Source organism: Echiichthys vipera, assembly GCF_963691815.1.
Source record: "Echiichthys vipera genome assembly, chromosome: 17".
NCBI classification, from domain to species: domain Eukaryota; kingdom Metazoa; phylum Chordata; class Actinopteri; order Perciformes; family Trachinidae; genus Echiichthys; species Echiichthys vipera.
In genome coordinates this window covers 27,173,856-27,245,944 of record NC_139842.1, presented here as the reverse complement: position 1 = coordinate 27,245,944, position 72,089 = coordinate 27,173,856, and positions in this window count along the sequence as shown.

Below are 72,089 nucleotides of genomic sequence, written 5' to 3'. Positions count from 1 at the left end.
CTGGTGTTCATCCAAATGAATAATACATTAAACAGTTCTAGATTGAGTTTCCCCCACTAAGCGCTATCTCAAATCACACACTTACCGGAAATGGCGATCGTATTTCTTCCTCTCTTTATTATTCCAAAACCTTTTTCAACTATTCTGATTCAAAAAACCGCAAAAATCTTGTGATCATTTTTTTATATATTTCATATAATTGTATTTGTACTGTATTTTTTTGTAAAATCTGTATATATTATAATTACCTCAATTTATATGTGTACAGTATATATATATTTCTATTTTTGATTGTGATATACTATACAATGCTCCTGCTTCTGTCTGCTGCTGACAACGTACATAAAATAAAAGTATTACACGAGTTTCACGTACACTCAGTGGTCAAGTGGTATAATGTGGTACAGTGGTATATCTGCGCAATGTTGGGCTATGTAATCCAATAGGAATAGGCCTACGTCTCTCAACACAATAGGCTATAATGTAATGTAGCAGGGATTAAAGTTCTCAATCGCTACGACTGATTTCCGTCTATTGGAATCAGTTTCCTGTGGGCCGTTATTGTATTTGAAATACATATATTTCTATGAAAAATATTCTCGATATTTTTTCCCTGAGTGCAGTGTTTAGTTATATTGTAGAAATAAGAGCTTCTCTGTGCCTCAGTCTTACGCACTTTATTCACTCTTCTTCTCCTCTGCTCACAGCATCCACATCCCCAATGTAACATACATTCCTCCAGCGCCGTCTGTTCACATCTGCATAGCACAACACATTTCCCCTTTCCTTGAAGGAATTATTTTCACAATAATAAGGCATTTTTTAACAGCATTCTGTAACAATGAAAAATATCAACTGCATTAAGTATCATAAATGAATAGCAGAATATATGAAAGTTTATCACAGAATCTTCCACCAGGATATGTAGAATTACACAAATGTATATTCACTTTTTGTATTTCAGTTCTCAGCATCACATGAACTAACAGTAGCAAATCATTATAACAGTATGGAACCCTTGTTCGCATCAGTCATTACTGTGTCAACATTTCTATTTTTATTTCAAAGGAACAGTATCAGAATGATTTCCTTTTTATAAGGACCCATGTATCAGTGCTTCAATCGTGCACTCCTTTATCTAATAAAACCTGTTGGTCATTGGGGTGAATTTCTTGTTCTCTGGCTCCGCCTGGGCCTAGCTCTTGGGCATTAGGGTGTACATTCTCAGGCACCATAAGTCCATCAAAAGTAGTGTCATTGTCTTTACCAGTGGAGATCAGAGCCCCTTTTAGGGAAGGATGCTAGCTTGGATGCATTCCATTTCCGAACATCACTGAGCAGGTAAGTGTTGTTTGAGACAGGGAATAGTTTTGTGCAAATCTTTCTGTGTCTCAGCAAATCAAATGGTGGCGCTCCTGTTGTAGCATGCTGTGTGGCACGATAGTACTGTTAGAACTCTGTCACAGTTTGTTTCCATGGTCTGTGCATTTTGTCAGCCCTCTGTACGCCAATTTAAGCACCCTGTTGAACCTCTCAATGGCTCCCAGTGTTTCTCTCAGAGCAGGTAGCAATGTGTGGTGCAGGGCCGTAAGAGACCTTTTGAGGGGCAGGGCCTCTGACAACAGATATGTGAACCGTTTTTATCTGAATCATTATATGCAAATATACATAATTATATGTCTGTGGGTATAGCAGAGATATGTCTTTTATAAAACTTCAGTGTTTCTTGGAACTGAATAATCCGGATCCTATTTGAAGTTTATAGAGTGATGGGGCTGACATTTATGGGATTAAGACATCTATTAGGCTTTACTTGTATATATTTATGTGGGACACATTAGAGCCACCCAGTCCCTTTGATCTGCAGAAATACCTTTTTATTTGACTGAAATATCTTTTTGGCACCATGACAGAAATGACAGACATTTTCTTTTGCTTTATTATCGTGTTTGTTTGGACAATCTTTAACCAGGCCAGGCCAGAAGCCTGTTATTAAACACAGTTTAAGGAGACTGATCAGTAGGGATGTAAGGATACACTGACTCAACTCACCATTGGATTCCATTCACAATACTGAGTTCACAATACCATGTTTTTAACAAAAAGTGATCAAATCTACAAAATCTATAGGCTATTCTCTTTTCTTTTCTTTTTCACATTTAAGAATGATTAATTCTGAGGTATAAACTGCAAAACAGTGCACATCTCCTTTTCTTTGTGAAAGTTAAACTGAACATTTATATATATTTTTTTAAATAACAAAAGCAATAAGTGAATTAAAAACAAATGAACTAAGGCATGGCCTGTGTTCCTACAGTAGTATTTACATGTTTTTTAAAGAATATCAGCATATCTATATTTTCAGAAGCTGAGATCTCTGCACATTCACAAGTGCATTTACATGGACATGAATATCCAGTTTATGAGGCTTATGATCATATTCAGGATGTGGTGTTTACATGAGCACAGAGAACTCAGGTTATTCATATTCTCCATACACATGAGGAATACCATTCTGTTAGCAGAGGTGCTGTTTATAGAAACAACCCAGCATCAGGAAATATGAAATATTTACTAAAACTTAACAACTTAACTGCTAATTTCTTCTCTGCTCCGAGCAGAGCAGCTACAGCTGTCTGCTCTAAGTTGATCCTCTGTCTCTCTTCACTTGCACACACACAGACTAGCCTCCGTAGCGTACTAAGGCATTCCTGAAATGAGCTACGTAATAACTTGCTCCGCATTGCTGCCAGCCTGTGTCACTAACGTAGGACAGGAAATCTGTGAATGAAGATACACAACTTCTTTCACTCCAAAAGACAAAAACTGAGTTAGAACCTCTGATAAAACAGACCTGTGCGTCCTGCTACCACCAGCTTGAGAGACTGACGGAGAACGTCAACAAACAAAGTCAAAAGTAGATTGTGGCATCTGATTTATTTTTCATCTCAACAATTTGAATCGTCACACAGTTTAATCAATTTTTAACTGTCTCAAGATGCATCGTTACATCCCTTTTTCAGAACAAACCAGAAGTCAGAGTGAAACTGTTTGTACACACCACAGACTGTCAGCACACGCAGGCTGCAGTAAGGTGTGTGTCTCTCTCTCTCTATCTGTGTGTGTGTGTGTGTGTGTGTGTGAACGAGAATGACAGGGAGAAAGAGTGCTATGCAGAGATAAATTAATGGAACAATATCTATTTCAAAATGGCGTTGAAAAATAAACAACAAAAGAACAATCAATTTTTGGTGCTCAATGTTGATTCTGTGGTGCAGTGCCACACATTGGTTTATGTATGGGAAACACCTGCTCGTGTGCGCACTGTTGGACAGGTGTTGTGCCGTATTCAGAACCCCTGCCGTGAAATGCACCCCCTCGCATTATAGGTGATATTCTGGATCAGAAGGCTGTTGTTTCCACCTATAGGAGTAGCTTATATACAGGTAACCCAATTAAAAGCACACACTTTTGAACCTATTAAAGAAAGAAAGAAAGAAAAACTGGGATTATATTTAGGAAACGCAAATACGTCTCAAATAAGTCAAATACATTCAACTTGCTCAAAAGATCCATTTATTTCATTTTGTAATTATGGCTGCAGTATATTTCCACAGAACATACAAAAGGTGTTGTTTTGTGTTCGCTATTACCCAAGTTTGTGATTTTAAACTCTTTAAAATAGTTTAAAGACTGTAAGTAACCAATGTTCTGACAGTTGTGGGTTACCTGTATATAAACTACTCCTATAGGTCGAAACAACCGCCTTCTGATCCAGAATATCACCTATAATGCGAGGGGGTGCATTTCACGGCAGGGGTGCTGAATACGGCACAACATCGGCGGGGGGTTTGCCAGTGGGGTTATTAGATATTCCGTTAGAGGATATCTTTGTCATCTAGAAGAACCATACCAAGATGTTAGTCTGATACCTACATTTGATTTAATGCAATTTATCGAGGGTAGCCACTAACCTAGGAGATGACTTTGGCTCTGCAGTGCGTCTTGCTGCAGCCTCGCGCCAACACAATAATTAATTAATTCATCTTCAATCGCTTGAGATAAAAAAGAATCGTGTGTGTGGAGTACCCGGAGAGATCCCACATAGACATGGGGAGAACATGCAAACTCCACACAGAAGGGATTCAAACCAGGAAACCTCTTTCTGTGAGGCGACAGTGCTAACCACCACACCATTGCGTAGTGTATAGCATACAGGATAACGGGATATTAGATTATAAGATTATTCTAATAAAGTTGTAGCTGATAAAGGTATGGCTATTTTTTTATTACTCTCCATGTCATGAACGGTGCGGGGAACAACTCCGAGGAGCCGGACCCAAATGAAGACAAGGACACCGAGTAAGATTTAAACAGATATTTAATAAACAAAAACAAGAAGCAAACAAAAAACAGGGAGCAGGAGAACAGGTACAGAGTCCAGGTGAAGACGTGGGGTAAACCAAACGTGGGGATCAGGAGACGAAACACGAACGGGTGGTGGAGAACAGGAACTCGGTAAACTATAACAAAAGAAACAAAGAAACGATTAACATAAACCAACGCAACACGGAAAGGGAACAAGATCATAGAGTAGGTAGCCAACCAAGAGCGAGACACGAACCACGAAATAGCAATACGGTCTGGCAACGAATCTGGGTCACATCCGGCTCTTTATCCGTTGCACTGATTAGCAGACAAGCAACAGCTGGGCGAAACCACGCCTACCAGCTCCAACAGACAAACACACAGGGAAAGACACATGCAGGGAGAAGCAGACAGAGGGAGACAAACTCACACAAAAGGAAGAGGGAAGAGACTGACAGGACCGGAATCCTGACACTACAGACTGCAGTGTAGATTATTCTATGACAATATATCCTATTTTATTTGTTGATAATATTGTGCATTAATAATCTGAATGTGTAAAGTAACTATTTTCCAAATCAGTGTAGCAGAATAGAAAGTAAAATATTTCAGTTATTTGAATGTAGCCTACTTGTGACGACGACCCCCCAGGTGTCACGTTTTTCACCTGTGAGTTTGCAGGTCTGGGTATTACTAACCTTGAATATCCTCCCAGTGTTCTCTGGTGTTATGTCCACCTCCCTGATGTGGACTGTTGGCGCTCCGCGCCACAGGGTAGCCTTTCAATTCAATTCAATTCAATTTTATTTATAGTGTTGAATCATAACAAAAGTTATCTCAGGACACTTTACAGAGTAGGTAAAGACCACACTCAATGACTTATTTATGATTTACATAGACCCAACAATTCCTCTGTAGAGTACGGTGGCAACGAAAACCTTCCCTTTGACAGGCAGGAACATCAGACAGACCCAGCTCTGTGGAGGACGGCCATCTGTCTTGACCGGTTGGGGAGGAAGAAGGGGGGAGAGAAAGAGAGAAAAGACACACAGATGGACAGAGAGAGACAGACAGAAACACTTCCAGAGATGCAAGCAAGCAAAGCCTAACAGTAAATATAATAATATTTATAGTAATGGGAATATGACGTATATGTTAAGACAGTTAATACAACAGAATAGTAGAAACAAGCACAGCTAAGGTGACAGAATATGAAAATGATAATAATTATGGTGGCAAACATGATCAATGATGAGTAGTGGCAATAGCAGCCTTGTCTTGCTCATACATTTTGTAGTTAAGAAGAACAGATGTGTTGCAGTGGCGCTCTGGAGATCTGACCTTTGGTTTCAGGTAGGTGCCAATTATGCATCAGCATTTCCGTCTGCAAAGTTTTAGCGGAAGGTAGTGACCACAACCATCCAAACCTTTTGCTCAAAGCCCGCCAACCGCTGTTAATCTCACTGATATGGCTTCCAATCTTTTACCATACTTGTCAGATATTGAGAAGATAATACAAAGTCATTATAGCGATGAACAAATTCAGAACCACTTGATCTTCTAAAGTGGCCTGCAAAGAGGAGCATCTCTGACTAATATTAATCGTTTTTGAGACCAGGGGTGAAAAAGACACCGAGTTACAGACCTGCAACTGGAAACAGCTGTCCTCAATTCCATACAAGATGTAAGTCACAGTTTTATGTCAATATATTGTCAATACTTAAAGCAAAAAAAAGTTGTATAGGCCACACAAAATCAAAGTCAATAAATATGTTTGCAATTGGTGAATCTGGTTAAAATTGTTATACATTTTATTTAAGTGGTGTAAGATCCGATCATCCTAAAACCATATGGACAGTTGATTGGTGCATGGATGTTTGGATGACAGCCGCAAAATATTCTCAACATGATTAAACCAGTCATGAAGTCTGTCTAAAATTCTATCATGTAGGTGAATTATGTGCATATTCCACCCAGACCAGGTGTTTGCTCCATGTTGAGGGGTTCTGTCACACCAAGCACCGTAGGACGGCTTCTAGCTGCTGGTTAAGGCTTTCGGCCTGGCCGTTGGCTTCCGGGTGGTATCCCGAGGTCAGGCTGGTCTTGGCACTAATGAGTCGGCAGAACTCCTTCCAGAACCAGGATACGAACAGAGATCCCCGGTCTGAAACAATTTCCTTGGGAAACCCATGAACTCGGAAAACATTAGTGATCATGATGTCCGCCGTCTCCTTGGCGGATGGTAGTTTTGGCACAGCTATGAACCTAACCATCTTAGAAAATCTGTTGACAACCGTGAGTACAGTGGTGTTACCTTGCAAGACCAGGAGACACGTGACAAAGTCCACAGAGATGTCTGACCATGGTCTGGAAGGGATGGGGAGCGGATGGAGAAGACCCATGCGGGACCTGGACGACATCTTATTTCAGGCACAGACCAAACATGCCTTTACGTACTCCTGGACCTCCGACTCCGTGGACGGCCACCAGAACCGCCGGGAGATCACAAACATTGTTCTTTTACTCCCGGATGACATGAAAGCAGTGAGGTGTGAGCCCAATGAATCACCTGGGGATGCAGGTCAGTGGGTACAAACAACCGATTATTGGGGCATCCCCTAGGTGGTGGAGCCACACCGTTAGCTTGCTTTACCTCTGTTTCTATTGGCTAAGTTACAGCTCCTACCACATTACAGTGGGTGGATGGTCTCAGGTTGCTTGGCCTCAGACTCTGGGTGGAATAGTCGTGACAGGATGTCTGGCTTGATGTTGTGGGACCCTGGCCTGTAGGAGAGAGAAAAGGAGAAACGGTTAAAGCAGAGCGCCCACCTGGCCTGGCGTGAGTTGAGTCTCTTAGCCTTCTTAATATATTTTAAGTTCTTATGGTGAGTCCAAACAATGAATAGATGTTCGGCCCACTCCTCCACTCCTCCAAGGCGAGCTTCACCGCCAACAACTCTCGATTGCAGACATCATAGTTTCTTTCTGCTTTGGATAGTCGCCGCGACAGAAAGGCACAATGATGCATCTTGCCGTCCTGTTCTGAGCGTTGAGACAGGACTGCCCCTACTCCTACATTGGAGGCGTCCACCTTCACCACGAACTGGCGCTGTGGGTCCGGCATGGTGAGGATGGGAGCCGAGATGAAGCTGTGCTTAGGCGTCTGGAAGGCCTTCTCTGCCTCTGGAGACCAGCGGAATCGCACCTGGGAGGAGTTAAGAGTGTGAAGAGGAGAGGCTATTGCGCTGAAGCCTCAGACGAACCGCCTGCAAAAGTAAGCAAATCCCAAGAATTGCTGAACTTTCTTGCGGCTGTCGTGTAGGCCAATCTGCCACAGCTCTAACTTTAGCCGGATCCACCTGCACTCTTCCAGGGGCTACAATGAAGTCCAGAAGGAGACGATGTCAGCATGAAACACACTCTTTTCTGCTTTAACATACAGGTCATTGTCCAAGAGTCTCTTCAAAACCTGATTTACATGGTCCTGGTGAGTGTCATGGTCGGGAGAATAGATTAAGATATCGTCAAGGAAAACGTACACGAAATGGTCAAGGAAGTCTCTCAGAACACCATTTATCATGGCCTGGAACACGGCGGGGGCATTGATGAGTGCAAAAGGCATGACCCTGTATTCGTAGTGACCGCTGGGTGTATTGAATACGGTCTTCCTCTCTTATTCAGACCAGGTGGTATGCGTTGCGCAGGTCCAGCAATCTTTGCTTGTTGGAGCTGGTCAAAAACAGAAGACATGAGGGGGAGAGGGTATCAGGTCTTCATAGTTATATCATTCAGTGGGCTATAATCGATGCAGGGTCATAAGGACCCGTCTTTCTTCTTAACAATCCCCCCCCCCCTGCAGGAGATGAGGAAGGACAAAATAAACTCGCTTCTAGTGACGCCCGAGATGTAGGTGTTCATGTTGAACCCTTCCTGGACCAGCGATGGAGTACAGGCGTCCCTTGGGAATAGTAGCACCGGGTAGCAGATCTATGGCACAGTCATATGATTGGGTCCGTTGTACGAATGTCAGAGAGCGGCAAAGAGGAGGAGGGAGCAAGGCTGCAGATGCAGATAGCGCTGCTGTTAGGGCGAGCTCTTCTGGAGGGATAGAGGAAGTGTCAGAGCAGGTGGATAGAGAGAGACAGAGAGGTAAGAGTCAGTCTGCAGATGAGAGCGGAGCAGGAGAGGCAAGCTGTGCCGAAGAGAGGGAGGAGGGAGACAATGCGTCCGGTTCTGAGTCAGACCCAGAGTGACCAGAAGTAAAGTTATGTGCATCGGAGCCGAACTGTGCTCGCACAGCATAGGGCCTTATTAAAGCCATGTAAATAACTGTGCTGATCTATGAAGGATAAATGTTCACTCTAATTTAGGAATGATGATACCAGTCTCCAGTGTGTTGCTGTATTTCATTGGGTCATCATTCACTAATAAGGGACTAAGGGAGGAACTCCCCTCAACCACCACTAATGTGTAACACTCACCAAGTCTAAGTTGATTCCATGGTGCTGTTGAGCTTCAGGCGAAATTTGTCAGATTTAATTAAGAGGCACCAACACATCTCTATAACACTGTCTTGGTTATGCTCCTTTAGCGCGTGTGCGAGAGGGGGCACTATAAAGAAAATCTTGTCTGGAAAGACACTGGGCGGGCCTGAATATATACACATGAGGGAGGATGACACAGGTGGACACAATGAGGTAATCAGGGAAAACAGCAGACCGGTGACACAGGAGGAAGCGCAAGTGACCTGAAACGAGAGGAAGATAACTTTTCAAAATAAAACATGAATTTCACAAGAAAAAAACCCCAAGACAGGACATTTCTCACCGCAGTGTGACACATTAAATTTTTCCCTGTACAGTAACTGCTCCAATTTTGTGGCCCTTACTTTAAAGTGTTACCATGCACAGTTTATCATGTAATGTCCTGATGACTTTCTTTGTCTGTCTTTAAGGGAGCAAGGAACCTTAACCCCATTCCGTATAATGCCACATATTGACCAAAATGAGAGGCTGGTCATGTTTGGGGTCAAACACGTGCTGGCAATTGATGGCTTTACAAGTAAGATTGTAGGGCAAACGACAAAGCCTGTGTAGGTGCAACCGATGATTGTTCATTTTTTGATTAACTAAAACTTTCAGTTTGATAAAGACTAGGCCCAAAGCCTGGCTGCCTTTGTCTCTGAGGGCATGGCTGAAACAAAGGCCTGCCCTGAAACCTTCCCCCACAACAGGTCACACCCTGGGTGTGAATCCTTCAAGGGACCCCAAACTGTTCATTGGCTGACTTGACCTCTGGCGATGACATCACCAGGGCCTATATAAAGTGTAGCACACAACCTGCACTTGGGCTGTGTGCTGAGTCCCTTGCTGTACACCCTCTTCACCTACGATTGTACTACATTCATCGGACTGATTACTGGTGGGTCGGAGACGGCGTATAGGAGAGAGGTGGCAGAACTTGTGGCCTGGTGTCAAGACAATAATCTCTCCTTGAATGCAGAAAAGACCAAGGAGATGATCATTGACCCGAGAAGGAAGACAGTGCAGCACATACCACTGTGCATAGGTGAGACAGAAGTGGACAGGATGAAAACCTTCAAATTTCTCGGGACTTACATCAGCAAGGACCTCACTAGGTCTCACAACGCACAGCAGAGGATTAAAAAAGCCCAGCAGTGACTGTACTTCCTGGGAAAGCTGAGAAAATTTGGCATGTCATCCAAAATTCTCAGCAACTTCTACAAGTGTACGGTTGCATCCTCACTAGCTCCATCACAGTCTGGTATGGAAACTCCACTGCCCAAGACAGGAAGGCCCTCCAGCGGGTGGTCAAAACTGCACAGTCCATCTCTGGAACAGCCTTCCACTCACTTCCACTCACTTCAGGACATCTACACCACCAGGGCCCCCAGAAGAGCCAACAACATCATCAAAGACAGCACCCAGCCACAGCACAGACTCATCACGCTGCTGCCATCAGGCAGACGCTTCAGAAGTCTGAGATCCAGAACCACAAGGATGACAAACAGTTTTTATCCACAGGCCATCAGCTCCCTCATCAAGACAACCCCCTTCCTCACATCCCTGAACTGATTTACTTACAGAAACACACACACACACACACACACACACACACACACACACACACACACACACACACACACACACACACACACACACACACACACACACACACACACACACACACACACACACACACACACACACACACACACACAGAGAACTGATTAACATACAAAGCTACTCTCTGTACTCTCAATACTTGTTGTCATTTCTTCCTAGAATCAATCGTGCAATACTTTCCTTGGATCTGTTCTAAGATTCAATTTTTTTCATTTTAATCGTGCAATATTGTCCTTGGATCTGTTCTAAGATTCCATCTTTTCACTTTAATTTTAATTTTGCTTTATTTTTAGTCTGTGCATATATTTTTAGTCTGTACATTTTTTAACTTAAATTTTATTGTAGCCTTTTTAAAACTCTATTTCTGACACTGTTTAGTTAAATATATATTTTTATTTAATTTTTACTTTCTTTGTGACCAGGTAGATGTGCAAAGTAAGAATTTCATTGTGTAGTGTGACGTCTTTCTTAACTGAACATATGACAATAAACATCTTGAATCTTGAATTGTTTTACAGTTCTATCCATCTATCTATCTATCTATCTATCTATCTATCTATCTATCTATCTATCTATCTATCTATCTATCTATCTATCCATCTATCCATCCATCCTTCCATCCATCCATCCATCCATCCATCCTTTCATCCATCCATCTATCTATCTTTATATATATTAGGCTATTATAGTTTTTCTTTCCTACCCGCTTGGCTTTTATAATTATTATTGTTTGTTTTTTTAAATGTATTTTATTTTTGCTTTTACTTTTGGGCCACCTGACTTCCTTTCCTTCGTTTCGTTCCTCAAACCAAAAAAAGGTAAAGAAATTATCAAAAAAACAATATTAGGCTGTTTATTTGAATTTGTTTTTCTTATTTCTTGTTTTTTGATTTTGACAACAAAAACAAAAGAATAACTGTTTCTTTGTTTATAGTTCAAAACGAAATAACAAAAAAAAACATGGTATTTCCGCTTTCTGGTTTAAACGAAAAAACAAACGGTCAAAACGTACACAGATCGACGCTCCCTCTTCCCACGACACATGAGCAGCGAAAGCGAGACGGGTCAATGGAGTCGGAGGATGGAAAAAGTCACAAGCATAGACAGACCGGTTTTATTTGCACAGATGTCTGTAAGCCAGCATTGTTTATTAGCTGGTCCTCCACAAATGTGCTTACACTAACACTAACGCTTATCTTGTTTGCACAAATAACATAGTATTACAGGACTATAGTAACTGATAACTGATAGCATCTTGATGCTGCGTTATCACATGTAATGCTGTGCTTTTATTCAGACCGAATAAAATAATTGGTCAGACCTTTATCAGGAATATATGAGAATTGAATATTAATGAGTTCTAACACCTGGTGGATTTCTTTTAGGTTAAAAATCCCCACAGTAAGAATTGCTTTTTAATTTATTAGAGCTTTATTGCTCTATAATTATAGTCAGGATCACTCTGAACCACAAACCCATAATTTTCATCATGTTTAACCGTTGCACCAGGTATAAAACTGCTTTCACATCCATTTTGGTAACTTCGGGACCCCTTACTGTTAAGTGCAGGAAAAGATGCGCAACAGATTCCAAGCAGCGGTTGGCTTGACAGGGTTTTCAAACTCAAAATTATGCCCAGCGTATTATGTGTTCCAACATTTGAAAACCTACACCATCTTTCCAAGAAGTGGTCCTATGAGTCCTATGAAACTGCTCTTCTTAACTTGAACATAATGAAAGGCATGTGTAATGGATCTTTTGACATCTCACTTTGCTCTGATATTTTGTGGTTCTCCATTAAGATTGTGTTTCTACACTGCCCAGCCAGAGGTTTATCTTGACGTGATCATGATGCCTGCAGGCAGTGTAAAACTACCTAATGTGTATATGATGCATGTGGATGCAAGAAATGCAATATATAAAATAAATGTAACAACAGCTAGCAGGTTAAGAACACACCTGGACATTATTTGTCCATAACAGCTGATGCGTCTGGACATGGCTGTTACACAGGAGCTCTGTGTGTTTGTACTGTTGCAGACTGCTGTTGTTTTCAGGGGATTTAAGAAGATAAACACGAGATTTACAGTACCAGTCAAAAGTTTGGACACGCTTGTCTCATGACTGTATGCCTACTGGATGTCCGTGCATAAAATTGCGGCTGTTAGGACTCCCTTCACTACCGACATTCATCGATATTAATCGCATTTATGGGCTATATTGTAACATTGGTTGTCAAGTCAGATATGTGTGTGATTGTGTGTGTGTGTGTGTGTGTGTGTGTGTGTGTAGCCCTGACATCACTGATGATGTGAGATCAGTGAATTGCTTATTTTCCACACAGTCAACATCAGCTTCTGGCTCACAGCTTCATGCGCAATTATGCACGGACAAAGACAGTGTTTAGTTACACCCAGTCAGGAACAATCCCTGTGCAACAGTGCAGAATGCAAAGTGTGTGGGTATAAATATGGAACAATTAATATACCAGGCTGTTTTATATACATGAAGTAGATGGATGTGATGGTATTCTATAGTTGGTGTATGCAGCAATACTTGAGTAAGTATTTAAACTATGAAATATAGAGGCCCTAGTTAAGTTGTAGGTGGATGCTTGGTGTGACAGAGTTATTGCACACAGATTGTTCCTGACACTGGGTAAAAGATGGAGCATGGGTATGCAGACCCAGAGACCTGCAGATTCAGACCCACACTTTTGCCTTTAACATACAGGTCATTGTCCAAGAGTCTCTTCAAAACCTGATTTACATGGTCCTGGTGAGTGTCATGGTCGGGAGAATAGATTAAGATATCGTCAAGGAAAACGTACACGAAATGGTCAAGGAAGTCTCTCAGAACACCATTTATCATGGCCTGGAACACGGCGGGGGCATTGATGAGTGCAAAAGGCATGACCCTGTATTCGTAGTGACCGCTGGGTGTATTGAATACGGTCTTCCTCTCTTATTCAGACCAGGTGGTATGCGTTGCGCAGGTCCAGCAATCTTTGCTTGTTGGAGCTGGTCAAAAACAGAAGACATGAGGGGGAGAGGGTATCAGGTCTTCATAGTTATATCATTCAGTGGGCTTTGCCCCCTGGTTTGTGTTATGTTAATGTTACCTTCTTGTAATGGTGGACGCGTCTGCAGACCCGGACAAAAAAGTATCGAACCTTAATTACATCGTTCGTTTCATGTCATTAAGTTTTTTATGAAAATGTATCTGACAGCGTAACGAACGTTTGACTTATAATACGTTTACAATTAAACATCATATTTAGGCTAACCAAGCTAAGCATTTTTCTGCCAGAATATCTCTTGGCCGGCACATTTTGTTTTTAATGAAACTGACACTTTTAATACTGTGTGCATTAAACAGAAATAAAACTAACTAGCCTATCTGTAGGTCAACGATGGCACTGTCTATGACATTAAAACCAAACTGATCAATGCAGGACATGCTGCAAACAGGCCCATTGCCCATTCTGAAGTGGACGAGTTTTGCAGGAGGCTGGAAAGGCAGATGCGGAAGGAAGCAGCACTGCCATAATATATATCGGCTATTTGTTAAAGGCAGCGCAAAAAACATTTCAAACCATTTCATTTCATTCTAGGCTATTTTAAGACTGTTTTGTCATTATAACACAATGCAATAGAACATCTAAAAGCATGTCATTTTATTGGAGGTTAATTATTTGTTGAGTCCAAAGTTTTTTCAAAAAAGTTTAAAAGTGTTCCAAGCTCTTGGTTTCAACCTAATGCTCAGGTATCATGGCGTGCCCTAGAGGAGCAGATACTAGCCCCATATTCGTATGCTAGCTTTTTGCATTCTAACATCTCAGTCCACCAATGTCGTTTAAGATTTGGATCCATGATTTCATATTTATTACTCGTATGGAGGAGGGTGGAGAAGTTAGTTGGTTGCTCTTCTGGATGGGGCCCACATTCTCCAATATTTAACAATGATAGATTGTTGATCGGAGGTCAACACATTCATTTTCCTGACTGGGAAAGAAAAACATTTGTACACTTAACGATATCTTTGGTGAAAAGGGGTTACTTACTTTTCAGGACATTTGTATTAAATATGGTATAACGCGTACCTCCTTTTTCTTTTATTTGCAACTGAGATCCACCTTAAAAAGCAATGGTATTTCATTACAGAGCCCTCTTGTTACACACCCAATCCGCAAATTGTTTGAATCTGCTGGAAATACAAGTGGTTTTGTTTCAAGACTTTATTGGTTCGTGTTGCGACACTCTTACAGACCTCTGGCATTAGATAAAACATGGAGGAAAGATATCCCAAATTTGAAAACTACATTTAATTGGGATAGAGTATGGGTTGATGTAAGTTTAGCATCCAGAAATCCTGACCATCAACAAATACACTATAATTATATACATAGAGTATACTTTACTCCTAGGAAGCTTCATTTGATGAAAGTTATAAATGATCCTACATGTACGTTATGTTCTTCCAAAGTGATCGGCAGTTATTTTCACATGTTCTGGGAGTGCACACCAGTGGCGGAATTTTGGAAAATGGTTGCCTTGAATCTGTCTCAGTTGTTCAAGATCAGTTTGCCTTGTTTGCCTGCCACACTAATTTTAAATGACTTGTCAGGGCTGGGTCTGACACTGGACGAGAGGAGAGCTTTGCTGGCGGGAATCACAGCTGCAAAAAAACTAATTGCCACACGCTGGAAACCTCCTCACTCACTTTCCTTCCGAGCATGGATTTTAACGTACCTGGACATTGTCTATTTAGAGTTGTCAACAGCTCGAGTACGCGGAGCAAAAGAATCCGCAATAGAGGCTTGGAACTCGCTCCTAACTGTCGTCCGTGCGCTTCAACTGTAGTGTGTGATTAAGACTATTGGAATCTGGATCCAGGGGGTGGGTGGTTTGTGTTGGGGTAGTCATTTTATTTATGTATTTTTGTTATTTTTTGTTATTTTTGTTATTTATTTATTTTTCTTTGACCTTACTACATACACATGTAATTTATTATTATTTTATTATTTTATTTGTATTATTATTTTAGTTTTATTGTTCACTTTCATGTATCTATACAGTACGTTTGTAGGTATGGGTATATATGAGTACATGGCTTATGATTTATTGTTGTATTATTGACTTGTACCTTTCTAAGTTTTTCAGTATAAAAAAAGAAAATAAAAATTTGATCACAAAAAAAAAAGTGTTCCAAGCTTCACAAACAATTAGATCTTGTTTTTTTATTTGGACTTTGCCCTGTCAAAAAACCACAAGGGGTCTGAAGGTGCAGGGGTCTGACTGTGCAGGTCTCCGGGTATGCAGCAACATACTATTGGGGTAATAACTAAACATCGTCTTTGTCCACGCATAATTGTGCATGGAGCTGGGAGCTGGCTCACTTCACAAAAAACATTAGTGGCGTTCAGGGTTAATTGCATTTATAGGCCAAAAACGTTAGCTGTCACATTCACTTCACCAGTGTGTGTGTCTGGGTGTCTGTGTGTGTGGCGCAGACATGCACACTGTATGCTTATATTGTCAACATAAGCTCATGTGACAAATCGAAGACATTCTGACATCTCTAACCATCAAAAGATCTGATGAAACGCTTTAGGTGTTTGGTCAAAAGGCATTTGATATGTGACTGACAGCTGATGTTGACTGGTTGGAAAATAAACACTTCACTGATCACACATCATGGGCGATGTCTGCGCTACAGACACACACACACACACACACACACACACACACACACACACACACACACACACACACACACACACACACACACACACACACACACACATCTGACTTTACAACTAACGTTACAATATAGCCTATAAGTGCGATTAATATTGATGAACGCCGGTAGTGAAGTGAGTCCTCACAGCCAGTTTCCAGCTCTGTGCGCAGTTTTACTCATGGACATCCAGTAGGCACACAGTCATGAGACAAGCCTGTCCAAAATTTTGACTGGTACTGTAGATCTCATGTTTATCTTCTTAAATCCCCTGAAAACAACAGCAGTGTGTTCTTAACCTGCTATTACATTTATTTTTAATATGGCATTTCTTGCATCCAGATGCATCATATCCCCAATAGGTAGGTTTACACTGCCTCCAGGCATCATGATCATGTTATAAGTAGCCATGTGGAACACAGTCTCTTCACAATATGATTCCATCAGACCTTATATCTACACTGTTTAACCAAGTCTGCACCTATGCACAGTCCCATTATGTTTAACAGACATTTGTAGTTCACTAATAAGGTAAAACATGTTTATGCTGCATTTTGCTAAACTTTAACTTTCCTTTGTATCATGCATCAGGCACGGCTTTCAAAACAGACTGATTAAGCCTCAGATAAACTTTCTTCAGGGCTTAGTTCATTGAGTATTTTTCACAAATGCTTCAAATAAAAACATTGGAACCAGAACCATTCTTTCTGCTTTATTTTTGAACCAGTTGTCGCCTATACCTAAATCACAATCGATTGTATGACCTATAACTTTTTCCAGCTTCAAGACAGCGTCTCACAATCAAGTCATGAATCAGGACCCACCTTATGTAAGTGGAAATTGTATTTAAGTGATGCATATTCCCTCATTTCCAAGAAACAAACCAGTTGATACACAGTTAGACTGTTGTATTCAGGGACTTTTGAGTGAGAACAGCATTGATGCTCACTCTTTTTGTAGCCCATTCAGCTGTGAGTTGGGTTATCCATCTGTCTCACCCTCTGAAAAAAGGCACAAACACGTGCTAGCTCTTCACAAGACATTAAAAGTCTTTATATAATAATAAAGTCAGTCAAACAGATGGATGGATGGAGGGAAGGATGCCAAGGATCCTAGTGGTATTAACAGAAAAAGAGAGGGAGGGGGGCAGAGACAGAGACATGATGAAAACATCAAACGAGCTGCCAGAGTTTAGTGGATGAGAGGAAACATTTGGTGATTGGACAGGATTAGAGGATTACTGACACAACTGAATGCACTGCATCAGCATCAGCATCATCACTCTGTCTTTGTCTGTCCATCATCTGCCTAACTGTCGTTACCTAGCTGTCATCCAGTGAAGTAAGAGGACTCAGAGTAGTTGATGATCCAGTGTGGAGATGTCTGGGCTCCCTTCCAGCAGAGGAGGTGAGTTAGGCTCTTTATTTTTATGTGATTCTATCTGTAGTCCCTTTTTGCTTTAAAATGTAAAAATACGTTAATGGTCGTCACAGACTGTTTTGACATATGTATGAGCTTTGATAGTGAATAAGTCATGAGGAAAAACAAACAGGTCAATAATAAATTAATACTGAGTACTTTGTTGGTGTGATAGGCTCACTGAATTTAATCCTGGCTCTGCTCTTAATGACTGTGATTATGTAATTACATTTGGATGGGAGATGGAGGATAAATCGAGTGAAAAACCTGGACTGAGGACTGAGAAAGGAAGGAAAGATTTAGTCAGTTATATTTTATATCAAATTTTGCAAACTAGTACACAAGAAACAGTGTGTCTGTTTTCAAGTGAAAAAGAACATAGACAAAAAACAAAAAAAAAACCAACACGAATCCTGTCACCCCTCCCAACAACCCACGTCAGACACGATCACAATAACCAACCAAGTAACCAAACAACTCATTACTTAAGTAGATAGGTAAAGTAATAAATAACTATATAAATAAAACTAATAACAAAAATAAACAAGGGAATTCAAGAAGGAGGGAAAAAAAGTAGGGGTTGGTGTGTGTGGATGTTACGACTTCTGGTTTGACTGCGATGGAGTAGACACATTGATAATTTCATGTTTCAGGACCCCGAAAGTCACTACAAATAGTAATATTTATCTCGTTTGACAGATACATCACCGAAATAAGGCCTTGTATGCATCCAGACAGACTGTAAAAGACCAGGGGGTGAAGGCTAGCGCTGCAGACGAGGCAGGCGGCGAGATTAGCATGGCGGCTATTGCTCACCTTTGTGCAGAGCACCGTATGGCCCTCTCCGCTGAGTTCAAAGCCCTCTCCTTTGTTTATCACCTGCTGCCACAGGGTTATCTGAAGTATTCTTGTTCTCTGTTTGGTCAAAGGGCTTTACTGAAGCCTGACAATTATCATGGACTGATGTACAGAGGTGACCTGTATCAATACAGCATGTGCATTCTAACCCAGGGTGGACGGTGGGGTTCCATACAAGCAGGCATTCTATTTATTTTAAATAATTCCCCTCTGGGATTATTAAAGTATTTCTGATTCTTATTCTGATGATTTTATCTGATGTAGAAAAATACCCTCATGGCCTGCCTGCCCTAAGGAATCTTGGCGCCCTCTGCTGGCTGATCAATTTAATTTAATTTGATGTACATGCTTTTTTATCTGTCTGCTCTGGAATATATATCTTCTCAGTTTATTAATTTTTCTCCTTTCTTGTGGTGACTTAAGGGATCAAGCACTGTTAGTTAAGGAAAGAGACCCCGGAAGCTCAGTTTAGCTGCTAGTTGCGAGGTGGAGAGCTCAGAAGGTGTTTTTTTCTATGGGAGTAGCCTTCAGATTGGTCACAATGTAATTGTCTTCCTTTATGTTGTTTTGTTTTGTTCTATGTGTGTTTGGGCTTTTTCTTTTTCTTTGTTTTTGTTTTGTTTGCTCTGTTTTGCCTTCCTCCCCACTCTCTCCCTCCACTACTACAGAATACTTTAAGGTCATGCAGTGTCATTCTAGTAATCCTGGATACTGACGGCCATTATGTCATAGTTTCGGACACACTACAGAACACACCAGTGGTCTTAGTTTTGGTTTATGCGCCCACCTCGGACGATGAACAGTTTTTTACAAGGCTATTTGCAAAAATCCCTACTCTCAACAGATCTTCTCATACACAGATTACGCTATCCAAATCAGCATCACAGTTGGGAATTTTGGATCTCTGGAGGTTTAGAAATCCCCAAGGTAACGCTTTCCCCTTTTTTCCCATGTACACCACACATTCTCCCGAATTGATTTCTTTTTTCTCGATAGCAATCTCCTCAACTGTGTGAATGCATGTGAATAACACCCAATAGTCACTTCCGACCATGCTCCTACCACAGTTGACATTAGTTTTCCATGGGATACAATTCCATGTTCACCATGGAGGTTCAGTTCACACTTACTGTCGGAAAGTAAGTTTAAAGATTTTGTTGCGACCTAAATCCGCTCTTACATAGGGTTTAATGACAGCTACAACTGCTACAACCTCTTAATGACACGCGTAGTGGAGAGACAGCTGCGACAATCCAAACAAAGCTTTTTTAGCAGGCCAACACAGCTAGTGCTTCTAGTCTGATCTCTCAGATCCATCTACCGGACTGCAGCCACACTTTTGATCCAGTGATGATCAACAAGCCTTTTTCTCATTTTTACACCGCAGTGTTTCCAGCCGCTATAAGTTCGGAGTTGTCTAGATGGGCGGGCCTCCCCCCTGTTCCTTGCAGGCCCTCCCAATTTGTCTTAACAAATAGCTTTTTACTAATCTAGATCAACAACTTAACGCTTTTATTTGGTAGAATAAACCAGCCTGTATCAACAAAACATATTCTTCAACTTACTAACCCTGAAGGGGGACTCGCACCTCCTAATTTCCGCCGCTACTTCTGGGCCTGCAACATTAATAAAATTATATATTGTCTCTTTGGTGGAGTTACAGACGTCTGCCCGCCCTGGGCTCATACTGAGATAACATCTTCCTCCTGCTCTTTGCACTCGATTTGCTCACTACTCCCCATAACTGCCCACAAGGTCTCAACTAATCTGGTTGTCGTCAATACCATTGAAATTTGGATCCAGTTCAGGAAGCAGTACGGCTTGCAAAGGGCTACGATCCTTGCCCCAGTTTTGAATAACTACAGGTTTCTCCCTTCCTTCACTGATCCTGCATTCAGCATATGGTCAGATAAGGGCCTAAGAATGCTTAATGACCTGTATGACGAAGGTGTTTTTGTGTCCTTTTTGTGTCCATCTACTGTATGTCGGACAAATACACCCTGCCTTATAGTCACTTCTTCCGGTACCTTCAAATGAGACATTTTATCCAAAAGCAATTCCCACATTTTCTGGACCGCCCCCCTAAAGCTGAGATGGACCAATTCCTGGCTCTCAATGTACAACACAAATGACTGATATCTGTCATTTATATGGAGATTGCTTTTCTGAGCCCAGTCCCCACTGTATCACCTAAAATGCATGAGAAAAGGACTTGGGGGTAGACATTACTGAGGTCCAGTGGAGGGACATTTTAAGCCTGGTTCACTCATCTTCGATTTGTGCCAGGCACGGCCTATTTCAGTGGAAGGTGCTTCATAGAGCCCATTTCAACAACGCTAAATTGGCTAAGATATACCCTAGTTACAGAGATGCTGCAGCTGACCATGCACACATATTCTGGACTGCCCGAAGCTTGCTGAATTTTGGTCTGATATATTATATATACAGATATAACACAGATTTGGAACCAAATCCCTTGACTGCTCTTTTTGGGCTCCCCCCGTCTAAAAATCTGCCCATTACTACGCAACTTGTCGTGGCCTTTACCACCATGCTCGCAAGACGTAACATTCACCTTAAATGGAAACATGATTCTCCACCGACTCATGGTAGTTGGATACGTGAAATTTTTACAATGTCTAAGGTTAGAGAAGTTTTCACAGAGGAGATCTTTGACCCACTGCTGGCTCTTATTAGTAATAGTCTTACTGTTACTCCTCATGATGCAATAGGACACTTCCTATTGCTTGCTTTTTTGTTTTCCTCCTACTTAAATTACATTATTTATTTTTGTTATTAATTGTATTTATTTATTTATTTACTTTACCTATCTACTTATGTTATATGTTGTTTGGTTGGTTATTGTGACCGTGTCTGACATGGGTTGTTGGGAGGGATGAAAGGAGGGAGCCCAAAAAGGGCAGTCAGGGGATTGAGTTCCAAATTGGTGTTAAGAACCTGTTCGAGTGTTCGAAATACATCAGACCAAAATTCAGAAAGCTTCGGGCCTGTCCAGAACATGTGTGTGTGTGTGTGTGGTCGGCTGGGGAATGCTTACAGCGGTTACAAGCATCATTGTGACTGGGCTGACGTTTTTTTTTAATGCTTACATTTGATTGTACATGGCTGCTCTTCTCAGGCCATTTGGTAAACAGTAAATAATAATACTGTTTCACTACATCACTACTGTGAACGTATAAGGAGTTTGTTAATCAGCTGGCAGTTACATTATTATCAGTTTCTTATGCCCAGTTCAGACCAAAGATTTTTGATGAGCCAAGTTGAAACTTCAAACTACTTGCAACGAGCAGGTCTGCAAAGTTCTGAAACCTGCCAGTTCACAACAGTAAGATGAGGGGAGACGATGCATCATCTCCATAGTAAATGGACTTGTACTTATATAGTGCCTTTCTACGCCTATTCAAGGCGCTTTACACTATTCGTCATATTCACCCATTCACACAGACCATCTAATCTAATCTAACTATTCACACTACATCCCGACAACCATGCACAGCCCGGGGACAAATTTGGGGTTCAGTGTGTTGTCCACCTTGACATGTGGAATGGAGGAGCCGGGGATCGATCCGCGAATATCTCAAATGGAAGACGACCCTCCCTACCTCTGAACCACAGCAGTTTTTTCGTAGTCTCATCTCATCTCATCTCATCTCATCTTCAACCGCTTATCCGGGGATGGGTCGCGGGGGCAGCAGCTTTAGCAGGGGACCCCAAACTTCCCTTTCCCGGGCCACATTAACCAGCTCTAACTGGGGCATCCAGAGGCGTTCCCAGGCCAGTGTGGAGATATAATCTCTCCACCTAGTCCTGGGTCTTCCCCGAGGCCTCTTCCCAGCTGGACTTGCCTGGAACACCTCCCTAGGGAGGCGCCCAGTGGGCATCCTTACTAGATGCCCGAACCACCTCAACTGGCTCCTTTCAACGCAAAGGAGCAGCGGCTCTACTCTGAGTTCCTCACGGATGGCTGAACTTCTCACCCTATCTCTAAGGGAGACTCCGACCACCCTCCTGAGAAAACCCATTTCGGCCGCTTGTACCCGGACCTCGTTCTTTCGGTCATGACCCAGCTCCCAGGCCCCCTCCAGGATCCTTGCGAGAGTGAAGAGCTGGTCCGTTGTTCCATGTCCAGGACGGAATCTGCATTGTTCCTTTTCAATCTGAGGTTCGACTATAGGACGAACCCTCCTTCCAGCACCTAGGAGTAAACTGTTCCAGGGAGGCTGAGTAGTGTGATACCCCTGTAATTGGCACACACCCTCTGGTCCCCCTTTTTAAACAGAGGAACCACCACCCCAGTCTGCCACTTCCTTGGCACTGTCCCAGACTTCCAAGCAATGTTGAAGAGACGTGTCAACCAAGACAGCCCCTCCAAACCCAAAGCTTTCAGCATTTCTGGACGAATCTCATCAATCCCTGGGGCTTTGCCACTGTGGAGTTGTTTGACTACCTCAGTGACTTCCGCCCGAGATATTGACAATGATTCCCCATCAGCCTCCAGCTCTGCCTCTACAAAAGAGGGCGTGTTAGTCGGATCAAGGAGTTCCTCAAAGTGCTCCTTCCACCGCCCGAATACCTCATCGGCTGAGGTCACCAGCATCCCGTACTTACTGTAAACAGCTTGGACGGTTCCCCGTTTCCCCCTCCTGAGATGTCGAATGGTTTTCCAGAAGCACCTTGGTGCCGCCCGAAAGTCCTTCTCCATGACTTCTCCGAACGCCTCCCACACCCGCTGCTTTGCCTCTGACACAGCAGAGGCTGCAGCCCTTCTGGCCTGTTGGTACCTTGCAACTCTGGAGTGTTCTGGGATAACATATCCCGGAAGGCCTCCTTCTTCAGTCGGACAGCTTCCCTGACCACAAGTGTCCACCATGGTGTTCGAGGGTTACTGCCCCTTAAGGCACCTAAGACCTTTAGGCCACAGCTTACCGCTGCAGCTTCAGCAATGGAAGCTTTGAACATTGCCCACTCCGGTTCAATGCCCCAACCTCCACAGGGATGCCAGAAAAGCTTCGCCGGAGGTGTGAGTTGAAAATTTCTCGGACAGGGGCCTCCTCCAGACGTTCCCAGTTCACCCGCACTACTTCTTTGGGCTTACCTGGTCTGTCCAGAATCTTCCCCCATCCTCTGACCCAACTCATCACCAGATGGTGATTAGTTGACAGCTCTGCCCCTCTCTTCACTCAAGTGTCCAAAACATAAGGCCTCAGATCAGATGATACGATCACAAAATCAATCATCGACCTTTGGCCTAGGGTGCTATGAGCATCCTTATGTTCGAACATGGTGTTAGTTATAGACAATCCATGACTAGCACAGAAGTCTAATAACTAAGGACACACACACACACACACACACACACACACACACACAAACACACACACACACACACACACACACACACACACACACACACACACACACACACACACACACACACACAGACACACACACATGTTCCTATTACACTTCTGTCCTTACTACAAGCCTGACTCAGAAGTTGGAAGTCCCCAATTTCCGATTACAAGTGAACGCAGCATAGCTGTTATTGACATGTTTGGCCAGCAGATCAACCGCTATCAGCAGCATCTCTAATATGGAGGCTTATTTACATCTAGAGAGAGGCTCAATAAGGAGTGTGTGTAAGAGAAAGAGACGGAGAGAGAGAGGGTCGAGCTAGAAATACAATGAATAAGGAGAGCAAGTGGTGTATGTGTGACGGAATGCGCAGGATATATGTGTGACGGAAACGGGTGCGCCCCAGAGCTGTAAATTAATTTTCAGTCTTTTTATGATTCAAACCTGCACTCAGGAAAACGGTAAATGTTGTATTTATGTTGCCTGTTTATTTCAATGTTAAATTCCGAATAAATTGTAGAAATTTTGATGGTAGTAACGTGTGGTTTTTTGAACAACGGTTGTGTGTCCTGATTGCCAGCTATAATAGCCCACGGTTAATTTATTGGAACTAGTCAGTTCCTGAGTAACGATTGTTCGTAGCAGTTGTTTGTAACGGTTGTTCATAACTGCAGTTAGCTCTCTGGCTACTGTTAACACCTCTTCTGCTTCTTCTTCTCCTCCGGTAAAACACGGCCGCATTGCATTGTGGTATATGGGAGTACAATGTAGTGTACATCATATGGACACTCAAATTAGCTGTGCATTGTGAATATTTTTATAGTGTAGGAGATTAAGCCTACTTTTGTTATGGCTAGAATATAGTAGTCGCTGAATTAATTATGAATTAACACGACTCGTTAAAATTTAGGATTTAATTTACCTCGAAGTAAGGGGCACCACACCAAATTAAGACAGGATGTTTATTAAACTTTGGTGAAGGTTTAATACCTGTTAGTTATTTAAAGTAATTGATTGTTAAATTTGATCAGTCTCGTCTTGAACGCGTTCGTTCGTACCACAGCCTTATCAGGGACCAACACTTTCTGCACAGAACGGAAGGCTCTCACAACGACGTAAGGTAAACATTTATTTGACTACCTAACAAAGAGAATACAGTACAGTGCAGTGCAACAGTGAATAGATATGAATGGATGATTTTCCAGGACTGCCCGCCTCCTGCTCTGGTACGTGCTGACGTGTTACGGTGACGTATTAAGTTATTTCCGGTGCTTGTGTGTTGGTCACTCATTGTTGTTTCACTGTTAGCTGCTCTCACTAAATTCAACTGTTTTTGCTATAATATTCACCACAGCGGCTAACTACCGCTTAACATTTAAACATCCACTAGTTCTACTCAAGCACTCACAGCTCTCCTTCTTTCAGCCGCTTTCTTGCTAATTAATCGTTACAGGCTGTTAGCCACTTTAGCTTAGCAGTTAGCTTCACGGCTGGTGATGGCTTCCCCTGCTCTCTCTCCTGCTCTCTCTTGCTCGGAGTGTCGTATGTTTAGCTACTCCTCTGCCTCCTTTAGTGATAATGGTAAGTGTAATAGGTGTAGTGTATTTGTAGCGCTTGAGGCGAGGCTCAGTGAGTTAGAGGCACAGCTCCGCACCATGGAAGCTCAGTCTTACGCTACAGTAGCTAGCCAGCCACCTACAACTTTAGCCGGTGCGAAGCCACATAGTGTAGCGTTAGCTCCTGCTAGCCCTCCCCCGGCAATCCCTGAGCAGCCAGGGTCCTCCTGGGTGACTGTGAGAGGAAAGCATAGTTCTAAATCGAAGCCCATGGTTAACCATCCGCCCGTTCACGTTTCAAACAAGTTTTCTCCACTCAGTGACACGCCTGCTGAGGAAACAACACTGGTTATTGGCAGCTCCATTTTGAGAAACGTGAACTTAGTGACACCAGGGACCATAGTAAAATGCATCCCAGGGGCCAGAGCGGGCGACATTGAATCCCATTTGAAACTTCTGGCTAAGTATAAACGTAAATATGGTAGGATTGTTATTCACGTCGGCGGTAATGACACCCGATTACGTCAATCGGAGGTAACTAATGTGGAGTCGGTGTGTGCTTATGCAAAAACTATGTCGGACTCCGTAATTTTCTCTGGTCCCCTGCCCAACTTGACTTGCGATGACATGTATAGCCGCATGTCATCATTCCGTCGCTGGCTGTCTGGATGGTGCCCGGTAAATAATGTGGGCTTCGTAGATAATTGGCAGTCTTTCTGGGGAAAACCTGGTCTTATTAGGAGAGATGGTATTCATCCTACTTTGGAGGGTGCCGCTCTCATATCTAGGAACCTGGACGCAGTTGTTAGCGGTCTAAAACCATGACAACCCAGTGTTGGGATCAGGAAGCAGAGTCGCAGTTTAATACACCTCTCTGCCCTGCCCTTGTCGCAGGTGCCCAGGAAGCAGAGTGGCAGTCTTACACACCTCTCTGCGCTCCCTGTGGAGCATTTTCCAGCTCAGTTTAGTATACAAGCACTGTCTGCCCCACGATCATTTAAATTAAACAGATCAAAAATGAACAGAAGAGGAGCTATAAAGAAAAACTTGATGCAATTCAACGCAAAATCTGCGACTATGCAACAATATCAGAAAATAAAATGTGGACTTTTCAACATCAGATCTCTGTCATCTAAAGCTGTATTAGTAAACCATCTGATATCAGATAACCATATTGATTTACTCTGTCTGACTGAAACATGGCTGCGTCCCGAAGAATATGTTAGCCTAAATAAATCCACTCCTCCCAGTCATATTAATACTCATATTCCTCGAGGCAGTGGTCGAGGAGGAGGCGTTGCAGCTATTTATGACTCAGGCCTACTAATAAACCCTAAACCTAAACTAAATTATAATTCATTTGAAAGTCTTGTTCTTAGTCTTTTACATTCAACCTGGAAAACCGTGCAGCCAATTATATTTGTTATAGTGTACCGTGCTCCTGGTCCGTACTCTGAATTTCTGTCTGAATTCACAGAGTTTCTGTCAAATTTAGTCCTTAAATCTGACAAAGAAATCATTGTAGGTGATTTTAATATTCATGTGGACAGCGGTAATAATAGTCTCAGTATCGCGTTTATCTCTCTATTAGATTCGATTGGTTTTAGTGTACATAAACCTACTCACTGTTTTAATCACACCCTCGACCTTGTTTTGGTTTATGGTGTGGAAATTAATGACTTAATAGTCTTTCCACGGAATCCTATTTTATCAGACCATTATTTAATAACTTTTGAATTCATATTACAGGACTACTCACCTCTGGGTAAAAGTGTCTACACTAGATGTTTATCTGATAGTGCTTTTACTTTAATGCCTTATCCTAATATTCAAGACTCCTGCACTAACGTTAGTTTCTCTGAAATTGATCACATTGTTGACAGTGTTGCAGGCTCTCTAAGAACAACACTCGACTCTGTTGCTCCTTTAAAAAAGAAGATTATAAAACAGAGGAAGTTAGCACTGTGGTATAACTCACAAACCCGTGAATTAAAACAAATATCGCGAAAGTTTGAAAGTAAATGGCGCTCCACTTAACTGGAGGAATCTCACTTAGTTTGGCAAGAAAGTCTTAAAACCTATAGGAAGGACCTCCGTAATGCCAGAGCAGCATATTACTCATCTATAATAGAGGAGAATAAGAACAATCCTAGATTTCTTTTCAGCACTGTAGCCAGGCTGACAGAGAGCCACAGCTCTATTGAGCCATGTATTCCTATAACCCTCAGTAGTAACGACTTCATGACCTTCTTTAATGACAAAATTATAACTATTAGAGACAAAATCAACTCGCTTGGCACCAATTTTTCATCAAACCCAGGAACCTTACAAACTGTACAACCTGATATATTCTTGGACTGCTTTTCTACAGTCGACCTTAACAAATTAACCTTTACTATTTCAGCATCAAAACCTTCTACTTGTCTCCTAGACTCTATTCCAACTAGGTTACTTAAAGAAGTGTTACCTTTAATTAGCACTCCTGTATTAGATGTAATTAACATGTCTTTATCAGCAGGTCATGTACCACAGTCTTTTAAAGTAGCTGTAATTAAACCTCTTCTTAAAAAGCCCAGTCTTGATCCTGAGGTACTAGCCAACTATAGACCTATATCTAACCTTCCTTTTCTCTCTAAGATCCTCGAGAAATTAGTTGCCAATCAGTTGTGTGACTTTTTACATAATAATGAAATATTTGAGGATTTCCAGTCAGGATTTAGAGCAAATCATAGCACTGAAACAGCACTGGTGAAAATTACTAATGACCTTCTAATAGCTTCAGACAAAGGACTCGTCTCTGTACTTGTTTTACTAGATCTTAGTGCTGCCTTTGACACTATTGATCATCGCATCCTGCTACAGAGACTGGAGCATCTAATTGACATTAAAGGAATCGAACTGAGCTGGTTTAAGTCATATTTATCAGATATATCTCAGTTTGTACATGTTAATGACAAATCCTCCATGCACACTAAAGTTAGTCACGGAGTCCCACAGGATTCTGTCCTTGGACCGATTCTTTACACCTTATATATGCTTCCCTTAGGAAATATTATAAGGAAGCACTCCATAAATTTTCATTGTTATGCTGATGATACACAATTATATTTGTCGATCAAACCAGAAGAAACCCATCAGTTAGATAAACTTCAAATGTGCATTAAGGAAATAAAAAGCTGGATGACCTGCAATTTTCTGATGTTAAACTCAGACAAAACTGAAGTTATTGTACTTGGCCCCAAAGGCCTCCGAAACTCAATAGCTAAAGACATTGTTACTCTGGATGATGTTGTGTTGTCCTCCAGCACCACAGTAAGGAATCTGGGTGTTATTTTTTATCAGGATATGTCCTTCGATTCTCACATAAAACTAACAACAAGGACTGCATATTTTCACCTGTGTAATATTGCAAAAATTAGGAACATTGTGTATCAGAAAGATGCAGAGAAACTTGTCCATGCATTTGTTACTTCTAGGCTGGACTATTGCAACTCCTTATTATCAGGCTGCTCCAATAAGTCTGTTAAGAGTCTCCAGTTGGTCCAAAATGCTGCAGCTCGTGTACTAATTAAAACAAACAGAAGAGAACATATTTCTCCTGTATTAGCTTCTCTGCACTGGCTACCTGTAAAATCTAGAATCGAATTTAAAATCCTTCTCCTTACGTACAAAGCTCTTATTGGTCAGGCTCCGTCGTATCTTAAAGAGCTCATAGTACCGCATCACCCAACTAGATCTCTGCGCTCTGAGAATGCAGGGCTACTCGTCGTTCCTAGAGTCTCCGAAAGTAGAAGTGGAGGCAGAGCCTTCAGCTACCAAGCTCCTCTCCTGTGGAACAAACTCCCAAATGTTATCCGGGAGGCAGACACTGTCCCCTTATTTAAAAGTAAACTTAAAACTTTCCTTTTTGATAAAGCTTACAGCTAGGGCTTACGATAAGACTTTATTCTGCTTAATTATGCTGCTATAGGCCTAGTCTGCCGGGGGATAATACTTTTCCTGATACTCTGAGCTTCTCTCCTCTCTGTCTGTACCATTCATGTCTCATCAATGCATGTTACTAATTCAGCTTCTTCCCTGGAGCTGTTTGTGCTTTGTGGTCTCGCAGGTCTCTGCTGATCGTGGTGGTGCCTGCTGCCGTGGTCCTACATGACGCTTCCTGCTGCAATTATCACTGTTACTCATATATACTATCACTAGTTTAATAAACTATAACATTTGTAGCTGTATCGTAGCTGCTATTGCCACTACTCATCATTGATCATGTTTGCCACCATAATTATTATCATTTTCATATTCTGTCACCTTAGCTGTGCTTGTTTCTACTATTCTGTTGTATTAACTGTCTTAACATATACGTTATATTCACATTACTCTTAATATTATTATAGTTACTGTTAGGCTTTGCTTGCATCTCTGGAAGTGTGTCTGTCTCTCTCTGTCCATCTGTGTGTCTTTTCTCTCTTTCTCTCTCCTTTTCTTCCTCCCCAACCGGTCAAGACAGATGGCCGTCCTCTACAGAGCTGGGTCTGTCTGACGTTCCTGCCTGTTATAGGGAAGGATTTCGTTGCCACCGTACTCTACAGAGGAATTGTTGGGTCTATGTAAATCATAAATAAGTCATTGAGTGTGGTCTTTACCTACTCTGTAAAGTGTCCTGAGATAACTTTTGTTATGATTCGACACTATAAATAAAATTGAATTGAATTGAATAAGTGAAAAAGGGTTAAATGTGGATATGAAAAAGTTTAAGACCAGAATGATTCTGACCTACGGGCTGACATATAATATTACTGGCGGACCAAAACTGGTTCTAATTAAACTGTCAACAGAACTCGGATCAGAATTTAACTGTCACCAAATTTTAACCAAGAGTTGCATTAAAAGGCCAACCTTACTTTGCCGTTGACATCACAGTCGCCCTGGCGTCTTACAGTACCAATGCATGTTCGTAGGTCCGCTACCCGGTGTTTGATGGACCTTAGTTCTGGTTCTGTAGACTGGGTCAGCTGCGTGATTGGTTCTGCGGGCTCGTCTGCTCCCGTCCTGACTTGAATTCAGCTCTTCAGGTGGCTTGCCTCTGGATGTTGTTTGTGGGTTGACAAAAATTCTGACCGGTTCTGAACTAGAGTTTGATACAATTTGTCGGCCAGACAGAAAGGAAAAGACGGCACAGGGGTTTTTACTATACTTAGGAAAATTAAAAACGTGTCGTAGTGTCGCGTGTTAAAAATAGATTAATAAACGAAAATACTTAAGTAAGAAAACAACGTCTCTTGCTAACTTTGGGTTAACAAAGTTAGACAAAAGAACAAAGGGAACGAAGAGGGGAGAAAAGATAAGTGCAGGAGGTGAAGTAACAGAGGGGGGTCAGAGGTGCAGAGGTGCAGGAGCAAGTTTCAGAGTGAGGAGACAAGAGAGCTGTCCCTCTCTTATCTACGTGGCTCTTGAGAAGGCGGCTCTTTCTGACCCAGCCCTCTGGTTCTGAGTGACTTAACTGCTTTTTATGCTGGAATTCTAACAGGGAAGATTAAACTATCTCTGGTTGATTTTCCGTTATTAATCTTCTTGATATCCAATTTAACCAAAATCTTTAGGCAGACAGTTTTAACAGATACAGATACTACACATCATCACATCATCCTGGATATAGTGACAGGCCTATTATTAAAACACAAATTATTTCAGGAATTAGACAGAGACTTTGCACTTCTGAAACCACATAAACATAATCACAACAAGATACAAATAATGCATATACTGTTACACACTTGCGAGAATGTCTTTGAACAGCCAGTTGCGATAAAACATCGAACTTTAACTGTTTTTCCAAACATCTACACAAAGTTCTGCTGCTTAGATTTTATTAATGAAAGTCCATATGTCTCACAGAGACAGCTCCTCCAGTTCGAAGTGTGGTCAGATCTGACGTTGATTTAAGGTTAAAAGGGGGTCCTGAGACCTGGAGTTCTAGGTTTTATTACCCCAGGAGTGTCCGAGGTTGTAAACCCCACCTAATCTCTTATCGAAACAAGCATACAAATGTCTTATCTACGATTGTCTTCCTGCGACGCTGAGCAGACAGCCAGACACAAAAACTCCTTGAACAGCATTTTCCTCATGAGGTCCTACAATAGTGTACTATATAGTGAATGAAATTAACCACGGAGAAATCGAACCACACTACAAAATGATGTACACACTATATAGTCACTACTTCTATGATCAGGAACGATTTCAAACACAGCGATAGTGACCGTGAACGTGACAAGATGGAGGCTCTGAAAGAACAGGCTCTCCTGCAGTAACCTTTTACAGCCACAGAGGCCGCTAGAAACAAGGTATCTCAAATCTTATGGAGTACAACTTTAAGCTGATGACTATAATTCAGTTACAAATGTATATTTCTCAAACGAGTAACAAAAGAATGTGATAATGAATGTTTCCCTCACAACTATGAGCTATGCCTTCTTTCTTATTTCCAGGCTGAATGTGAGGCTTGGGACAGCAGAATTAAACCCCTAAGAAGAAGAAGAAAAAGAAGAAGAAGAAGAATTCCTTTATTCATACCGCAAGGGGAAATTCAATTTTCATTAAGCTTTATTCAACTTCCCAAACTTTAACATCTCCTCTGAACAAAGTGCCCTCCCTCCTCTTGCTTTGTCAGGAAACATGTGTATCTCTTTCCTTGCCCTTCTGTTCTTCCTTTTTGCCTTTTATTCTCCCCCATTCCTTTTTCCGTACGTCGATTGCTCTCGGCTGTGTCCCCACTACTGCATCTGTTACGAGCATGCTGACCTGGTGGACTGCAGCGGCCGTGAGTTCAAGCATGTTCCCAGGGGCCTCCCCCACGGCACGTGGCTGCTGGAGCTGGGAGGAAACAATGTGAGCGAGATTGGCACTCGAGCCTTCACTGGACTATGGTCCCTGCGGGTACTGGTACTGACCAACAGCCAGATACAAGAAATACAACCACAGGTAGGAATGAAGAGATGGAGGAATATTAATAGGCAAACATTTATGAGCAACATTTCTGAAAATATTACTGGAAACATTTGAAACCTTTAAATGTATTTATTTGCTTCAGTTGTTATATGAGAGCTACAGTTTATGTTGACGCATTTACAGAGTTAATATGTCGATTGAAGTACTGTAAGGAAGTGGCAGAAGAATTATCACTTCAAACAGCTGAACTATCATCTGAAGACTGGGGGATAAACACAGTGGAAATGTCACTTGACGTGTAAACAGTGAAAGCAGTTGAATTGTCAGTTTAAGTGAAATTAATGCAATCAAAATAAGGCAGTGTGCCCTGAGAACAGTTGAAGTGTCAGTTAAGCATTGACTACAGCTGCAGCCCATTTCCATTCCCAGGACGTCCAATAGGCTACCGTTTTGTCACAGCCCTGTACGTTTAATACTGATGCACAGGTCAACCTTGAGCGTCAGTATCAAACACTTTGGGTTTTCAGATGGAAACCCATCCACGACGATATTAGATGCTTAGAGTAAGTGCTCCAGGATTAAGGGCAACAAAGTCTGTGTAGGGAGGAGGTCGGGCTGGTGGATGGGTTACCAGACTTTCATCCAGGATATCCCTGTGTGTCACTGTAGGTTTATGAAAAACACTTATTAGAACCCAAGCAACAATCTTTGTCTAACCCTAACCAAGTGGTTACATTGCCTAAACCTAACCACATAGTTTTGTTTGAATTAAAAACATTAACCATGTCTTCCCGTGCTCAAAGTCCCACTCCAGACACTAAAAAATTTAATTATGTAAAAACTACTCTGCTATGATTAATATTTTGTGTGGGCCTAAGCTGCCTGTCCATGAAGCTAACATTAGAAATCTGCAACTGATTTCAATTCAATTCAATTCAATTTTATTTATAGTGCCAAATCATAACAAAAGTTATCAGAGTAGGTAAAAATAAGTCTGACTTATTTATGATTTACATACAGGTATACCCAACATTTCCTCCATAGAGTACGGTGGCAACAAAAACCTTCCCTATAACAAGCAGGAACGTCGGAAAGACCCAGCTCTATGGAGGACAGCCATCTGTCTCGACAAAATCATCTTAAAAATAACAATATAGCTAAGGGCTCTCAAGCCCAACTGTAAGCTTTATCAAAGAGGAAAGTTTGGAGCGTACTCTTAAATATGGGGACAGTGGGCCTCATTTATCAAACTTGCGTGGAAACGGGCGCAGATCTGAACGCATAATTGGTCGTAGGAAAGTCCCACGTGTGATTTATGAAACATTCGTATCTGACCAATCTCAGAGTACGAATGAGCGGGCCTTGATAAATGCGGCGGCTGAATTCAATCATCATTAACATGTTACGCCCTTAAATATTCCTGGTTCGGATGCCTCGCCCACTGAGGTCAAACATGTAGAGAAGAAACACTGGTAAGAAAAGAAACTTTTCCGACACAGAGATCGGCATCCTGACATCCGAGATGGAGCAAAATAAAGATGTGCTTTTGTCAGTCTTAAGAGTAGAATAAAAGGGGCCCATAAAAACGCTGTATGGAAAAGAATAAAGGAGGCAGTCAAGCGCTTCACTGTGACCCGTGTGCGTGTGCGCGCACTGCTGAACCTAGCGGGGTTTGCCAGCGGGGTTATTAGGTATTCTGTTAGTGTATAACCTTTGTCACCTACAAGAACCATACCAAGATGTGAATCATCTGATACCTTGTTTGATTTAATGCAATTTATCAAGGGTAACCAGTAACCGAGGAGATGACTTTTGCTCTGCAGTACGCTTTCCTTCCTTATTTTCAGCCAGATTTTGCTGTGCTGCACCGCAAATCCACAGGCTGAAATTTGCATACACAATCTCAGACCTGACGTGAGATTTGATCGTAGCTCCCGCTCACGTCCAAATTGATAAATGCCGAAATTTGCCTGGAAATGGTCGTACGCGCGTTTTTCTGCCGTATGTTGTTTGATAAATGAGGGCCAGTGTGTTGAAAAGTCTGTTGAAGTGTAAGCATACTATTTGGAAGCACCCGAAATGCCAACTGAACTGAAAGCACTAAAAGCAGTTTAACTGAAGGAATGGAAAGTAAACTGGAACAGATGGAGAAAAAATGTAGGGATGGAGGAGGAGGAAATGTAAATATTAAGGATTAGAGATGGGGGAAAGCAGTGAAGGAAGGAGGAAAGAGGGAGGGATGGAGTAATGTTAAAAGGAAGGCCTCTGGGGCCCGTTTCACAAAGCAGGTTTAGTGAAAACTCTGAGTCTGTTAACCCTGAAATGAGGGAAACTCAGAGTTTTCCGTTTCACAAAGGGAGGTAACTCAAACCAGAGAAAGAGGGGTAAGTCTAGCCTGTTTCACAAAGAGAGGTAACTTAACCTCTCGGTCAGTTACCATGGTAACATGCTCTCTGAAACTAACCTTTTCTCAGAAAACCTTGAGTTTCTCTCTGTCTCCCCCCTCTTTCAGCCACACACAGTGTTTGATTTCCTCATTCATTCAGTCAGCAGGCGAGTTTTGACGTAGTATAGTTCCGTCTGTTTTTTCAGATAATATTGCAAAAATCAGTCATTAGAAGTTATATTAGGTGGTGAATATTTTCACTACCATGGCATGTCCTTTTGATAATGATCCCGTGGATGAAGGTGCAGCATTACTACACAGAGAATTAAATATTCTTCGGGAGATGATTATCAGACCGCGCATAGACGTCCTTAATATACTGCAGCCATAATTACAAAATGAAGGAAATGGATCTTTTGAGCAAATTGAATGTATTTTGACTCAGCGTTTCCTAAATATAATCCCAGCTTTTCTTGCAATTCATAGGTTCAAAAGTGTGTGCTTTTAATTGGGTTACCTGTATATAAACTTCTCCTATAGGTCGAAACAACAGCCCTCTGATCCAGAATATCACCTATAATGCGAGGGGGTGCATTTCACGGCAGGGGTGCTGAATACGGCACAACACCGTTTCATGTCACAGTCCATCTCATCCGTCCTTACATTTCCAACATTAACAACCAAAGTCATGCTCTTATATCCCAGCAGATATTGTGTGTTGCGCTGCGTTTTTTTGCAAATGGGAGTTTTTTATACAACATATAAAACAGCCACTTACGGTAATATTTACTTTACAATGTAAAACATGCTCAAAATGAGGCGCACCATGAGATTGTGCCGATGTTTTACCTGTTTGAACAATGTTTTTATGTTTCATCTTAAGCTGCTGCCAAGTGCGCTTCTCCCCCGTGGGAATGCACCTAAATTAAATAAATTAATAGGCTCCCACCCAAGCAGTTTCCCCTGTTATATTATTGTGATTGCAACAGGACTACATTTAAATTTACGCACTGACCCGAGATGCAATGTCCTCCCGCACCGTCTCCCTCTCTTTTGCTGCTGCAGCGGTGTTACACTTTCGGCGAAAAACCTGCTCAAACTCCCGTATGAGTGCATTAATATTTACAGTCGCAGCTGTAGCATAACCCTCCTCTTCCCTGTTGCCATGGTGACTCGTCGAATCAGGGCTCCATTGATGCTGTCTTTTTATACTTGTGGTGCACGCGCTTAACTCCAGGTCAAACTACTCTGAGTTGATCAACCTAACGCAAATCAGCTGTTCTGAAACCGAAAACTCAGAGTTTCCTATCTCAGAGTAGATCAACTCAGAGTTCAGGGTTAGACTCAGAGTTTGTTGAACCTGCTTTGTGAAACGGACCCCAGGTCTATTGAGGTCATGGTGTGATGGAGGGGGAAAGGGAAGATGGGAGGAGTATGTTTGTGTCTGTAAAAGATAAGGAAGAGGCAACAGTTCTCTCTCTCTCTTTATTTCTTCATCTCCACAGGCTTTTTTCTCTCTGTCCTTCCTGGAGAAGCTGGATCTCAGTTGGAACCAGTTAACAACTCTCCCTGTCGACTTCTCAGCCAGTCTGTCTGCTCTCAGAGAGTTGCGACTGGAGCACAACTACTTCCAATATATATCTGGATACAGGTAGGCTACCTGTCTGTCTGTTGACCCTCCAGGTGTTTATTATTGCTCATTATATTCATCATATCATCATATTACTCATTATTCATTATTACTGTTCCTAACAGCCTTCTCCAGCTCCTCAGAGCAGGGGCTGTTGGATAACAGTGTTTATACTGTTGTTAACCTCCAGCACTATGGTGTCAGGAGTCTCCTGTGGATCTGTGCTCAGGATCGAATCAATTCAATTCAATTTTATTCATAGTGCCAAATAATACCACAGGTTATCTCAGGACACTTACAGAGTAAGTAAAGACCATACTCATTTATGATTTACAGAGACCCAACCATTCCCCCGTAGAGTACGGTAGCAACGAAAACCTTCCCTAAAACAGGCAGGAACGTCAGACAGATCCAGCTCTATGGAGGAAGGACATCTGTCTTGACCCGTTGGGGAGGAAGAAAAGGAAAGAGAAAGAGAGAAAAGATTGACAGAGAGGGACAAAGACTGACACAAAGATAGAGAGACAGACACACTTCCAGAGATGCAAGCAACCAAAAAGTAACAGTAACTATAATAATATCTATAGTAATGTGAATATGACTTATATGTTATGGCAGGTAATACAGCAGAATCATAGAAACAAGCAAAGCTAAGGTGATAGAATATGAAAATGATAATTATGGTGGCAAACATGATCAATGATGAGTAGCAGCAATAGCAGCTACGAAACAGTGAGACACACCACTAATGGTGTTTTTATGGCTACAAATTTTATAGTTTACAGACTAGTGGTAGTATATATGACTAAGAATTATAATAGTAGCAGGAAGCATCAAGCAGGACCACGGCAGCAGTCACCACCAGGATCAGCTGAGACCTGCGAGACGACAAAGCACAAACAACTCTGGGGAAGAAATTGAATTAGTAACATGCATTGATGAGACATTAATGATACAGACAGAGAGGAGAGAAGCTTAGAGTATCAGGAAAAGTTTAGACTAGGCCTATAGCAGCATCATTAAGCAGAACAAAATCATCTTAAATATGGGGAAAGTGTCTGCCTCCGGAATAACACTTGGGAGTTGGTTCCACAGGAGACGAGCTTGGTAGCGGAAGGCTCTGCCTCCCATTCTACTTTTGGAGACTCTAGGTACGACAAGTCTCAGAGCGCAGCGATCTAGTTGGGTATTACGGTACTATGAGCTCTTTAAGATATGACGGAACCTGACTGATAAGAGCTTTGTAGGTAAGGAGAAGGATTTTAAATTCTATTCTCGATTTTACAGGTAGCCAGAGCAAAGAAGCTAAGACTAGAGAAATACGTTCTCTTCGATTTGTTTTAGTTAGTACACGAGCTGCAGCATTTTGGACCAACTGGAGACTCTCACTGAGGTCATTGTTATATGATGTTTAAGTTCAAACTAAGTGTTACTTTAAAAATGTATTGTCATACAATAACTAATTACCTGTCAAAATATCACACTATTTAAGTTATGTCACTCCATTACTTTCCATTACTTGGACTGCTCTGTGATGTTGTTCCCCTTTTCTGCTTTAAATACAAAATAATAGATATAACCACCCTTACTTACATTTGAGGCCATGATAACGATTAGGCAACAGTCAGCTATTGTTTCAATCTAGACCAGAGTGGTGATGTGAGAGACTAGTGAAGTGTTGTAAGTCTGCTGATATAGTGCTGCAGGACTGAGTCCTAAAAGAAGTGAGTCAGCATTTTTGCAGCTCGCTTGTCTCAAAGTCGGGGGATTTTTTCATGAGTTTTGGGTAAGGTGCCTTAAATAAGGTCTTTGGTTAACACAGCCTTTAGAAACAAACCTAACAAAATCTCCAAGTATAATAAACTATTTTCTCCAATAATCCAAACTCCAGCGGAGATCCTATTGGCTCTCCGATGATGGAACCAGTGCGATGCTAACTTCTTGGTCAGCCCTCTATGCTCACCTTTTTTACTAAACATATCGATAATCTGACTATGTTTTTGTTTTCTGTGACTTTAACAGAACACGGTTACATTTCTTGTATCATGACGGAACATCGTTCCATGTATTCTGTTACCCCAAGCCTGGCTATAATCAATATTTTCCAACAATGGTTAGAACTCCAATCGAAAATTGATGGAGTGAATCCACTATTCCAAAATTCTATCTAAGGAGCCTGTTTTGACTGTAAATCTCACTATCGAATTGCCTCAGTCGTGGTAAAAGTGGTTATGTGGTAAATGTGATTATTGGAGAAAATAAGCTCTGGTTATGAAAGGGATCATTCCAACCCGGCTATATGGATGAATGTCTGATTTATACATTTTCATGATATATAGCCTATTTTGGAATACATTTATTAATTATAGCATAAATGTTCTTTGAATTTATGAACAAGCTAAATCGGTCATCAGCAGAGGAAAGAGCTTAGAAACAGTTGTTTGCATCTATCTCTATGCTGTTAACTGTCCATTCATTCAAAGGTCACAACAAAAGTGGGAGATGCACTCAACTCAATATAAATAAAAGTTACATTTATTAAATGAATGTGCAAACAAGGAAACAATGAGGTGTGTATGTCAGAATCAGTAGTATATGATGGTGTATAAATGCGCTGAAGAATATGTGTTGCATGTTATCAGCGTCTAACCAAAGAAGAGCTAAACAAAGAAGTCATCCTGGTGAAGGTACTGGCCACGCTCTCTGATAAAACGGTTAAATAAGCTGTAAGGACTGGCCAGGTGCTCCCAGTAATCTAATCATCTCAGCTGGTACCTGCAAGCACAAAGAGCAGAGCACCAGTGTCTAAGTAATCGGCTCTGGGCCGCCACAGCAAGTTACATCATATATCTTGGTCAGTTATGCTGTTTTTTTTATTTTTCTACATAAAGCTTAAACAAAGGGGCACAAATACAACAGACAGCTTGTGGCAATATTTCAGCATTTTTATCTGTGTGGAAAATATGGAAGTCAATGTATGAAATCAGAAGAAAAGAAGAAAAACTTGTCAGGTAGACTATTGCAAGGACAAATGAGTGAATACAGTTGAATGTTTGACTCAGCAATTTGGTCATGTGTGACAGTGCCCTAATGTGAAAGGGAATTATCAATCAAGTATGCAGTCCCCTTTATCTTTGTTGAGCTGTCCGTCTCTGTGTCTCACCCTGTAATTGACTCCTTCTGTCAGCTTGAAGTACCTGGACAACATGGAGAAGCTGGACCTAAGTTATAACCAGCTTGTGTTGGTTGGCTCCGGTGTGTTCAGGGGCCTCTCCAGGCTTAGACAGCTCTACCTGCACAACAACAGACTGACTGCGGTGCAGCACGGGAGCCTGGACATGCTGCCTGGACTAGAGGTGCATAAATTACTGTTATAAAGACTGTGTGTATACCAAGTTGCCCGTATGCCTGTCTGTCTGATTACCTGCCTGTCTGTCTGTCTGACTGACTGATTACCGGCCTGTCTGTCTATCTAGGTGCTCCAGCTGAGTAACAACAACATCTCTCAGATAGACAATGATGCTCTGGCCCCTCTCTACAGCCTGACAGTCCTCGCTCTGGAGGGAAACAACCTGCATCACCTCAAATTTAAGACCCTTATCAGCCTTCATACAACAGCTACACACATCCAGCTGTCAGGTTTCCAATATCTACACTACTCTTATCTCTGTTGCTCTGTCGTGTTGATCAAGTGAAGAGACACCAGTCTTATCAGTGTATATGTACATATTCGGTTGTATAGGGAGTTGCTAGAGTAGGAAACAATATTATAAGATGAAAAGCAGTTTTTATGGCAGCAAGAAATATTTTCTCGGTTTCTCATTTTCAGCATGAACTTAACTGTTATCTCATTAAAACCAGAACATACCATGATGATGAGTTGTTGTTTTAACTAGAAGTGTACATATGCTTTTAAAACAAAAAGAAGTTCTAGTCAAATCCAAATCAATCATATATCATGATGATCTGGACAAAAGGCAAGATGCTCTTTGGCCGCAGGATGCTGCATATTGTTCTGTGGTATATTTGCAGTTGTTGGCTACCAGATGGCAGATATTATCTGACAAGAATAATCATCTCCAACCATCCCGCCAGCAAGAGCAGTACGCACAAGGCCAGATGGCATCAGGAATGATAGTGCACTTAATGAACATCCAGTTCATGACCTGTGTCTCATCAGTATAAAAGCCCAGAACCCCCCTTCTGTGAAGGCCTGCCTACCATTCCTGATTACATACTGTATCTCTCTATAGGGTGCCACAGAGTCCTTAAACCTGGAAGTGAGTTAGCATGTTTGACCTTCTGGTTTCCTCATCTTTTTTTTTGTTAGCTGGCTTAAAGGCACTTTCCTCAACATTCAGAACATTAATATAGCAGCAAAACTATTGTCTATGTTGCAGATATAGCAGAAAAAGAAGGCTCTCTCTCTCTCTCTCTCTCTCTCTCTCTCTCTCTCTCTCTCTCTCTCTCTCCTCTCTCTCTCTGTTTCTCAGTTTTGTTTTGATAGACAGTTTGTCTGCAGGTTCATGTTAGTGCATGTTGCTGTGAAAATTATTATTTTATGTATTGGGCTAAGATGAGTGTGGAGGCAATCCCAGCCCACTTTTTTCAGCAGGTGAAAATATGCATTCCTTGTCATTAGTTTTATGTGAGAATCGAAGGACATATCCTGATCAAAAATAACACCCAGATTCCTTATTGTGGTGCTGGAGGACAACATAACATCATCCAGAGTAACAATATCTTTAGCTATTGAGATTCGGAGCCCTTTGGGACCAAGTACGATACCTTCAGTTTTATTTGAGTTTAACATCAGAAAATTGCAGGTCATCCAGCTTTTTATTTCCTTAATGCACATTTGAAGTTTAGCTAACTGATCGGTTTCTGCTGGTTTGATCGACAAATACAATTATGTATCATCAAAATAACAATAAAAATGAGTGCTATGGTAGAACAATGTATTATAAAAATAGAAAGGTCTACAAGAAGGAGTCAGCAGAGAGGTCTCACAGCAATCAAGGAGAATTTATTGAATCAAGGTTTGATACACTCATCACAGAGTTCCGAGATTCACCATACCTAAATTACAAGTGTCTCTTAACAGAACTTCCCGTCTTATAACAAAGCTGACAACACCTACACGCCCTGTCGGATCTTCCCAATACACACTCAGTACAATTACAATCAGTGGCGCCTACTTGGTGTCCAGACGTCATCATGCCCAAATACAGTTCAATTGTTTTCTAAACAGAATGTGTGATTATCAGGCCTCTGTCCCCAGTACACGGTGACCTCGGCCTGTTATTCACTTTCTCAATCACATTTTCTTCCACATATCCCTCCTGTGAGGGTTTTAACCCTCATTAAAGTGTTATCGTTAGAAATCAATCCGCCATCCGCAGCTCATGCAGGTGAAAAACCTCCGGCCTTCATTTCGTCATCATGTAATCATTCTTGATCATCTCATCATTCAGTGGAGGAGAAAAGTCCTGCATAGTCCCCATGGCCTCTGTTTTGACATACATAGATAATGGGCGACTGCGCTGGGCGCGAGCAACGGCTGCATTGATTTCTTCATGTTAACCTTTTAGCATCTGATTCGAGTTAACCAATAATACAACATTTGAAAAAGAGATTATACAAATCTAAGTTAATAAACTGTAGATAATAACTGAAATCATGATATAGTGTTATTACCTGTAAAACTTCCAACTGAAATCATCAAGTGTAGTGTAAGCCTGAGCAACTGTGGATTAGCGCTTGCCTGCGTTGTGCAGTTGTGTCAAATCATAACATGAAATTAGAGTATATGTGTGTCTATATCTGAAAATGAATCATAATCTTTAATTACCGTAAAACTATCAACTGAGTTATAAATGTAGTGTAAGCCTGAGCAACTTTAGACTAGCGCTTGCCTGCGTTGTGCAGGTGTGTTAAATCATGTTTTGATTAAAATAAAATGAATCTTAACCTAACTGACTATAGTTGTTGTTAAATCATGTTTTGATTAGAATAAAAATTAATGAATGAAAACACAATGAATGGAAATTACTCTTAATCTAAATGAGTATATGATATGAATGAATGAAAACACTAAACAATGAATCGAAATTAATCTTAATCTAAATGATTATAATGACTTACTTTCCTGACTCTCAACTATGCAGATCATCCGCTGTGATCTGGTGATTATAACCATCTAATCCCGGTGTGTGTGTTTACATCTACCATACCATATCCCTCCTGAAGTCACTATATGTGATTTACCTTGATTGTCTTATTACCATAAAACCTGTAACTACTATCTAGTGTATGGTTATGATGTAACCTCTATAATGCGACTTACACTCTAATATTGGATAGCATACATATATGAAATACATGAACATTCTTGTACAGTCTTAAACAATAACGGAATAATATGTAGGTTTAAATGTGTCGGCATCGCCCATCATCAGTCCTGGAAGTCGCTGACTTCGCCACTACCAAGATTCAGTGGTGCGATATTTCAGCGTGAGAGGATGTCTCATGGCACAGTCCTGATGAGCTCTCTCTCAGTTGGTTTGTGTCCATTTCACCATCCTCCTTACTGCTCCGAAAAAGAAAAACAAAGAATCAGAAACCGTGTAGCCATTCCATAGTTCATCTGCCCTGGGTAATGGTTCAGTTAACCAACTCCAGTTGAGCCATTTGTAGTCTTGTGTCTTCCACTCCCCGCTTATACAACATTCCCAGGATCCACCTTTTCAGTATGGGTATGATGTAACAGTGTAGGGATGCTACAATAATTAACACGATGAAAATGATCGCAATAGCTTTTAAACATAATGCTCCCCACTCTCCGGCTATTGCTTCTAGTCCTCTCCACTCACGTGCATCACTGCCAGCATTTTTTGTCATTTCAATTTGTTCATAGCATTAGAAAAAGTTCCATTAGCGGCCGTATTGTTTGGTATGTATGTGCAACACTGCTCCCCAAACATGTAGCATACTCCTCCTTGTTCGGCTAGCAGCCAATCTACGGCCAGCCTGTTTTGTCTCGTCATTTCGGAGTTTGCATGTAACTGTGCACCAAATACTTCAAAGCCCTCTAAGGTGTAATTGAGCAGCCTCTGTTGATTATAGTACACGTAATTTTTCCACTCTACATTCTTGTTAACGGTGATCCACGGTATGATAGACTCAAGACCTGCTTTAATCTCATCTCGGGCCTTAAACTCGTACGGAATTCCTCGTGGTTGTCCTATCACATCCAAATACACTTCCCTGTCCTCCATAAGACTTCTTCTCATTCGGGTCCCTCCTGCAACTAACTCGTCCACTCCTGAATATATCACAGTTACTGGCACCTTTAATCTTACTAATGTACACAACCCAACCCACCTTGCTGGTAAAACATTCATCACTCTATCTCCTCCACACATCCAATAACTGTCTGCAATGGGAAAGGTCTGGTCACCGAAAAAAAATAATGTGGGTAAAGTCATGGTTACATTAGCACAATCCTGTTCTAAAGTCTCTGAAGGGTTTTCGAACCACACTGGTGATGTAATTGATGTATTGCTTACATGTAGAAACCAGGATAGTACCCATGTAACACTACACTTTACGGTGGTGTTCCCTACTTCAACACCACCTTGGTCCCTGAAGACTCCGCTCGGGAAGCACTCGTACTTAACCTGCTCGTTCTTGTGCTGGGAGGTGTAATCTTAATCTCCCTCCTGTTACCACCTCTGTCCTAACTCCTTCGTTCCTTTCTAACTTCTCTGGTACCTCTGGTCTTGTAACTTGTTCTGGAAGTATTTCTTTATCTTCCCAAATCCATGTTGTTTGGCTCTGTCTTTTCTTTCGCATTTTTATGCTTTCCTGCGTTAGACGCTCAAATGGGTTTGTAAATTTATTTCTATCTGACAATGCTGGCAGGTGGCACAGAGTGTTTAGTTTCGCATCATACTCATCTGTTTTAGACTGGTGGATCCCCGTCTGGGGCTGGATCGCCTTTTCCTCGTCTCCGACTCCTCCTTTCTGTGGACTCTCGCTTGTCGGTACCTGGCTTGGCACGGTTCTGCTCTCCACTGTCATCATACTCTGAACACACAGGAATGTCAGAGTCAGTTTTACCACATTTCTCATCTCCCACTTCTGCCGTTGGGTTCCCTTCATCCTTGATTCGCGTTTTTGTGCAGTGGTTCAGATGATACCACGTGGTGCTCCCTTCGACCTGGACAGCTGTCGGCGTGGCCCTGACCACTTGGTACGGCCATTCCCAACGCGGTTGATGCCACTTCCTCCGGAACACCTTGATCCACACCAAGTCTCCTGGTTTCACTGGCGACTCCCCCTTCTGCTCCAGACTCTCCTCTCGTGCTCTTTCCTGTGTGTAGATAGTTCTATGGATCATAGTTAGATATTTCATATATGCTTTCAGCTCATTTTTCAATTGTTCAAGCGGTGGTCCTTTAAAAGGACCTCTTAGCTGCTGTGCTGGCATAGGTCGACCTGTAAGCATTTAATGCGGTGTTAAATGCGTTATCCTATGCGTTTGCATGCGATAGCTCATTAGTGCTAGTGGCAAAGCATCTACCCAGTTCAGCTTAGTGGCGGCACAAATTTTGTTTAGCTTAGCCTTCAGGGTTCCATTTACTCGCTCAACCATTCCTTGGCTTTGCGGATGATACACTGCTCCTAAACGTTGTTTGATTCTCAACTGTTGTAGGATACCTTTTGCAACTTTCTGCACAAACGCAGACCCATTGTCAGAGCTGATTTCTGATGGAATCCCAAATCGCGGGATTACTTCTCTTATCAGAAACTTGACAACCGTCTCAGCGCTCAAGTCTTTAGATGGTGTGGCTTCAACCCATCTGCTGAATCTGTCGATTACCACAAGCATGTATCTTTTGCCTTGAACTGATTTTATCATATCGACATAGTCCATAACTAGATGTTTAAATGGACCCTCTGGTACTGGAATATGCCCAACAGGTGTTTTCACACCTTTCTTTACATTATTTTGAGCACATACTTCACATTGGTTTAACACTTCGTTCACCATTGCTTGCATATAAGGCGACCAGTAGCCTTGTTGTTGAATTTTCTTCATCACTTCCCCCCTTGCACAGTGATCTAGACTGTGCACTTCAGAAATCAACATGGACAACAACGTCACTGGGGCCACCAACAAACCGTCTTGTGACCTCCATAACCCTTGTTCACTCATTGTTGCCCCTCGCCTTCTCCAAATGTCTCATTCATCCTCGGCCGCTTCTTTTGTATCAAAAGTTGTACTTTTAAAGTTTTCAAGTGAATTTTGCATTTTTCTTTTTGATGAACACAAAATTGTCATGTTTATTTTACACAATGCATCTCTTCCAATCAAATTGACAGGTGTTTGTTTTGAAACCAGAATTGGGATTTTAATTTCGTCGTTTTCTGTGGTTATTTTCACTGGAGCCGTCATTTGAATTAGTTCTTAGTTATTAGTTATTCTTAGTTTTCTGTGGTTATTTTCACTGGAGCCGTCTTTGAATTTAGTTCTTAGTTATTAGTTATTCTTAGTTTTTTGTGGTTGTTTTCACTAGAGCCTTCATTTGAATTAGCTGCTTTTGTCCCGAGAATCCTATTGTCTCAACAAATCTGTCTGACATGGGGAGGTGCTTCGCAAACTTTGGACCCACACATGTGTGAGTGGCTCCAGTGTCCACTAGCATTGGTACTTGTCTACCTTCAATTCGAACCTGCAGCATAGGTTCTTCATCAGCCTCCACTGTTATCAATGGAAACTGACCCTCCCCTTCAGGATTCTCTGGGCAACCCTAGTATCCAAAATTAGGTCTTCCCCAGGGGCCTGCCGAGCCTCTAGCTCCACGTTCCATTGTCCTGCCTCTGCTCCCTCTGAATGTATTGTTCTTTGGACATCGGTCTGCAAAATGTCCCGGCATGCCGCACTCCCAGCATTCACCATTGGTTCGCCGTGGTCCTTGTCCTCTGTAGGGACCTCCCCTTGAACGATATGTGTTTCCATATCCACCCCATGCACCACGGGATTGTTGGTATCCATTGGCAGCTTCTGGGGGCAGGCATGGCCTCCACAATGGCGTTCCTGAACAATGTCATCATCACTGGGCTGTTCTCAATCTCCTCCTCAGTTTCCTGCTTCCACCTTTTCATCTGCCTTGTGATGTACGTGGCTGGGTTCTCAGTCTCTGAGAGCAACTCCCCCTTAAGAGCCTTTGGATCAATTCTCGTGGGGTATTCACTTCGCAGCTCCGTCCACAGTGTGGTGCGATATGCGTTGAACTCGGTTCCATCTGCTCTTGGTTCTAACATCCACCCATTTTGGCCGAGTTTGAAAAGGTTCTCCATTGCTGCCGCCCCAAAACATCTTGCCCATATCGCTTTTATGTCACCGAGGGCCAGCATTTTTCCCACAGTTTCTTCTTCAAATGCTCTTATCCATTTGCTGGCTCCTTCATGAATGTCAGGGAGTCTTGAGACAAGACCTGCAAGGTCGACTGTTTGCCACGGCACATAATGCCCCCGAGTGCCCTTTATTAAAATTGGATACTGGCCTGCCTCATATCTGTCTGGTTTACGTATGTTTGGCCTACATCTAAGGTCAAATTCTCTTGTCTGCGGTCTGTTGATTTTTGGAGGCTGGGGAACCTCTGGCCACTGTCGGAGTTCTCCATTTGTCTGTCTGTCCTGTGCTCCTTCATGGTATGTATCTATGTCTTCCTCCAAGTCTTGTATTTGGGATCGATTCAATTCTCTGTGAAGGTCAGTGCCTGCAGTATCCATGTTCAGCCAGTAGGACTGTCCTGCCTTGCTTGCATCTAGGTCCTTGTAGCAGTCCAATATGGATGTCCTGTTCCCTGTGCTGCAAAACTTTGGCACCAGGCTTGATGTGTAATGAGCTCTTCTCGGAGTTTTGTCCATGTCGTCGCTCACACCCTGTTTCTGTGTTGTCATACTGTCGGGGGTCCTGGTCTGCGAGTTCTGTTTTCCACATATCTCCTCCATCTCCCCTGGCTCGGGTGGGGCATAAGGCGGAGGGGCCTGTGGTGAGGCATCCCTCACAGTGGCCCGTGATGAGGCTGGTGTCTGGGATTGTGTTGCCACTGTTGTTGGTGTTTGTTCCTGCTGCAGGTCAAAATCCCTAGAAAATATGATATTGCCAGCTAGGCTGGGGTAGATTCCTGCAGCCTGCTGTTTGTACGCCTCTTTTTTCATTTGACTTTGATTTATCACGTTCTCTCTGAATTTTTCTCTGTATCTTTCACCTTCTGTCTTGAACAAACTCAAACCTTTAATTCAAGCTCTCTTTTCGCCTTCCTTTTTGTACTCCCATCTTTTTGTTTGTAGGTTTTTATTTGCCCTTCCATGTCCTCGCAGGCTCCCACATCAAATGTACCCTCCTTCGGCCACGGTGCAGGCATTTTTCCCGTGCGCTTTGCCCATTTCTTTGAAAATCTTGGGATATCCTTAGTGTATTCTGGGCATTTGGCCCCCATTATCTCAATTGGCCGTGCAGTCATTGTTGTGTTGCTGTTTATTATGGCGATGCTAATATTTGATAGCACTTTTGCAGAAGTGAATGCTATTTCTATGTTTTACTGGTGGTAAGTCTAGGCCTAGTTTGCTTGCTTATAATATTTCCTAAAAAAAAAATATATATATATATAAGGAGAATCGAATCAGTCCAAAGACAGAACCCTGTGGAACTCCGTGACTAACTTTAGTGTGCATGGAGGATTTGTCATTAACATGTACAAACTGAGCTCTATCTGATAAATGCGACTTAAACCAGCTGCATGCGGCTCCCTTAATGGCAATTAGATGCTCCAGTCTCTGTAGCAGGATGTGATGGCCAATAGTGTCGAAGGCCGCACTAAGATCTAGTAAAAAAAGTACAGAGCAAGTCTTTTTTCTGATGCTATTAGAAGGCCGTTAGTCATTTTTACCAATGCTGTCTCAGTGCTATGATTCGCTCTAAATCCTGACTGGAAGTCCTCAAATATCTCATTATTATGTAAAAAGGCACACAGCTAATTGGCGACTAATTTCTCGAGGATCTTAGAAAGAAAAGGAAGGTTAGATATGGGTTTATAGTTGGCTAGTACATCAGGATGAAGACTGGGCTTTTTAAGAAGAGGTTTAATTACAGCTACTTTAAAAGACTGTGGTACATAACCTGCTGATAAAGACATGTTAATCATATCTAATACAGGAGTGCTAACCAAAGGTAACACTTCTTTAAGTAACCTAGGTGGAATAGAGTCTAGGAGACAAGTAGAAGGCTTTGACGCTGAAATAGTAACGGTTAATTTGTTAAGGTCAACTGTAGAAAAGCAGTCCATGAACATATCAGGTCGTACAGTTGTTTCTAAGGTTCCTGGGTCTGAAGAAAAATTGGTTCCAAGCGAGTTGATTTGTTGTCTCTAATAGTTATAATCTTGTCATTAATGAAGGTCATGAAGTTGTTCCTACTGAGGGTTATAGGAATACATGGCTCAATAGAGCTGTGGCTCTCTGTCTCCTCTAAAGATGAGTAAAATAGGCTGCTCTGGCATTACGGAGGGCCTTCCTATATGTTTTTAGACTTTCATGCCAAACTAAGCGAGATTCCTCCAATTTAGTAGAGCGCCATTTACTTTCCAATTTTTGCGATACTTGTTTTAATTCACGGGTTTGTGAGTTATACCACGAAGCTAACTTCCTCTGTTTCATTATCTTCTCTCAACAGAGTCAAGTGTTGTTCGTAGTGAGCCTGCAAAACTGCCAACAAGGTGTTCAATTTCAGAGAAACTAACGTTAGTGCAGAAATGTGGAATATTAGGATAAGGCATTAAATTAAATGCAAATGGAATCGCTTCCTTAAATTCAATTACAGCACTATCAGATAAACATCTAGTGTAGAAACGTTTGCCCACAGGTGAGTAGTCCTGTAATACAAATTCAAAAGTTATTAAATAATGGTCTGATAAAATAGTATTCTGTCGAAAGACAATCAAGTCATTGATTTCCACACCATAAGCCAAAACAAGGTTTAGGGTGTGATTAAAACAGTGAGTAGATTTATGTACACTCTGACTAAAACCAATGGAATCTAATAGAGAGATAAACGCAATACTAAGGCTATTATTATCAACGTCCACATGAATATTAAAATCTCCTACAATGATTTCTTTATCAGATTAATTTAGTTTAGGTTTAGGGTTGATTAATAGGTCTGAGTCATAAATAGCTACAACGCCTCCTCCTCGACCACTGCCTCGAGGAATATGAGTATTAATATGACTGGAAGGAGGGGATTCATTAAGGCTAACAGTTTGACACAGCCAGGTTTCAGTCAGACAGAGAACATCAATATGGTTATCTGATATCAAATCATTCATTAATACAGCTTTAGATGACAGAGATCTGATGTTTGAAAGTCACATTTTATTTTCAGATTTTTTTGCATTTTCGCAGATTTTGTGTTGATTTGTGTCAAGTTTTTCTGTATAGCTCCTCTTCTGTTAATTTTTGATCTGGTTGATTTAGATGATCGTGGGGTAGACAGCGTTTTTATTGGATACTGAGGTGGAAAATGCTCCACAGGGAGCGCAGATAGGTGTGTAAGACTGCCACTCTGCTTCCTGGGCATCTGTGATAAGAGCAGCGCAGAGAGGTGTATTAAATGGCGCCTCTGCTTCCTTATCCAAACACTGGGTTGCCATGGTTTTAGACCGCTAACAACTGCGTCCAGGTTCTTAGAGAGTGGCACCCTCCAAAGTAGGATGAATACCATCTCTCCTAATAAGACCAGGTTTTCCCCAGAAAGACTGCCAATTATCTACGAAGCCCACATTATTTACCAGGCATCATCCAGACAGCCAGCGACGGAATTATGACATGCAGCTATACATGTCATTGCAAGTCAAGTTGGGCAGGAGACCAGGGAAAATTATGGAGTCAGACATAGTTTTTGCATATGCACACACCGACTCCACATTATTTTAGTGACCTCCGATTGACGTAATTGGGTGTCATTACCGCCGACGTTAATAACAATCTTACCATATTTACGTTCATCCTTAGCCAGCAGTTTCAATAGGACTCAATGTCGCCCGCTCTTGCCCCTAGGACGCATTTTACTATTGTCCCTTGTTGCTAAGTTCACGTTTCTAAGAATGGAGCTGCCAATAACCAGTGTTGTTTCCTCAGCAGGTGTGTCACTAAGTGGAGAAAACTTGTTTGAAACGTGAACGGGTGGATGGTTAACCATGGGCTTCGATTTAGAGCTACGCTTTCCTCTCACAGTCACCCAGGAGCACCCTGGATGCTCAGGGATTGCTGGGGGGCTGGCAGAAGCGAACGCTACACTATGTGGCTTTGCACCGGCTAAAGTTATAGGTGGCCGTAGCCTAGCTACCGTAGCACAAGACTGAGCTTCCATGGTGCGGAGCCGTGCCTCTAACTCACTGAGCCTCGCCTCCAACGCTACAAATACACTACACTAATTACATTTACCATTATCACTAAAGGAGGCAAAGGAGTAGCTAAACATATGACAATAGAGAGCAGGAGAGAGAGCGGGGGTAGCCATCACCAGCCGTGAAGCTAACTGCTAAGCTAAAGTGGCTAACAGCGTGTAATGTTTAACACTATGGAATTAGCGAGAAAGCGGCTGAAAGAAGGAGAGCTGTGAGTGCTTGAGAAGAAAGAAGGAGAGCTGTGAGTGCTTGAGTATCCATCATACCCAGTTATGCGAAAAAGTCTCTTGCCATCATGACCTCAACCCAACAGGAAGTCGACAATTTAGTTTTTAATTTATTCAGCTCAAAACAAACTCCTCTCACAGATTTCAACCGCTTAAATTTGCTACAGGTCATCTACAGACTAAGCTGAGCTTAAGTTGTTTTCTGCAGGTCTGTAGGTTAGAGGGCGTGGCTGCTAGGGCTCAACAAACTTTTGTTGCTTGTCATCTACATACGAGTGTGTCTCAGGCCAACATACTTGATCCAATCAACTTCAAACTTGCTGGACATGATGAGTCTAAGCCCTAATTCGGCCGATGTATTAAGATCCCAATTTCCTCATAGCCCCCCCCCCCCCCCCCCCCCCCCCCCATGGTAACAGGAAGTGAACTAAAATTTCTTAAAAATACATACATTTGACTTTTTAATCTCTTTAATGAACTCGTATCATCATGAAAATTAAGATTCAGGCTAAGGATGACTACCTCAACGCCTCTTTATGTAATGTTATGCCCCCCCCCCCCTTTTGTGGAAACCAAGTGCCATATTTTACATTGACATAGTTTGATTCGCTCCAAACTTCACATGCCATAAGGGACCGCCCCTGAACACACCAGAACACATGTGGTGAATGTGACTATCATAACTCTTCATGGTTTGTCTGATTTGTAACAAAATTAGCGAGGGATGGCCCCTAAACTCACCCATCCACAACTGCTTAGCTCCGCCTGGTGGCCGAACGAACCATTGCATTTTTTGCCTCCTTCCTGGTTTTTTCTCCCTTCTCGCTTTACGCCGCAGCCCGGACATGCCTCAGGCCCTGTGGTTGCATGGAAGATCGAGGGCCCGTTCATTGCCGCTTGCAGTTTTAATTCATATTATGATTCAAATTCCCTTAGGTAAAGGAGAACAAACAGAAAATGTATAATTATCAAAATATTTTTTTGTTAAATTACACCATGATACATGATCATGGAAAACATAACAAACAGACTTCCAGTTTGTTGCAGGGTTTGAAAATGTACATAAATGCTTCAGATACACATGCTTCACAATTAAATCTACAGAAAAATACTCTTTTGTGTGTCCGGTCAAAATCCTCTGAGGTCTAGGAACCTTAGTCTAAATGATCTTTTTCTTTGGTCTTGACATTTACCTTTCTTGTTGCTCCACCAGGCAACCCCTGGAGCTGTGACTGCGATCTGCATCGTGTCTTCAGTAAAATCTTGCACGTTCGCCACCTCCACATAGATGACTACCGCAACGTGACTTGCCACGATCCGCCACAGCTGGCTGGGGCTTCGCTGGCATGGGTGGACAGCCATCTCTGTGTCGCAGAGACCGCCACCGTACTCGTCATCACTATCACTGTGCTGGTCACCGTGGTGGCGGCTATGGTGATGGCGGAAAGGAACAGGAAGAGGAATGGTGGGAAGAACTGGGACACTGAGTCACATAATCAAACTTAGCACCCTCAGCATTGAGAGTCAACATAACAAACAGCAAGGGAGGAAGATATAGACCCTGTGAGACTAAAGGGTGGACTCCCAGGTTCTTCTAGTGACAAGGAGGCGCGCATCTCACAAGATGGCTGCCACATATGACGACTACTTGAATGAACAAATTCCCCTCTTCCTTTGGTATTCAAAGAGGCAGTAGAGCGGACTGTATGTCTGGAAGGCCTGGAGGGCACTACAGGTGTGGTTTGAGTTTTTTCCCCCATGTTTTTTGTCTTTATAGTATAATTTCCATACATTTAAAGCCTTGTGTTGAATTTTCTTCTCTTGCTTTTATTTTTGTTTCTGGAAAAAAGAAAAGATGAATTCAAGAGAAAATGAATGCAGTGTATACTCTGTTTTCCGTCGGTTTTTATACCACCATTTGGAGACACCAAAATCAGAATTGTTCAAATCTTTCACCTAAAAAAGCTTCAACAATTAGAGTCCTCAGTTCCCAAATGCTTTTTGAGTGTAGTTAAAAATAAAGGTGATGTATGCTACTGTCCCAGCTTTTTTGTAATGTGTTGCAGGCATCAAATTCAAAATGAGTGAATATTTGCAATAAAGTTTCAGTTTGAACATTAAATATCTTGTCTTTGTAGTGTATTCAGTTGAATATAGGTTGAAAAGGGGTGGCAAATCATTGTATTCTTTTTTTATTTACATTATACAAAAAACCCCAACTTCATGGGAATTGGGGTTTGTAGGTGCTCTATGTCGGTCTTAAGCTTACATATTTATTTGATCAGAAGTTATGCTGTTTGATGAAAATATTTGCTTTTGCTGCATGCATTAAATGTTTTACGAGTGTAAGAGCATTTTTGGCAAGAATCTTTCAGTTCAGTTCTGTGTGAACTTCTTTTGAAAATGTCAATTCTGAGTGGACCCATGCAATCAAGCTAATGAGAAAAACTCTAATTGCAGGTACTTCAGGGCCGCTCCACACAAAGATGCATTTTGCTGTAACCCCACAAGTTTTTTTTATCGTCTTTGCTGATCATGCACATGGATGTGGCGTTTTGGGAGCCTGAAAACGTTCTTTTCTGAAACCGAATCCCAGAGTTGACAAAAATACAACCTTCTGCCGTCATGTTACTTTCTGGACAGCTAAACCACATAGTTAGTGCCATCCCTACAGAGTGTCTGTGCAGTGCTGCTACGTAAGATAGGGGGACGTGGAGACGTAGAGTTTGATTACTCTGACTGACATGCATGGCAATGGATTAGACCTACCATATATTTCTCCCTTTTTCCTGATCATCTGAAATTTGTTGCCAGTTAATTTATATAAATCATACATTTTTATATATGATAAGAGGGTCTGAAAAATTGCTAAATCAAGTGAAAAGTCAACACTGCTGACCGCCTGTGAGTGCTTTGGGACCAGGGAAGGGGATGTTGCTCTATGAGGACAGTAACTACAAAGTAATACGTGCTTTTCTTCCCTGACTCTCAACGAAGGCGGACAAATCTGTCTCTCTCTCCCAGCCCCTTATCTTCCCTGCTTTGCCTCTCTTGTCTTGTCTCTTTGGGAATCTCTCTGCACACTGATCTCTAACATTAAAATCATGGAATTGGTCAACTGGTCTCTCAACACAATCTCGACGAGAAGCTCGGGTTCTGGGGAACCTTTCTGCCCTGATGGACTTGTGGGAGCAGTGGAGGGTCCTGTGCCTGGTGATTCTTGCCTTTGAGGACATTGAAGAAATCTACATATATGGAACCATGCTAGAAAATTCGGAATACGGTGACAGCAGTCCAGAGCCCCACTAAACTGCCCGACACGATTGATGTGGCGACGAATGAGTGGAGCTGTTGGTGGACTGTTGCTATTAACCGAAACATGGATCGTATCTTAGGTCAGGCTGTCAAATCTATGACTGTAGTAATAAACCAAAACGTGGTAAACATCTTGGATAGAGCTGTCAGCGCTCAGACTGCAGTTATTGTACACAAAATGGATATGATCTTGGAGAAGCTTTCAACTTTGCAAAGTCGAATGGATCGATTTGAAAACCAGAATGGACAAAGAGAATAAGCCTGTCTATTGAAATGTGACTTCTCGCTTGTCTACTCAAAACAATCATCCTCTAATCTGCATTTTGCTGCCCTGTGTAACACAGGTTGAAAATCTGTATTGGAGATAGTTAATTGTGTATTGAAAAACAGAGACAATTGAGTTAAAAGAAGTAAAATAATTATTTGCATATCAAAAACCAAGACATGTAAATTAAATATAATAAAATTCATAGTGGAAAAAAAAATTCATTAAATATAAGAATTTGTTCATGATTTAAAAACAGATTTTCGCTTAAAAAGAGAACTAGAACTGTAATAAAATAAGATATGTAGAGTTTTAATTGTAAGAGCCCAGTTGGAGATGTCGGACGGGGTACACTGAAAGAGAGAGAGAGAGAGAGAGAGAGAGAGAGAGAGAGGGAGAGAGAGAGAGAGAGAGAGAGTCAGAGAGAGAGAGAGAGCGAGAGAGCAAGAGAGATTTTGATTTTTAAAATCAACTTTATTTGGCAGTAATTTTCACCCATACACAATGTTCAAGTTAATGCCTAATACATTTTTTTTTTTTAAACACAGCCTTGATAAATAAATAAATAAAACATTTACATCACTACCATGATGCAGCCATGGAGCAGCCACTCCACTGTAAGTCCCCATGTCTCTTGCACAGTGGAGGCTTGTAGAGCGACCTCCACTGAGGCCTGGGTCCCAGGTCCAGCCCTAAGAAAGTTCTCCAAGGAGTGTCTGTCCGTCCATTCAGTTTTTTCCTGTTCAGTGTTTTTACCAACAGTTTATAAAGAGTTTTCCCCGAGGTCCTCTCCAGGGAGACTGGGTGTGTTGCCTCCAACAGAGGCCCAGAGCAGTCTTTGAAATCCACAGCCAGAGAAGTGGCAGGAAAAGGATTCTCCATGTTTGGGGAAGAAGATCCGCCTGTGAATGTTTTTAAAAGCACGGTGTCTTGATCTGTCAGTTTATTTCTCCAGTGGTCAAGCACTTTTTTAATTACCCTGGTGAATCTCAGGCCCAGCTTATCAGCCAGCCCAGTAGGGTCCTCCAGCTGGGGCCCGACCAGCTCCACCCCCTGACCAAGCATGGAGACACCTGCAGTCTGCAGCAGCCTGGTCAGGGAGGGTCCTGCCCAGCTCGGGTGGTCCAGCACAGACCCGTACAGGACGGGCTCCTGCAGCAGTCAGTGAAGGGAGTCCCCCTGCAGCTGCCTCGCTTTTTTAAGCAGGTTACAAACAATAAAAACACCTTTGCAAAAACCAGCAAGAGATGTTCCAATTACCTTTCCGTCATTCATTAAAAACAAATTTAAATCAAGACCTAGGCTGTTAAAATGTCTCAGGATGCAGGATAAAGGTCTCCACAGAGTGTCCTCTGGCCCAATCAGTAACCTTTGAATGAACTGCAGCCTGAAGGCAATGCCCCTGCTGGCCAGATGGACCAGGCCCTGGCCACCTTCCTCCCTAGGAAGGAAGAGGACACTCTGTGGGACCCAGTGCATCCTGTCCCAAAAGAAATCAACTAAAACCTGTTGTACCTCTGCTAGGAGAGAAACTGGGGGATCGACACAGGACAGCCGGTGCTGTAGGGCGGACGAGACCAGTTGTTCAGGATCAGGGTGCGACCTCTGTGTAACATTTTAGCGCCCACTTGTTGAGGCGCCCCTTACCTTCACGACAACATTCGCCCAGGTTTTCTTTTTATGGGTCTCGTCCCCCAGAAAGACCCCAAGATATTTGAGTCCTCCTCTTTTCCAATGTAGGCCACCGGGCAGCCTGAGCCGATCCCCCAGCTCCTCCCCAACCATCAGAGCCTCGCTCTTCCCCCAGTTCACCTTTGCCGAAGAAACACACACCGTTTATATTGTTCCTAAGTTCATGGAGCAGCGGCTCGATGGCCAGAGAGTACAACATCCCAGAGAGAGAGCAGCCCTGCCTCACCCCTCTCTGGATGCAAAACAGAGCACTCAGAGCCTGCTCACACTGTCCTTTTGGCCGCGGCCAAAACCGTTTTTTCAGCTAAAGTCTAGTACCTTTAAGCAGTGTGAGTGGACCCGCTCCGCGCTCAACTGCGGCCAGCAGACCGTCCACGGCCCGCTTGAAAGAGGTGGGCTTTAGCGGAGCCGTTTGCACATGTACGAGCACGAGCCCTACGGCAGTAGCATTATGTCCGCCTGTTCGGACATGTAAATAGAAGGACGGACCATGCACGGACATTTAACAACAACAATGGCGCTGAAAGGTTCACGTTGGTGTGATGCGGAGGTGGAGTGTTTACTGCAGATTTGGTCGGATGAAAATATTCAAAAACAGTCGACAAGACGCACAAAAACTCCGAGGTCTATGGAAAGATTTGTAAACAAAGCCACACACACGCGATCAATGCGTGTGACGTGTTACGGCGTGATGGCGTATGGACAGCAAGAAGCATTGGCCGGCCCTGGCAGTGTGAGTACAAACGGGGCTGGGGCGCGGGGGGGAGAGGGAGGGGGGACAAGTACCCTAAAGTCCGGGTCTCGGTCCGGAAGGATAGTGTGAGTACGCTCTCAGTCTGCCATTTATCTGAACCAAGCCTTGGTTGAACCAAAAGGCAGCCAGAGTCTGCAATAAATACTGCCGCTCAACCCGGTCAAAAGCCTTATCCTGGTCTATGGAAATAAGACCAGTTTCTACCGCCAATGAACTGGAGGGGTCCAAAACACCTCGAATTAAAGTGACATTATCACTTATGAGCCTGCTGGGCACACAGTAAGTCTGGTCAGGGTGGATGATGGACGCCATCACCTCCCTGCGTCTCAGGGCTAGAGGATTTTATAATCCGTGCACAGCAGTGAGACCAGCCTCCAGTGCTTTAGGTCTTGCAGGTCTCCCTTCTTCGGCAGAAGAGTGATGACGGCCCTCCTTCAGCTCAGAGGGAGTCTTCCAGTCAGGAGACTTTGATTCAGCACCTCCAGCAGGTCCTGTCCTATGATGGACCAAAAAGACTTGTAGAGTCAACAGGAAGGCCGTCTATACCCGGAGCTCTGCCATTGTGCATGCTGGTCAGTCCAGTGAGAAGCTCCTGCAGAGTCATCTCTGCTGCCAGCTGGAAGTTTTGGTCAGTACTGGCCTGAGGGAGACCACTGAGGAAGCTGCTGTGTACATCTGGATTATTTGTCCACTCAGAAACCGGCAGCAAACTTCCTGATCTCAGAAGAGTCTAAGACTTCAGAGCTGCCACTCGTGCATGAAGAATGAATGGTCTTCCTTTGTCCGGCTTTCTGCTCCAGCCCAAAGAAAAACTTTTAGGGCGCGTCCATCTGCGAGATTTTCATGAAGCGAGACCTGACCAGGGCTCCCTGTGCTGAGACGCCCAGAAGGTTGGCTATGGCCGATTGTATTTAACTTGAGGGAGTCTAAATACCCTTGATCTCCTGTAGAAGCTGCTAAAAACTACAGTTCTCCTACCTGTCTCTCCAGATCCTTCATTGACCGGGTTAAGTCTCTCGTGGCCTTTGCGAGTGAACTGCTGGCAAAGTTGTTTGATTTGGGTTTTCCCAAAATCCAACCACTGCTGAATGCTGGGGAAGGCAGGCCTGCTCTCTCTGTGGGAAAACCAGAACAACTCAAAAGCAGTTCTAAAACCCTGGTCTTTTAAAAGGGTCGTGTTAAAATGCCAATAGGCGCTCTTTGAACGAACATTTTTAATAAAAACAGAGCAGGAGACAAGACAGTTATTCACCACCACCAAAACACCAAACACAACAAAAAACACCTCTAACTAAAGACAAACTGTTAACACATAAACACACCAAAAAAAAAGTTCTAAAAACTTACTCAAAACCACTGAAAAGTTCAGCACTCACCACGCTCTCAGCACTCAGTCCTCCATTCACTCAGAGAGAGAGAGAGGGAGAGAGAGAGAGAAAGAGAGAGAGAGAGTGAGAAAGGGAGAGAGAGAGTAGCCGCATTGAACACAAGTCACGACACACACACTTTGGGACGGTGAAACAATAAAATAAAACATGGATAAAACTCAGAGAAAACTGGTGGAAATCCCCCTGGACGACCCAAACCTGTGTGAGTGCAGTTGGAGGAGCCGCTGGGGAGGAAAACCCACGGTGAGCAACTTGTTTGAAATGCTAAATCGCTAATGCTAATAGCGACACAGGCTGACCCTTAGCACACGAGTTATGTCGGAGCAAAGGGCAGACACACTAGAAAATGCTGAAGCATTAATCTGACATTTTAAAGACATTCATTTTCTATTTTGTTGTTTTTTGTGCACACTGAGATTTATTATGTGTGTGTTTAGCACTTTATCTGTGAACTTTAAGCACATTTAGCCACAATTTACCAACTGTGTACATTAGATATTTTTCTTCCATAATGGCTGATGTTGTTTATGTGCTTATAACTATATAAAAAGCACAGAATATTTTGATACTGTTGATTTTGAGTTATTTCAATAATGAATGAATAACAATATGATTATTTGAATGTTGTTTATTTTATTATGGAGAATTGTGATGTCATATTACAACAGTAATTCAGTAAAAATAGTTATTCCATATTGAAATAGTTTTTCTAGAGTTAACATGATTTATGTTCTATAATCCACTGAGAGCTAAGAAAATTAAAATGAATGCTCTGGTCAGGTTTTTTTCATTGGACCCTATTGCGATTTGGACCTACCTGTATGTTTGATGGTGAGCCACACCTCGGAGGATACTTAGAGATACGACGCCAGGGAACCTGAATCCTTGTTACACATACACACTGTAAGAAAAAAAATCTATAAAAATAACAGAAAATGTACTTGCAGAAAAATTACCGGTACCTTGTCCGTTAAGTTTACGGAGACTTCCTTCAACCCTTAAATGTAAAAGTTCTGTATTTTTACAATATATCCACTGTACAACTTACAGACAACATAATCAAAAAAAATCCTCCACAAAATACAAATTTTTAAAAATGTTTATTCTTTCAAGTCAATGTTTGCTTTTGTAAATATGTATAACATCATACAAGGTTTTTAAAAATTAACAGGCCATAATTTTAAAATGGCAATTCATTGACCATTGTGCAAAGCATCATTACAAAAGTGCTTTCTTTTTAAAAACGTTGTTTTTTTGTGTGCTATAAACAGCAACATACAGATTAAAACAACAAAATACATTTAAAATACAGAAATATTTCATAGTGAGTATTAAACGTTGAAACAGCTTTAACACTATTTCAAATATATACAAACAAGTTAAAAGTACATCACAAATCACACTATTGAAATGAAATGAAATTTGGTGTAATTTTAGGCATGGTTCTGGAACAATGCTTTTTGTATGAGCAAACATGAAGCAAAAGGGCTCCATGTGCAGAAAAATAACCTCACACCAGCCATGCGTTCTCAAACGCTACTTTCACACTGCAGTTACAAGTAAATCTGATTTTCCCGCTCATATGTGACTAAGGTTGCCAACCGTCCCTTGAAAAACGGAATTGTCCTGTATTCAGAAACAAAAGTACGGGTCCTGTATTGAGCTGAAAATGGACACACTTTGTCCTGTATTATAAAATAGTATGTAAAATGTCAATAGAATGAATAAATAAATTAGCAGCAATGCAACTACTCCTCTCAGAAAAAAACTGAAAAGAATGCAAAAATACTGAGAGGAATGGTTAGAAGGAAAAACATGGGTGGAAAAAGTGCACGATACCATCTATAAAGCGTACTGCGCTGAGACTTTTCCCATAGTCCATGGTGGACTGACTGACCTAAAGCAACAGGCTTCCAGAGGTGGGCAGTGGACACACAAGAAACATAAGGGACACGAAAAACTAGGGGAACCCGAGACCAATTTATTGTCCACCAGGCAACGCCAGAGGCAGATATGGTCTGTAAATAATGACTTAAGGTTAATATGGGAAAGTACAATGATTTTCTGAATTATATGGAGAAATATATAACAATATTATTTTCTGTGTAATAAGAAAGCACAATTGCTAGATTAGTATATTAAGTAGATAAATAATACATCAAACTAATACATAGATCGGTAACAATAATACAATAATAATTAATTAAAGGAGAGCTCATTGTCACTCTAAATGATGAAATGTCTTGCTCAGAGTTTTACTCTGTGGCACTGAAAGACGAACAGCTCTTGGCTGCAGCAAGAGCTCAGAAGAAGTACAGACGGAAAAAACAAAGAGACTGACTACAACTGTAGGCTACAGTCACGGCCTTTGAAGCACAAGTGTTTTTTCTTTACAAGTTTAACTCAGACTTTGTTTGCACTTTTCTTGTTGCATTAATTGTGTACAATGTTCTGCTTTGTGTTGTTTTATATTAATTTATACAGTTTTAAGTTAAGCAGGAAAGATATTTATTTTATTCTGTTGATTTTTGTTATTTTGTATAAAAAACTATTTATTTTCTATGTGTTTATATCACTCAAATATGCATCTAATTCAATTCAGGTTTGAGTCAAATAGTTAAAAAAAATCTCTTCACATATACAAAAAAGGGTTAAAAAGATTCACTACGCCAGGAAAAATGAAGGCAGCCGGCCCTGCCAATAAGGTTTCTCTTTTTTTTTTTCCAGGAAATTGGTAACCCTATATGTGACCCATATCTGATTTGCTTTTGACAGTGTGAACAGCACACGTCTCATTGAATCTGACTTTTTCCAATCAGAAATAGGCCACTTTTAAATGTGATACTGTATGTATGTATGTATGTATGACATAATTCTGACCAGCGCTGCACTGTTTTGTAAATGAATGACAAAGTATATTGAGTGAAGCAGATGGCCAGTGGAGGGAGACTGAAGTTTTAGACCTCATTAGTCAGAATTTCTCCTCTTCCTCCTTCCTGATATCACATGCTCACAATTTTGCAGACTGCCCCCACACACTGTTTTTAGCATTAAGTCCTACAATACTGGTTGCCGTTACCATGTTGGCTTCCGTAAACACCGTTGTGGCATGATGTCATCAATGATCAACTAAGCATGCGGGTCACTTCAGGAGTGTGAGCTGTTCACACAGTAATCTGTAGACAGGCCACATTTAAAGACGTGATGTGAACAGAAACAAAAAATCGGATTGGAGCAATTAATCGGAATTGTGCATTAACACCTGCAGTGTGAACGTAGTGCAAGTTGTTCAGCTCACACAGGAACTTCAGCAGTCTTGGAGGAATGTGGTGCTGTTTTTGTTGCCTTCATCTTAGCCTTTGACCCTCGTTCAGGAATTATTCCCAGGAAAACTTTTTCTTTTAGCTTCAAGAGTAATCAATGAATGAACATGATCTACAGATCAAAATGTAAAGGATTTCAATACCTTTTACACTACTTGGACAGCCAAGTAATATATATAGTTAGGCTGCAGATGCACATACAATCAAAAGAGCAAAATTTAATTGTGTTGCGGCAAAATAGGCAGTAAATGGAAGTCTACTGCCGAACCAGGGTTTTACATAAATCCTTTTTGCACATAGCACTGGGGCTACAGAGGTTGAATATTTCGAAGCACAGGCCACACAATTGTAGCGCAAGTATAAAATTATCGAGTAAGTCCATTGAGACTATGGTATCACTGTGTCTGCACAATAAGAATGTAGTGCAGGTTTTGTAAAACAAAAATTAAGCCTACTCCTGGACTAAACTTTTTTTTTTGATGACGCTACCATCCCATAAACCCTGATAAAACTAATTCAGCCAGATCACATTTTTACACAATTTTGCCTCATGCTAATGAATGGGGGAATGTTCCTGGGATCAGGTAGACTACATGAAAATGCTTTTCTCTTTGTGAAAACCTGCATGGCAAGAACTACATAATACTAGGGATTGTCAAGTAAGGTTGACACTTTTTATTTGAAATTTGAACAGATAACATTTGAACTGTAGAGCCGCATTACATTTTAAAATGTACAGTCTAAAAGGGCATCAGACCGTTTTAAGTTGTTTGCCCTATAGGGTCGAATGACCGGAATGAAGCGGGTCTATCTCGCCAAAACCTCCCTAATTTGCATGGGAGTCGCTCGAGTGGCCATTTGTTTACCCTGTGGAAAAGCAGGGGCGTTTTTCTCCCCTGAGAGGATTCTGGTTGCTGATTGGATGTAGCTCTCAGCGGGATGTGACGTGTGGTAGAACAGACGCCACAAAAACACAGCGAAGCAGAGTAGACACTTTTATCCAGTGGTGTAGTAGAACTCAGCGCAAAAAATGATCTGTGCACGCACAACTTTGCACAGGCTTGTAAAATAGTGGCAGGGTTGGATTATGACCGGCGGCCCTTTGCCCCCCGAGTAACTCGAGTTACTCGATTACAAAAATATTTGATCGCTGCACCCCTAATTTGCATATTCATTGAGCAGCATGAATCAGCCAGTGCCTGAGCGATTTGGTATTATTACGAAGGAAAAACAAATATCTGAATATGCAAGTCCAGCCCTAGAGACAAGATTTGCTAAGATTTTGCATTTTAATTCCAAGGTCATTAAATTATCGAATTGCCTTCCTTAATACTTTCCAATCTGACCAATTTATCATTTTATGAGTTATGATTCCAATCGTTTCCATTTGCATCTTTTCTGTGAGCTTTTCAGCTCACTTACATCTTAATATATTTCATCCTGAGGAAAGCAACATTCAGCAATGTCCAATTTATTAAACAATAACATAACAACAAGCTCTATACGCAGAACATTTGAACATGAACGTGTTAGTTACCTTTGGATGAGTTCCAAGGTATGTGCCATCTCCTTAGGGTATTTTATGTTAAGAACTTAAAACACAGAGAAAGTGTAGCTCAGGGCCACAATGGGGGAGTTGATGTGGTCTTTTATAACTTCCTGATCAACAGCAATCTTGATTTGCCGGTCACCTTAAACATATAACATTTAAAAATGAAAAATATTATATATCCACCTCAGTAAACCCTTACATCAATAACCGTTTAAATCTTCCATACTCAAACAATTTGCTTCTCTACTGACTGTATACAGTTTTTGGTAACAGCCAGTGTAAAATATTAGCTGTTCAGCAAGCAATGTTTTTTTTCCGCCATTTTGTTTTCTAAGACTGTAAATACATTTTAAGAATTTTGTCCCCACCAATCAACAGAGTTCTGAGCACCATTTAAAATCCACAAACTAGAGACCTTTTCACCATGGCACTAAAAATTTTGTCTCAAGTGAAGACATATTACAAGTTAGATGGGGTAGGAAAGTAGGTTAATAACACAGACTTACCCATGATAAGGATGAATTTTCATAATTACAGATAACCCCAATTTAATCTATTTATTAAAAGAAAAAAGTGCAGACACTCAGATGGGTTTAAAAAGTTAAAAACCCTATTTTAGTGGTGTGTGGGGGTTGTTGACACTAACGTCATGATGGTAAATGGCACATCTGCCAAGGCAAAAGGATCAAGAAACTCTTTGATGATTTTCAACCAGCTGACACGAGTCAGACAGCATACTTTATTTGGCGGTTATTTCCAGTGGCCAAAATGTTCCAGTGAAGTGTGATGAAGTGAAAACAGTATTACTAGTCTACTGTAGGTGTTTGTGGGGGTTGTTGATGGTAAATGGCCCATCAGTCCAAACAAAAGAATTAACCAGCTCAGTGGGACAGTGTGGGCAGGTGTGGTGTTATAGTATGAGCGAGTCTTTTCTACTTGAAATTAAGTTCTCAGTATATCATAACTTACAACTGGCATTTTTATGTTTCTCTTGTAAAGCACGCTGTTGCTGAGAAATTGGAATATAATGAAAAAGACAATATAAAATGAAGATTATTGTTCTCTATTATTGTTCTTCTTGTTCTTATTATTTTTGCTACCACTTGTATTTGTATTCGTAGTACAGCCCACTGAAGCCTACTTATATTATTGTAGTTATAAAGGTAAAGTGTTTATTATCAAACAAAAATAAAGCATTGATGAAAACATTCACAGCATTTCTGTAACAATCTGATGAATTAGTCCCAGAGCAGATGGTCATGCTGCAGTAAGCGATGGTTGTCCAGTGGTTAAAGCAGGCTCCACATACAGAGGTTAAACTCCTCCACAGCAGTACAGGTTCGACTCCGGCCTGCAGCTCTGTGCTGCATCTTATTTTCGCTCCACTTGAAATATCCAACCATGAAGATATTTACAAGTTCCAGGTTGGACTGAAACTAAAAATAAACCAGTGTCATTAAGTCGTGCTGCTGTATTAAACTCTAATTCACTAAAGAGGGAAACTTTGATGATTTTCAACAGTATACTTTACTCAGCGGGTGAGCGAGTAAAGTATACTGTATTTCTAGATGTCAGAATGTTCCAGTGAAGTGTGTTGAAGTAAAAACACAGTGAGAGGGACAGAGTCCTGAGACTTAAACACAGACAAAAAACAAAAACATGTCAAGGCTATTTTAATGTCCACAGTGCCGTGGATACACATACAACTATGTTTACACATATCCTGATTGACAGGTGGCCGCCCCGCCCTAAAGCATCCACTGCTTTATGGTCTATTTTACTCTCGATGGGATCATAAGTTACTAAATGATGTATGTAAATGACATCAACTGACAGGAAGTTAACAAGGACCAAGGCTGTTGCCTACTAATGGAATTCTGTTGAAAAGGTCTATACTGGCACAAATGGACTTGGTAAATGGACTTGTACTTATGTAGCGCCTTTCTAGTCTTCTGACTACTCAAGGTGCTTTCAGAGTGTTTGTCACATTCACCCATTCACACAGACATTCCCACTGATGGCAGTGGGCATCTACATACCATCTAATCTAATCATTCACACTACAATTACACACCCATGCACAGCACAAGGAGCAATTCAGGGTTCAGTGTCTTACCCAAGGACACTTTGACATGTGGACCGGGGGAGGTGGGGATCGAACCGATCTCTTACTGAGCCACAATCGCCCCCGTTATACTCAGTGATGGCATGTATCATCACTTTACCAGCTATGCATGGTAACTTTGATAGAATGATTAAAGTCCATTAGGATAAGTCCCCTGTTTATTGTTTACTATGAATGATAAGAAAACATAGGAATATAACTTTTTAAAATCTTTAACAGTACCTGACAATTTAAAACTGTAAAACATGTTTGAAAGTTTTACAGTTTTAAATTGTCAGGCACTGTTAAAGATTTTAAAAAGTGAAACTGTAAAACATGTTTGAAAGTCGCACTGTCGCCTCACAGCGAGAAGGTTTCAGGTTCGCATCCCGGCCTGGGCCTTTTTGTGTGGAGTTTGCATGTTCTCCCCGTGTCTGCGTGGGTTTTCTCCGGGTTCTCCGGTTTCCTCCCAAAATCCAAAGACATGCACGTGTTAGGTTAATTGATTACTCTAAGAATTGCCCATAGGTGTGAATGGTTGTCCGTCTCTGTTCGTCTCTATGTGCCCTGCGATAGACTGGCGGCCTGTCCAGGGTGTACCCCGCCTCACGCCCGATGTCAGCTGGGATCGGCCCCGCGACCCCGACCCCGGGATAAGTGAGCAGAATTTTTTTCTGCTCACTGAGAGCAGTGAGCAGAATTTTTTTGAAACACAGAGCTTGTGTAAGTAGAACATTATACCCTCTTAATATTAATGTTAACTAGGGATGCAAAATCCAAGCAGTAGAGTATGGTCGAGCCTCGGCTTGGCCCGAGGCGACAGTGATACGCTGCTGCAGAGTTCAAACAACGTCACTGAACCTGGTAAGTTTCACTTTTCAAATGTTTCACCTTGTTGCAAACAACGTTACCAATTTAACGTTACTCATCTCATATCATCTCATCTCATCTTCAACCCCTTATTCAAGGTTGAGTTGAGGGGGCAGCAGCTCTAGCAGGGGACCCCAAACTCCCGGGCCACATTAACCAGCTCTAACTGGGTGTTCCCAGGCCAGTGTGGAGATATAATCTCTCCACCTAGTCCTGGGTTTTCCCCGAAGCCTCCTCCCAGCTGGACATGCCTGGAACACCTCCCTAGGGAGGCGCAACGCAAAGGAGCAGGGGCTCTACTCCGAGTTCCTCACGGATGGCGGACCTTCTCACCCTATCTCTAAGGGAGACTCCATCCACCTTCCTCAGATTTAGAGGTGCTGATCCTCATCCCAGCCGTTTCACACTCGGCTGTGAACCGATCTAGTGAGTGCTGAAGGTCACTGACCGAAAAAGCAAAAGCAGAGACGAGATCCTCAGACCACCGAACTGCAACCCCTCCCCACCACGACTACGCCTCAATATCCTATCCATGAAAATCACAAACAGGATTGGTGACAAAGCACACCCCTGGCGGAGGTGCTACAGAGATTGGATGGCCCACAGAAGTGACCCCCTCACCCCGTACTCCCGCAGCACCTCCCACAGTATCTCCCGGGGGACCCTGTCATATGCCTTCTCCAGATCCACAAAGCACATGTAGACTGGATGGGCCTCCAGGATCCTTGCAAGAGTGAAGAGCTGGTCCGTTGTTCCACAGACGGAATCCGCATTGTTCCTTCAATCTGAGGTTCACCTTGGAGTAGACTTTACCAGGGAGGCTGAGTGGTGTGATACCCCTGTAATTGGCACACACCCTCTGGTCCCCCTTTTTAAATAGCAGAACCACCACCCCGGTCTGCCACTCCCAGACTGTCCCAGACTTCCACGCAATGTTAAAGAGACATGTCAACCAAGACAGCCCTTCCAAACCTTTCAGTATTTCTGGACGAAGCTCATCAATCCCTGGGGTTTTGCCACTGTAAAGTTGTTTGACTACCTCAGTGACTTCCGCCAGAGATATTGACAATGATTCCCCATCAGCCTCCAGCTCTGCCTCTACAAAAGAGGGCGTGTTAGTCAGATTAAGGAGTTCCTCAAAGTGCTCCTTCCACCGCCCAATTACCCCATCGACTGAGGTCCCCAGCGTCCCGCCCTTACTGTAAACAGCTTGGTTGGTTCCCCGTTTCCCCCTCCTGAGGTGTTGAATGGTTTACAAGAAGTACCTTGGTGCCGCCCGAAAGTCCTTCTCCATGACTTCTCCAAACTCCTCCCACACCCGCTGCTTTGCCTCTGACATAGCAGAGGCTGCAGCCCCTTCTGGCCCGTCGGTACCTTGCAACTGCCTTCGGAGTCTTCTGGGATAACATATTCCGGAAGGTCTTCTTCTTCAGCTTCCCTGACCTCCGGTGTCCACCACAGGGTTTGAGGGTTACTGCCCCTTGAGGCACCTAAGACCTTGAGGCCACTGCTCACTGCTGAAGCTTCAGCAAATGAATGGCTGTATAGCATTGGTTGGTATTATATTAATATTCTATCATAAATTGAATCATTTTTGAGTTTCCTGCGCCTCCTGGCAAAGTAACGTTGTCATAGTGAAGGAGCAGATGGTCCGGGGTGCGCTAGCTTGCTTGGGACAAAGGAGGAACTGTATGAAATGAGGATGCAGGGTCATATGAGGGTTAACGTCCAACTGTGAAACGGTCATTAACAGGTGCATATAGTGAAGTCAATTATCCCTGACATGTTTAATTGTATATTGAACTTGCAGGTGTTCCTGTGGAGAGAGACAGATGAAGCTGCAGAAAACATGTGCTGTCCGGTGGACACACTGGTGTGACTCTCATCTCTGGGATGAGGATCAGCACCTCCAAATCTGAAGCCATGGCTCTCAGCAGAAAACCGGTGGATTGCTTACTCCAGTTAGGGAATGAGTCCTTTCCCCAAGTGAAGGAGTTCAAGTACCTCGGGATCATGTTCACGAGTGGAAGACTATGGAGCGTGAGTTTGGCTGGAGAATCGGAGATTATATCTCCACACTGGCCTGGGAACGCCTCGGGATCCCCCAGTTAGAGCTGGGTAATGTGGCCCGGGAAAGGGAAGTTTGGGTTTCCCTGCTAAAGCTGCTGCCCCCACGACCCAACCCCGGATAAGCTGTTGAAGATGAGATGAGATGAGATACCTGATTTACTATTTGGTTCATACCATACTATTCAATATCATATTGTCTACAGTATAGACCTACTGTATTACTACATATCAAATTATACTATATTATAACCATACTATACTGGACCATACCATATAACATGTAATATTATGTGCTGCTGCTGTACTATACTAATAGTAGTATATTACTATTGCAATGCATGTTACACCTCATACTATATTATATTGTTATACTGTCTTACCATATCATATACCGTCATGTATTTTTATGTTGCTATATTAATATTGACAACACAAGTATCATTACTCAATCACAGTATAATCACAATTTCCCTGGTAACCATGTTGATTGCTTACACACTTCTTCATCTGGACTTATCTATTCAATTCAAATCAATTTTATTTATAGTGCCAAATCATAACAAAAGTTACCTCAGGACACTTTACAGAGTAGGCATGGACCCAACAATTCCCCCGTAGAGAACGGTGGCAACGAAAACCTTTCCTATAACAGGCAGGAACGTCGGACGGACCCAGCTCTGTGGAGGACGGTTATCTGTGTTGACCGGTTGGGGAGGAAGAAAAGGAGAGAGAAAGAGAGAAAGACAAAGACAGACAAAAGACAGAGAGACCGACACACTTCCAGAGATGCAAGCAGCCAAAGAGCAACAGCAACCATAACAATATCTATAGTAATGTGAATATGACTTATATGTTATGGCAGTTAATACAGCAGAATAGTAGGAACAGGCACATCTAAGGTGATAGAATAAGAAAATGATAATAATTATGACAAACATGATCAATAATGAGTAGGGGCAATAACAGCTACGATACAGCAAGACATACCACTGATGGTGTTTTTATGGCTACAAATTTTATAATTTATAAGACTAGTGACAGTAAAAATGACTTATAGTTATAGAAGTAGAAGGAAGCGTCATGCAGGACCATGGCAGCAGGCACCACCACCATCAGCAGAGACCTGCACAGGACCACGGCAGCAGGCACCATCACCATCAGCAGAGACCTACCGACAGGACCACGGCAGTAGGCACCACCACGATCAGCAGAGACCTGCGAGACGACAAAGCACAAACAACTCCGGGGAAGAAGTTGAATTAGTAACATGCATTGATGAGACATGAATGACACAGACAGAGAGGAGAGAAGCTCAGAGTATCAGGAAAAGTATTATCCCCCGGCAGACTAGGCTTATAGCAGCATCATTAAGCTGAACAAACTCAGCTTTAAAAATAACAACTTAGCTGAGGGCTCGTAAGCCCTAGCTGTAAGCTTTATCAAAAAGGAACGTTTTAAGTTTGCTCTTAAATATGGGGACAGTGTCTGCCTCCCGAATAAGACTTGGGAGTTGGTTCCACCAGAGAGGAGCTTGGTAGCTTAAGGCTCTGCCTCCCCGTATCTTCCTCTTTGTGCTGCTGAAACATTTGAATTTCCCCTCTGAGGACCAATAAAGGCTCATCTTATAACAAATGCTCTTATTTCAATCCAATCTTATATACAGACAATTTTCTGTGATGGCTAACTATTACTCAGTTAGATGGGCAGAGGCACGGAATACATTTCTTTGACTGAAATGTTTCCTGTAAAGTTTTGACATTTTATCATATTATATTTGTGTTCATATAAAAACAATACACCTTTTAATCAGTCTATCCCTTTTACATCTTCAAATAATGCCTTTAAAACACTAACCCCTGGGGGAGTCGACAGGTCACTGACATGGTCTCTGAGTCAGTGCCATGGAAGTGGACATATTGGGATCTGTTGCTCAAATAACTTTGGATCCAGGAAAGGGCCACACCCCTGATCCCATATCTATCAAGTTTTTTCAGCAAGAGATCATGGTTCACGGTGTCGAAAGCTTTGGTAAGATCCAGGAATAAACCAACAGCATATTGCTTACGTTCTATTGCATTTGTTATATTTTCAACTAGGTCCACCAAAGCTAAGGTTGTGGTTCGATCAGGTCTAAAGCCATATTGCTGCTCACAGAGTATGTTATATTTTTCTAAGTAATTATATAATCTTATATGGAAAAGCTTCTCCAATATTTTAGAAAATTGGGATAGTATGGAGATAGGTCTATAATTTGTGAATGTTTGTGTATCACCCGACTTGTAAATCGGGATGACTTTTGCCATCTTCATCCTTTCTGGAAATATCCCTGTTTGCAGGGACAGGTTAAATAAAAAGATGATTGGAATTATTACATAATCAATTGTTTCTTTTAACATTGACATGTCCAATCCTTCAGAGTCTGATGACTTTTTACTTTTTAACTTTTTCACAATGGAAAGAATTTCATTTTCATCTGTAAGATGTAGGAATATACTGTTTTCCTGCTTTGGAAGTTTGCTGAGGAGATCCTCCTCATTATGGTAGTTTGGTATTTCTTTTTCTAAGTTAGAACCTATTTTACTAAAGTAGTTATTAAATTCATTAGCAATTTCGTTTGGCTGGGTGATCAAATGTCCATTATTTATTTCAAAGTGAGAAGGGAAGTGGGACTCCTTAGTTCCTCTTTTAATTAATTTGTTCAAAATGCTCCATGTATTTTTTATGTTGTTTTTGCTTCTTTCCAACATATCACTATAATAATCTGTTTTACATGCTCTCATGATGTTTGTTAGTCTGTTCTTATATGTTTTGTAGGTTCTCTCTGCTTCTTCAGTCCTTTTTTTAAGGAATTCTTTATACAGTTTGTTCTTTTTTACATGCCTTTTGAATACCCTTTGTTAACCATGGTTTTCCAGAAAATTTGTCAGTGATTACTTTACTAATTAGGGGACAATGTGTTTTATATAGAGTAAAAAATAAGTTCAAAAAGGCTTCATAAGCAGTATTTACATTATTTGAATATACATTGTCCCAGTTTTGTTCCAGTAGAGCATTCTTAAGTCTATTAATTGCCTCAGTGTTTTTTTGTCTGGTCATTATAACCATTTTCTTTTCTTTATGGGATTTAGTAACTATTTCTATCTTTGTAAAGACTGGAAGGTGATCCGATATATCAGATATCAGATATTAAAAGTCCAGTTTTCTGTATATGCAGCTTACATAGACATTCCTTGACTTTTCAAGCTCAATTTCTACAGTAACCCATTCCATAACTTTATCAATGATGAAGCACTTGTTTCTTACTATTTTACTTTTTAAGTTTCGGTCAATATATAAAGCTATACCCCCACCTTTTTGACTGTTCCTACTTCTGAAAAACATGTTATATCCTTCTATCTGGAAGATGGAACATTGTTCCTTGCCCATCCATGTCTCTGAAATTGCTATTGCAGAAAAGGAGTGTTTTGATTGTTTCCAAAAAGTCTAGAATTTTAGAGAAATTTGAGTTAAGACTTCTACAATTGAAATGAATAATTGAAAGTGAATCTTTTGTGGTTATGTGCTTCTCAAGTTGCTCATGTGTATAATATTCACAATTGTTCTGTATTTTTGCAAGCACATGGTTCTCT